Here is a 60388-nt window from a genome sequence, read left to right as displayed (position 1 = left end):
CTTTGCTTCAGTACTGCTTTACTGTTTTACAGCACACACTGAATATACGTGAACGCATTATTTCCACCACTATTTCTCCCAGGAGGCGACAAGAAACTTAGTTAATTTTTTATTTTATTTCAGCTCACAAGAAATACGTTGCTTTCAGCAGCCAAGGCTGTGGATGCTAATGCAAAAAGCACACTCTGCATTCAGATACTGGGCTGTCACTCTGGTCTCGTTCTCCACCACGTGCCTGGTCGGTTTTGATCCTTCTTCATTACTGAATAACACAATTAAAAAGTACTGTTTTCTAGCAACACCTCAAAAATTGGCAATGGGAATATTTAATTCTGCAGCGGGGCTTTATTGCCTGGTTTTAATCTACTTTCAATCCCCAGGTCCCAAATGCACATGCAGATCCATGCACCCATCCTGGTCCTGGAGACCGGCGGTGTGCATCCCACCTGCCGACGTCCCCCTGATGCCTACTCCATCACCATCAGCAGGGATGCTTCTCTGCCTGACGAGTTCCTTGATACATAGTTGGATCAAAAGCGGGTATTCAAGGGAATAGTTCAGGACGGTGAAACCGTGGCCCTGGGTGGCTTGGGAGAAGTAATGAGGACACTGTTAATTGAGGAATTCTCAATTAGAGGATCTCGGGGTCATCAAAGCTGCGTGGCAAAGAGGAAAGAGAGGGAACAGGCTGAAATTGCAGAGCAGGCACTTGACAATAATCCCCTGAAGTAATTCATACCCTGACAGCAGTCAGGGATGCCATGCTGAAAAAATAGTAGTAGGTGGCAGCCGTTTTTCCATAAGGATTACGGGAAGGGGCAGGACAGCCTAGTGACGTAACAGCATTCATTGGATCATCCTTCAGAGACAAGGAAAACTGTGTAGATGGAAAAACAAGATGCAGCTTAGAAAGGCAGTTTATAAATAATTACCGTTTACATGCTTTAAATAGTCTCGTCTCAGAAGAACGAGGCACGAGGCTGCAGCCTCAGCCCTCCGCCGCTGTTCACTGCGATGCTGCGAGAGCGTCAAGGCTGCAGTGGGCTCCACAGCTGGAATGCAGAGAGAAATGCCACTACGGTAGTTAAACAAAAAATTACCGTCGATACCCGTGTTTGGAAATACTTGGGAAAGTCTCGGGGCCGGCCGACTGCTCCCGCACACAGAGCTCATTTCGTGCCCGGCCAGGCTGGAATTTCTCCTGCTCCATCCCATCCATCATGATTTTATCACTGTAAACTTAAAAGGAGTTAGATTACTTCTGAATCGATCCCCAATTAATTACCTCTGCTGAACATTGTACAAAGGACCAATTTTTTATCTCGTTCTCTGCCCATGTGACTGATATGCTGGTAATGGAAATCTTTGTCTCCGGGCACTGTATTTCGGTAACGACGGCAGCCGAGTCTTCTGCTGCCCGTGAAACTCGGAGAAACTCGGATATATGACTTGGGTTTTCCCATATCCTTTTTTGTTTTATAGATGTCTGCATCCATAGTAGCAAATGTCTTCTCTAAGTTCCTTGTACATTTTTTTAAAGGTCTGAATGGTGAAAATCCTTGAGGAAGCAATGGGAACATGACTGTGAACTGGCAATTAGTGGGAAGCAATGCTCACTGATGATTTTTTAATAATTTCTATGAAACATTACGAGTCATATTGCTGAATCCTGCTTATTTGCTTTGCACTGTGAGCTCATCAGAAGCACTTATATTGCTAAATTGACCAGCAAGCCACATCTATTGGAGTAATTTAAAATGAAAAGTATCAAGTGACTTATAAAATGCAGATGCTCGGGCAGAGGCTTTTACAGTTCTTAGATTTTCATCTTCCTGCCGCTGAAATCATGGTTAAAACCAACAACTTCAGTGGCAGCAAATCGTATCCCTATGGCTTATAAGCTTATAGCAGACAGAGCCAATCTGTCAGAAGCCTGAAATATTTGTGGTATTATGGGGGACAAATTAGGACAGGGTCACCACTGAGCCCCTGGAGAAGGAAGGGTCGAGGAGCAGCCCTGGTCCTCCACGCATCTCTCCAAGGTCTCGTCCTCCAACCAACAGGACTTTTTCCACCAAGTGAAAGGAAACAAAATCACCCATAAGATGGAGAATCTTCTCTCTCCCCTGCTTTTCTGAATCTGCTAATGAGAAAGCTAATTATTCCCAATATTGGGGTACCAAGAGAGGGGACCAAGGGGGCAAGCTTCAGGGCTGGGCGTTTCGTGAGACACCCCAGTGAAAACTGAAAAAAACCAACTCGTGTGTCTGGTCCCAGCTTGCAGTTGTTCCCTCGAGGCTGTTTCATACCCTTGGGGGAGGAATAAATTGTTGGAGAAACTGATACAGGCTCACAACTCCTGTTTGGATTTTTTGGGGGGCCTCTCAACCTCCGGTGATTCGATGAAGCGCATGTGAAACAGGGAGACTGCCACCGGCTTAGGAGGGTTGTGAGGTTTAATTAAAGGTCTTTGAAATGCTCAGATAAAAGACGTTAAAGAGCAAACCACTAATGAAAGCAGAATTATTTAAGGATCACTGAACGCATCCTGGTCTGGAAGATCAGCCGAAACTTGAGACCACCATGACAGAAAAGGAGGTTTTGGGAGCTGTTGGAAATCGGTGCTGGAGACAAACCAGCTGTGCCCTGGTCTTCACCTGGAGCTTAATCTGGGAGGAAAATGGCAAAAATTCCCACCACCAAAACCAGTTGTGATCTCTCGCTTCTGGCCTCTGCAGTCTAGACCAGACCTTAACTCCTCCGTTATGGTAATTCTCATCTGAAAGAAAAACGAGTCCATGTTGTCTATATTGGGATGTTGTTTTGAGGAGTGGAGATAATAGCCTTGGAGCTGTAGAAAAATATATTCCGGGGTTAATGACTTCTAAATGTCAAAGGGGAGCTGTGTTTGTGGGTGCTGCACAGCAGCTAGCTTGAAACATAAAGTCTGGCCTAAATCATCATGTATTCAATTAAACTCTCTTTAATGCAATCAGCAAGAGGTGAAAAAAAACATAGACCTGATGAAAAACATTCACCATGGCTACAGGACTAGGTGTGAAATGCCCCCCTGTGCTAATGAGTCATTAGCATGTGAGTTAGTTTTTCACAGAAGAACCTCTCCGCACCCGTTTTTGCGATGTGGCTCCAAGGAGGACTCGTGAAGCTCTGTCCCTGGCTGGCACTGCCACCCAATACTGGAGAAAAGTGAAATGTTTCACCTTTACCAGGGAGGCAAAGACTTTCCTCTGGGAGCCGGAGAACAGGCATCCTCCACTGTGCTACAACAAACCATCTCAGGACTTTTGAAAGTTCAAGTCTGTGAAATAATGTTTCCTTCAGTATAAGCCCCATCATTAACTTTACAGGAGTCCTTTCCTTTTAGTGGAAAGAAGGAATGTGTCTCATTGCAAAGCATCTTCTTTCAAAAGCATCTCTCCACCCCAGTTCAAGGACTATCGAACAAGGAGCCCAAGTGACACACGCCACTGATAAAGCCAAAGATAGCTAATAAAAAGAAAAATTAAAAAAAAAAAAGACCTTTGGGTCAGGAAAGAGAAAAAAAAAACCCAACAAAACACCAAGAAACTAAAGCAAAACAAAAAGCCAAACCACCAAACCATTCTGCGCTAGCATTCGCAGAAGTCTGTGCAGAGACAATTAATAACATTTGATCCTGGCTTTGTGTCAGGATGATGTGGGTTTGGCGGATGTGACCACTTGAAAGCAGCATCTGGAACCGGTGCTTGGCTGAAACGGGCTGCGGTGCCGGGCTGAAACGAAGCATCGACCTGCCTTGCGAAGGTCTGTGCAGGCAAGGCAGAGAAACCAGAGCAGCAAAGAGGACTTTGAAGATTACTTTTGGTTGCCATTTCCACTCTGAAACCTGCATTTGGAAGAGTGAAGAGAGTTATGACCAAATGGAAATTATGTTTGATAACAAGGAGGATAGATGAATAGAGCCCTATTGTAGTGCTTTCTTTCACTTAAATATTACTGGCTTACGGAAAGAAATGTAGCTGTAGAAAAAACCACTCCTGTAGTAGAAGGCTGTCAGTAGTGGCATGTAGTGATTTTTATCAACTGACGGATCAAAGCTCTTCTCTGAAGAACAAGCTATCCTCACCCCGCTGGGGACATGCCCAGATTGGCGTGTTCGGGTTTGCTCTTTCCTCCTGCCTCAGCTGGGCGGCCGCAGCCCTTCCCGGTACTCGGTTATCCTCCTTACTCATAAATTATTGAGTCGTACAGAACAATCAGAATTTACACACATATTCTCAGAGATGCAGATATTCTCCACTGGGAAAAAAAACAAACAAACAAACCCAAAGAGTTTAATTGCATTTTGATTTTACTATTTGATCTCTCTAGTGTTTATAGCGTAAATAAGGAAGATTGGAATTTTGGAACAGAGTCCTGAAAATCTCAGTTAAAAAGCCATTGCTTTAAAAAGCAATGTTTGTGAATTAAGATCTCCAGAAATATGGTTATTTTGCTTGGCTGCTATAAATACTTTATGAAAATGTCTACTCTGTCAAAGAGAATATGAATTTGCTGAGCGTTGAACAGAGCTGCAGAAACGCATATGAAAGATTCACAGACCAGACCGTAGGGTTCATTCAGGAGAGTCTTTCTCATGACTTTTTCAGTTAATGGTATGCTTTGTGGACATGAGAATATTTGTATCTTCCTTTGACCAAAAAGCTGGTTTAAAGCCCAGCTCGATGGTGCTATTCAAACAGATACAACTTTCAAAGCCGGCAATTAAGAACTCGGGATTTTGGCAAAGGCATCGCATCGCCACTGCTGAAATATTCAACGGTTTGTGCTCGCGCTGGGGTTTGTGTCGCTTGCTAAGGAGTGAACCCCGGACCCGAGCTCTGCAGCTCACCCCAGATGCCTCGTGACGGCGCCGTGCACAGCTTGTGGGTCAGCAGCACCGGGCACCCAGCCGCAGACGGGGACAGCTTTTTTCCCACCTCTCCCTCACTGAATACAAAATTAAGCAATCTAGAAATGGAAACTGAATAAAAAAAAAAATCAGCGCTCCGGGATGAGTGGCCCGAAATAATTGTGTTATTTTCACTCCCTGTTGCTTGTGTGGGTACGTGGGATCACTCGGCCCCACGCCGCTACGGGGTGCGCACCTTCTCCGTCCCCCACGGCTGAAGCCAGGGCTCGTGGCAGCGCTGCTTATCTGCTGCGCTGCGATTTTAAACGGTACATGAGATTTTGAGTTGTTTTCTAGCTGTCTTGGGTATTTCAAAGGTGCTTATTTTTACGGTAGCTAAGTACAGCCAGTCCTAAACGCGTGCATGTCGTGTGAATCACAGCGTATTCTAATTACATCCTGAATGCTATTTGTTTATTGAAGACGAAGCTATAGCTGTATGTGATTTTAACTTGCCTAATTTTTTTCCCTAACAAAGCATGATTTATTTGAATGGATCCTGCAATCAATTACTCAGGGCAGTGTATCTCTCTGCAGTCATTTGGACTGTTCTGTGTCTTACTGCGCTTACATTTTTTTTTTTAAGGAAAATGAAATCTTCCACATATATTAGCATAATTTCTTGTGAAAGTGACTGTGCTAAAGTCATTGACTAATGCAGTTTGCAAACCAGAATATTTTTCAGGGAGATTACTTCCTTCTGAGGAGATATGCAAATACAGTCTTCTTTTTATTCAAATATCTTAGGAATTATCAGCGGGAAATTAGTTTGTGATTGTTCCTGAATCATTATACAAGCCACTTGTACACTGACTGCATATTAAGAGTAGTTATTTATAACACTTAATAAGTCAACTCAACAAAGGTCAGATAATATAAATGGTGCTACTGGATTCACGCAAACAGAATTCATTAAGGTTTAACATCTGTCTAGTAGTAGAAAAACATGAAAGTTGCTACTCGGCCTTCACTAATTTCTTTAAGATAAACATCCTTTAGCGTTTCATGGTATTTTATCTATTCTCTGCGTAATACAGATCCAAGGAGATAGTAAGTATTGACTGGGACGTTTTAAGGTCAAGCCCTGGGTTTGTATGGAGCGCCAGGGGTTGAAAGGTGATGGAGCACAAGCCCGCAGCTCCCTGGCACCGCTAAAATTGGCAGCCTGTGGTGATCCAGGGTCCAGAAAAGGAAGGTGTCCTCTTCCTAGGGTGTCTCTGGCCTGAGCATCATTTCAGCAGGTGCTTTGAACATATTCCAGAAAGCACAGGGTAATCAAAAGCCAAACCTGGCAGCCCAGAAACAAGGCGAGCTGCCAAAGAGCGCAGCGCTGGACCGCGAGTGAAACAGGAGCTGAGCGGACGTGATGGCTCTTCCAAGGATGCTCCTGCACTGACGCAGAGATCTGAGAGCTGGAGAGGCTTTTGCATGAGAGGAAAATGTGCTTCTTGCAGAATTGTCGTATACAGCTGGTTGGATAGTGGTATCTGATGACAAGGCGACACAGTTAAAGTGACATAAAACATGCCAACGGGAAAGTATTCTCAATGCATTCCACGCTACGCAGATAAATAAAGTAAAAATAAAGCAAAAAAAGGAGAAGGTTTATTGTTGACTTGACAACATCTCACTAAAATTCAGCTGGAGATGCATCCTGCTTAGGCAAGGTGCTTCGGTGGCCACTCACCCCCTTGAGTGTATCTCTTGTAGGATGGACACCCTCAGGTGAGTAACAGATCTTTATTACTGCAGACAGGGTAAAAGAAGGAGAGATGAAGAGAGGAGAGAAGTAGTCATTATAGGCTGAGCAGAGGAGAAACATTGTTAGTGCTCGAATGACCTACCTGCCCAGGGCATTGGAAGTCCACCAAAACAAACAATAGGCCAAGGAGATGTGAGTAAATAGATAACGTAAAACTTGTGTTCCTTCAGTTTCTTTGTATTTAATGAACGCAGTGGCTGGACTTCACGAACAGGTTGTTTTGGACGCTGTGTTCAGCAAAAGACGTCAGCTGAGCTGCTCTGAAAAAAACAGGTTGCAAAGCGTGACCTGCTTCAAGACTGCGAAAGCACTTCTTCCTTGCAGACCAGCAGGACACACGGCTTTCATAGGACACTTTACAACAGAAAGTTCTTCATCTTAATGCATTGTTGCAGTGCTAAAACAGAGGAGTCATGAAAAGCCACGCTCTGGTTAATACCATCAGGAAACTGTGCCCCGTATTATTGATGTAAGTTTATAGTATTTGAAATATTTGAAGAAAAGAGTTCCAGTTTCCTAGCAAGGCTGTTGGAGTAATCTTGGCATTAGCCGAGAAGCCCCAAAGCGGAGGTGTCTCATCCTGCTCTGCTTCACTGGGCTGCAGCCCACAGAGCTGAGGGGGCCTGGAGCAGGTGGCTGAGGGTGGCGTGGGGACCGGAGCATCGCCATCTGCCCGAGTACAACCCCTTGAAGTGGCCGGGAAAGACTGTGCCGGAGGGACGCGGGTGGGCTAGGGAGGCACACGGGGATGGAGGTGGAGGAAACAGGTTTCTCAGTGGCAAATGCCAACTGCTTTCACATGGAGTTGAGAAATTACCTCCGTGCATTTGTCTAATTAACCTACAGGCTTGTGAAAGTCATATTGTTTTGACAGTGGAGAAGCTGTAAAATATTATTACCACAGCTGTAAAACTACACATTAGACTATTGTATCCCAGTCAGCACCAAGCCTCATCCTCTCAATGGCAGCCAAGAAAATGAACATCAAGCCCCGGACATGAAGCCGGTGGCAGCACGGCCATGGGCTCCCCGCCAGGCACTGCTGACTCAGCGCCGCGTCCTACGCGCCGCACCGATGTTCCCGAGAGCTCCCACTCAAGTGCTGAGGAAGCTACCGTTTAGGAGTTGGCTTTGTTTCCCTGGATGGTTTCCAGCCTTCATCTACTACCCACTGACACAGTTCAGGAGTACCAGGGCTTTCAGGAGGTACCGAAAAGCCGTACCCTCGTACAGGCAGCACGCGCTCCCTCTGAAACGATTCTAGGCCCCTTTCATCATTTCTTGCATTCAGCAGAACAAAACTTTGCCCAGACGGGCAGTTTCTGGCAGACCAGCAAATACTCCTTCCCACGCATATTCCCATCGACAAAGCTGGTTAGGCATCTTCAAATCTTTTTTGGAGCTGCTCAGGATGCAGAACAGCTATCGCCGACTGAGGGGTGGCTTAGGCGGGAGGGAGGGTGCGTATCTGATGTGACTGGTTCAGTAACGAAGCCCTGCTAATTTGCAACAGGTTTGTCAGTGTTGCGCTTGGAGAACAAGGGAAGTCTGCAGGTAACTCACAACGCGATACAGAAATGCATTAGTAATCAAGTAATTGGTTAGGAGGAGTCTATCCAGCAGTTCATGGACCACACTATGGAGCCCTACTCCTGCTAGGACAACATTTAGTCACAGGAGTAGGTGATCGCCCGCGTAGGGAGCTCAGTCTGCGCAAGAGAACAGCACCAAGGAGCCACAGCTCAGGTTTGGCCGGTGCCAGCTCCAGAACCATTCAAACCAGGGGAAGTTTTCAGTCCAGTCCCGTGATTAGGCTTCTTACCTTTTACGTTTCATTCTACAAAATAGTAAGGAGAATCCTGAATCTCTGATCATCATGGTTAAGCAAAAAATTTCAGTCTGTTTTAGAAAAGATTGCCCTTTTTTGTTAATATATCTCTCTTCCCAGGTGTGGCAAGAGCCCACTGGAAACCATCAGCTTCATCACTTGGCCAGCCTGTCCTCCGATAAGAGGAGCCAGGCTGGTGTCCAGCATCCCGCTCTGGTCACCATGACAACGTGATTGCACAGGACAGCGAAAGAAAAATCCTTTGGAAACCTCTGGAGCTCAAGAGGAATCTAAATAATTATCACCCCGGACTTCTTCTGTCTCCAGGGGCGACTGCGAAGGACCACAGTGACGCGTGCTCTGATGTCAGAGCCCCAACAAACCCACCATAGGAATTTGCCATCAGCGGCGCGGCTGCCGGCTTCTGGCTTGGTCCTCGGTGCTGTTGGTGTCACACGGTGAATGACAATGAGCAGAGGAAAGGTCCTCTCCGCGTTAGGACCTGGAGTGCTAATGAATGTTAACAGCTCGTAAAAGAGCCTGTGCTCCTGCATATTAATAACGCACCCAAAGCAGCGAGGAGTGATTGTGCAATAGAAATGATAATTGCAATATTTAAGGGAAAACAAACAGATAAGCCAAAGTGAAAGTTCACTTCATTTGCATGGCATGGTTTTGCTTTTTATCTTTGTACGCGATGTGACTAAACGCGGGATGACAGGGAAGGTGCGGAGGTGCAGATGACCTGTTATTTGCAAGTATTAGCGTTCTGGAGATTTGGCTGCCAATATTTGAACTGGCTTTTCGTTGAAAGATGGTACAAAGCCAGCGCTGGGCTGGGCACCTTATTTTCCCTGATGGCTCCAGATGTTCTTCACGCTTGGTCCTTCTCTTGTCATTTGCGGAGTGCATCTGCCCAGCTGCATGAGGAATGGTTCACCGGGCGCTGCGGGGTGCCACGCCGGAGTCTTCTCCTCTGCACTCTTTGATTTTGGTCTGACTTCAGATTTTTAGAGCGGAAAGCTTTTTAATTGGAGCTATGGTCACACGTGGAAGGTCTTTCTGCAGTGGTTCTGAGCATCAATAATGATTATAAAACTTATCACACAGGGGTTTTGTGTAACAAGTTCAGGCAGTGTTTTGGACCCATTGCAGCTACTTTCAGGTTATCTCCAGCAAGACAGGCTCCTCCTGACCTTACTGAGCCAGGACTGTGCCCTCAGCCCTGAAACTTTGCTGTTTGAAGGGGCTGGGGCGCATCTTCCCTACAGACATTACTGCCCTGGGCTTAGGAGATGAATTTGGGGTACATTACAGCTCAGCTTCCCACAGGGAGAAAGCAGCAAAGTCCAGAAAAAACCAGAGGAGCAGACCAGCTCTGAGCAGAGAGCATTTTGGCCACGGGAGCTGACTTCTTGCCCAGCCTACACTGAAGAATTTTAGTAGCTACTCCGGCATCAGCTGCAGCTTTTTTTATTTCCCCCCGCCCCGAGCAAGCGAAAAAGTAAAGGCTGCTCTCTGCCCACTTCATAATACTCAGCTGGGAGATCCCAAGGATGTGGAGTGGAAATAATTGGATATAGAATGACAAAGTGACATTATTATATATTATAGACTTTTTGCTGAATCAATACACATCAGAAAGTATTTTGTAGCCCAGAGCTACCAACGAAGAAAGTTCTCCATGGTATTTCTCTATGTTTAGGGGTTTGGGGTTTTTTTTACCTTCTGCATAGACTGCATCTGTCGAAGGAGCCCATGCCTCCCGGAGCAGCAGCCACAGGAGCTCCAGAAAAGAGCAGTGTGTTAGAGAGGAAGGCAATACACCCCTCCCCTGCTAAAATTTATTCTTCTTAACCAGTGTCTGAAGTCCTTAGCCAACTTTTTTTCCTGCACAGAAACTCAAGAGAAAAGCTTTAATTTTTTGGGGTGAACCTGACGGAGGAGCAGGTGTGTTCATCGGCAGTCTTTCAAACCCACATTATTTGGATAATCTGGGAAAAGACTGCTGTGAGCTCCCAGGTCCCCTCTCCTCAGTAAATTTCCACCCTGATTAACAAATGGCTTTACTTAAAATAGCATTCTTCCTCTGAGCTCCTCTCCGCACCGCTGTTTTGCATCTAAGCCCTCAATTAAGCAGGGCAGCAGAGCCAGCAGGTAAAAAGAGCCCCGCAGAAGCTCTTGCACGCCTGTGACACACTCAGCACACTGGTCTCATCCTGCCCGGCACCAGGGGACCCTCTGAGAAATAACTAAAGGGGAACATCCCCCGGTGTCCCCCCGGGCTGAACGCCGTGTCAGAGCAGGACAAGTTGCTTTAATTATTGTTTGACGGACCGAGGCACGGCTCAAACAGCACGGGCGCACCCGGAGCAAGCCGACAAACCGGCAGAGCGGGCGCTGGTGTTGCTGCACAACTCTCCAAACATTTACCTCTCCTGCCTGTACTGTTCACGCCACGGAGACTCACCTACCCGCTCCTGAGCAACCCTCACTTTACAACCCGGAGCAGCCGGCCCTCTTTCACTACTCACAGCCTCCACAGAGCCTCCCCACAGTCAGGGGGCTCACCTCAGCACATCTCATTATCAGCAAGTAATAAAATACAAAAAACTCTATCAATACCACAGACTTATTATAAGAAATAAACCTTTTTTTTAGCGCTAGGCATTACATCAAACATAACCTCAGCTCCTGCGAGCAAAGGTCCCTCGAGTGGCGCAGGCAGGAGGGAGGGCAGGATGCCCAGCGCCGTAGCTGAGCACCCAGTACGTTGTTCAACAGGTTCAGGTGACAAATGACCTGGTTGTTAATTAAAAGCTGATTATGTTCTGCAAGAAATTGCTACCAGGTGTTCTGGGTAAATAAAAGGAGAGGCTGGGCTGGTGCTCACCTTCAGAGAGCTGGGGCAGAGAGAGGGCAGGAGGGGTGGCTGGGGGTAGCTGTTAGGTAACGGGCTCTCTGGGTACGTCTTTGTCTTCAATTTTAAGAAAATCACATTTATTACATTAGCGCTTTCTTGCCTGTGTCTCGGGTGCAGCGCTGTCTCCTGGCTGGCACTGCAGGCAGATGGCTGTTTCTTTTTCCTCTGGGATTTTCTTATTGGAGCAGATCTAAACATCATCAGGTGTTTCTGTCTTCCTGAAAAAAAAAAAAAAAAAAGCCCAAAACCAAGAAATCGGGGAAAAGCTTTGATACCTTAAGAGCTGGCTCTGCTCAACCCTTGCCTCTGGTTACCTGCTGGCTGTCACGCAGGCTGGGGCTCTTTTGCACCCTGGGGTGGGAACATGGGAGCAAACCCTCTGCCCCAGAACTGCACTCACATCTGGGGTGGTAAAAATGCTGCTGTGCTCCAGGTGAGGTTAAAAATTGCATTTCTGCTCTGAAGGAGCAGGAATAATCCTTCTCTGTAGGATGCAAAACCTAGTTCTGATCTAAACCCTCTGAGAAGTCAGAGCCCCCAATCCTGGGCAAGGAAATGGTTTTTTTAGGGGGAGCTAAACCATGGGGGTTGGGGGAGACAGCAAATATCCCCCAAGTGATGAAACAGCCCCCAAACCATCCCCGGCCGGCAGAGCTGAGACCGGAGTCCTCGCAGCTCCCGGTTTCAGTGCCGCGGTCCACGGCTCTGAGCAGGTCCCACATACTGGGAAATTAACTATTTCTGGCAAAAATAGCCAGAATTTTGGAAACACTCTGGCTGTTAGACACTTGGTTGTGATTCACTAATGGACGGGTAGTTGTCTCCTCTTTATTTTCCTGCTTGGGCGATGGCAGAAGTTGACAGATCGGAGCTTTTCCTGGGTGAATGACGCCCCGCGAGCGCAGCTTCTCACGGGCACCTGCAGTGGATCTGAATAACACCTCCGAAAAAACGGCAACGTGCGTGCAGAGAGCCGTGCCTGGGGTTTGTGCGTACGCGGCACCGCCTCTATGCACGTTTAATTTCATGTAGAATATAAAAATGAGGTTATCAGGAAAAGACAACTGGCTGGACTTAATATCCCAAGGCAAAGTCCCTTTAATACATAAAACTCCTGTGCTCTGTGCCTTGCTCAAGCCGTGAGCCGCACATACAGGTGGGAGGTTTTCGGGGCGCAGGGATGTCGGGGCAGCCCCTCCTGGGAACGGCCTCTCGCATCCTCACCCTGCGTCCTCCCCAACTGCTCGTGGGAGTTTTCCCTCTGCCTCCAGCCAGAGCAAGTGGCCGTGACTTGGCGAGAAAGCACGCCGGTCTGCTGCTTTCCATCGAGTTTCATAAATTGCGTTATTTATTGCAAAGGCTCTGGTTCACTGTTACTCCCCTGTAATGAAACTCCACTGTATTCATTTTATTTTCCCCTCAGTGCAAATAACTATTTATATGGGGAGTGTAGGACTTGCTTTTTTTTAAAATGTTGTGTGTTACCTCAACTATAAAGAAAAGTTTGTATGCTTTTATGTTCCTTAAAGCATGCAGCAATGGGAAAAAGGGAACTTAAGGGAAAATGGGGAAAAAATCACCCTGATATTCATAGCACAGGTGGCAGACTTGGCTTTAGCTGTGAGGGGAACCAAGGATGAACTAAATTTGGGGACAGAGGAGGGGGTAGGTATGGCGGATGCCTCCAGCATCCCTACCTGTGTGTTTTGCTTCCCCCATCATGTCTGAATGCCAAAACAGAGGATCTAGAATAACGCGCAAAGTCAACGAGGACACATTTATCTGTCACAGCCAACAGTAATCACCTGTCAACCTGACCTGGCATGACATGATGTCCCAAGGCATTAAGAAGTTATCTTGTGCAGCGATTTACATCAAATACTTATTTGTCATTCAAACGCTGAATATCTGCTCGCGTGACTTGCACAGCAATAGTACATTATTGTGTTCATTTCAAGGAAACCAATACGGTGTTTAAACAAGTCTCTGAGCAGGATTCATGACGCTGGTATTCTAGTTTTCTCCCATTCAGACTGAATTTGTATACCCCTCACAGAGCTAGGAAGGATGCTACATTTTTAGCTCGTTTTAGGAGAAATCGCATCTTTTCCATCACCGGGTTACTGCAGGTGCATATTTCTTTTATTCAAGCCCCCCATCTACCACCGCCCGTACCAGCCTGAGCAGAAGGTGCCCTGGGAAGGGAACAACCAGACCGCGCCGTACATCGGACGGTGCCGTAGCTGTGGATGCTCGCAGGATTACTCTCCCAGGCTTGGCATAATTTTATTTGCCCTTTTTGAAGGGCCGTGATACCATCCTCAGCGGCAGCCATGCACGTGTTTAAATCATTACTGTGATACAAGCCCCTCTTCTTCCCACCCCGAAAAGTAATTTTTGTTGAGACTTATAATGGATAATTGACTGGAACTAGCAAAGCTCCTCTGATGAAAAACAAGCTGTGAGCTCTAAGTTCATAATATATCATTCCCCATCTTTCTTTATCTCAACAAGATGTTCCTCTAAGGAGAGGAGATTGCCAAACCTTGGGTACCTTACACAGTGGGGTACATTTTGATCCCAATAAAGCTGACGGGAGAATATTATTTCCTTGATAACGTGATTTTGCCTGCTCGATATATATGTATTGCCTCAGTCTAGCAAGAGGTCGTACGAAAAAAGAGGTTTGTATTAGTCGCTGGAGTTACATTTCCAGGTATTTTCTCTGTATTTTCTCATGCCTGGCTGTACTTACCTGGCTTTATTCCGGGGAAGGCAGGATTTATGAAATACTTTTTATTTTGCATTGCACCTAAAATTATAAAATCTAAAACTACTTTATAGGAAAACCACTTGGGCACTTCCAGCTTATGGCATGTCATCTCCAGCTCAGAATCCCGCTGGGATTCATCCCCTCCTGTGCCTACACCGCTTCTCCAGGGATCCTCCAGCCCGTTAGCTCCAGCGCTAACACAGTTATGCAATTATTTCACGTCCCTTCCCCAAGCGCCAGCCTGGTGAAGCGCAGCAAGTTCAAGCTCTGCGGAAGAGTGTTGCTATTTCTGGTCTTGCTGCTGAGCCTCTGCGCTGCTCGGCGCTGGGCTCACAGCTACCCGGGCGCTGAACAGGGCGAAACACCCTTACGGTGATTTTTAGTTAGTGTTTAGCCTGGAAGGGAGACATACGAGCTCTTAAAGTTTGGATAAGGAGTGGAAGGAATACGTTGTTCTGTCCTTGAAAAGTGAGAGGTGATGCTTGTGCTAGCGCACATCTTCTCTGCCCTCTTCCAAGAGAGAAAAACACCTGAATCATTCATGCATCACTTCTGCAACACGGCTCACGCCCTGAATGTAATTCTCGGGATGCCTTCAAGTGGGATGTCCATTAAAACCGGCAGAGTTCCTCCTGTGCTTTAAGCAAAACCAGGCTCGAGTTTGTCTTTCCATGCATTAATGTCATGTGCCATTAATACGTGCAGGCCAGTCCTCGCCTGACCCCGTAATGGAGCAAGAAAAGGTCGATAAGATTTCAGTTTACATGATTTATTTGTAATTTCAGATGCCTTTAAGCAACAAATTAACGAAATTCTTCATTATTCTGACTAAGACAGAAACCAGCAATCATTTCTTTCCTTTGAGTCTGGGAGTATGAAGTTATTTGCTTTTAAAATTCAGTGCATGCTTGTTGGTTTTTTTCCCCAAAGTGTCTGTACTCGGTGACTGAGCACCCCAAATATTTACCGACTCGGAGACGACAAGGTGGGAAGGGCCAACGTCATTTATTTATCCTAAATCTCTAGGCAATACACATGATGGACTGCTCTGTTGCCATTTAAATATTTATATAGAGCTATCAGCTGCTTGACCCGTTTCCTTCTATATGAAATATCTCCTTCTTGCTAAATTAACATGGCTTCTTCCATTTCTGTTGTGATTTAGAGCCAAATCCAACAGATTTTGGGGGGGTGGCATTATATTTTGCTATAAGTAATCCTCCGGTTATGAACTTTTCTCACCGTCTGATGTATCGGAATTCCAACAAGTGTTGCCTTTTCAGAGTGAGAGCCCACACTCCTCGCCTCTCTACACCGCCTTCCTTTAATAGTCCTTTTGGGAAGTTGAAAATTGTAAAATTCTGTGTTTCTTAGCCTTCATTATATTTTAATGGATTTTTTTAATAGCTTTCCTGATTGGTTTTGAGTTGTTTGGTTTTTTTAATACACTTCCCCTCCATCATTTTTTACATCGGAAGGAACCAGACACGTTCTGCAGCCTCTACCCCTGCTCTGCCCTCGGCTGTTTTTCATTCAGCAAATCAAACTGATTGACGGACCTTTTCAGTTTGGGGTTATTAATGACTTGGCAGGATCCGTGTTAGCGTCTCCACAACAAACTCATAACAAACCTTCTCCCTCTCTAAGCAGAGCTCTCCATACATTTTTTTTTCCTTATATATTATCTATTATATATATTATATTACATCCTCACACCTTGACAAGGGGTGGTGTCGTGGTTTAACCCCTGCCGGCAACCCAGCCCCACACAGCCGCTCGCTCACACCCCAATCGGGATGAGGAAAAGAATCGGAAGGGTAAAAGTGAGAAAACTCCTGGGCTGAGATAAAGACAGTTTAACAGGTGAAGCGAAAGCCGCACACGCAAGCGAAGCAGGACAAGGAATTCGTTTCCCCCCTTCCCACGGTGTTCAGCCATCCCCCGGAAAGCAGGGCTCCATCACACGTAACGGTGACTTGGGGAGACAAACACCATCACTCTGAACGTCCCCTTCTTCCTTCTGCTCCCCCCAGCTTTATGTGCTGAGCATGACGTCGTGTGGTCTGGGATATGCCTTTGGTCATTGGGGTCAGCTGTCCCAGCTGTGTCCCCTCCAAACTCCTTGTGCACCCCCAGCTACTCGCTGGTGGCTCTGTGTAAGCACTGCTCAGCAGGAACGAAAACATCCCTGTGTTTCAGCACAGATCCAAAAGACAGCCCCACACCAGCTACCACGAGGAAGATTGACTCCATCCCAGCCAAGACCAGCACGGGTGGGTATTTTTTTCCCAGCGATGATGCACGTCCACTCCAGGGGCAGGTTTGTTCCCACAGTCTGTTGTCTCCAGCTCTTGCCGTGTGCTGCATCCTGCTCCTGAAAACCTATCGGCGTGGCCGTTCACAGAAGACCACACGTCTCTCCTCTGTACCACCACGAGGCATCAGCTGCCGCCTGGATGGGTGTGCTGGGGGGGACATTTTCACCCGTTTGCACAACCTGCTTCAGCCTCGGCTCGCCTTCCCCACCTGCTCAAGTGTCCTCCACTGTGTTGAGACCCAACACCCAGACTCGTTAGGTCAAGTTTTCATTAATTCGCTAGGAAAAATAATCTCAGCTCTGTACGTGTGGGTTTATAAAGCCTTCTGGACTTCTGTAGCTGTTCTTTGGCCTTTTTGTTGCAGTTTCTTTTATTTTTCAATTTGTTTTTGTTGTTTTATCTGAACCACCACCACCAGCAACAACAAATTGCAAACTGTTTTAAATCCATTTGATTTAAAAAAAAATAAAATAAAAAAGGAGACAAAAGCAGTGACAAGTTTTATTTCAGGACCCTCATCTTCACATGCTGCCCCGGCTCGCAGGCGAGGTGCTTTCCCATCCGCTCCTCTGCAGCTCCCGCCAAGTGGGCATCTCTCCTTAACCTCACCAGGAACCACATAGCACCTCTGGCTGGACCTCCAAGATGGACCCGCCTCTCCAGAGGCTATCAGTTGATGTTTCTTTGGATGTGGACTCAATATGGCCCCTCATGGCCATTTAAAGCTCCTTCGTGCAGGAAGACTCGCCAGCAATCACAGATGTACTTCTCACAGGTGAGGAGGAATAGTTTGGAAGAACAAAGGCTTCTGGGGCCTAATAAAAAAGATGCAGCAAGGGCTGGTTTTGGACAACAAACTTTGCTGAATAGTGCAAATCAGGACACGGAAGAAAAAATTGTGTTTTGCCAAGCAGGAGCTTGTAACCAAGAGGGCTTGAGTTAATGATGGCTCCGAGAACCGGCTCCCACTTGTACTGAATTTTCCATGGATGGTGAGGGGGAGTGAGAATTAACGGCAGCAGAATATTGGCAGTCCATTAATGGCTCTATGGCACAACCCCGATGGCGTAAAAGGCACGCTGCCTTTCCCCAGCGTTACTAAGTTCAGCTCTGTTGAGTTCTGGTCTCTCCTTGCTCAGCTGGGGCCCCATGGAGCTGCCTGCAGTGTGCCCCCACCATCCAGGGGTCAGCCACCTCCTCTTCCCCTCCCCCAGGGGACACCAGCAGCGTCTTCTGCACTTTTGGGGCTGACCCCGGGCATCTGACCCAGGGGAATGCTGGGACACCCCAAAGGTGTTGGCTTGGTAATGCTCACGGGAGCATTTTAGCACCCAAGTACCCCAAGATCGAGCTGGATTTCAAGTATTAACGTCCTAGCTCGGCAGCGAACTCTAGCCTGAAAATCTTAAGAAAATTGGTAAGTGCACGCACCTATGTTCATTACACAGCCATTAACTAAAAATAGCCACTTCGTAACCCTCATGACCGGACTTTGGGAAGAAACAGTAATACATACCTGTAATAAAAGTGCGTTGCACTGGGCTGCAACTCAGATACGTCATGATCAGAGGAAACAGTTATATTTTATTAATTTTGCAGAAAATGTATGGTAGCCTCTGCCTAATGAATACTAATAGAAGCTTTAAAGCTCATTTACTAAATACATACAATTAAAGGACAATGAGAGGCATTACTTACAGAGCACATTCGAGCCTTACTGAAATATCCCATTTGTTTATTGCAATAATTGCAAAATAAAATACATCAATTGCTCCATATTTATATATTCAAGAGCTATTTGGGTCTGCGTGCACTCTTCCTAATGTGTAATGAAGGTTATAAAAGGAACAAGCATCTTAATGTAAAATACAAGGAAAACTCTAAAACTGCATGAAATTTGAGAAATAAGACATTGTGAGTCAGTCATTTACTCATGTTCTTTCCCACCAAAGTACATGGGCGATGATGCAAACAGGATGTGGGAGGATTTGTGGATATTTATGAGCAGGTGCTCTTCAGCTGGAGTCAATTTTGAAATAATTGACCCCCGGGGGCAGAATCTGCCTGGGGGATTGTGGTGGGCAGCAGAGATGCTCCTGTAAAGTGTCTTTGGATTTGCAACACACTCAGGGCCAAATTTGTCTTTTAACTTGCTTTTTAAAAAAAAAAAAAAATTGTCCCAAGAAAGGTGCTGGCCAGGTAGCATCTGTGCCAGCGTCACTTTGGGTCCCTCTGGGCATGGCACTGAGCGGTACGTGGAGAGCAACAGCGATGAACAGGTTCTGCTGGTGTCTTGGAGACCTTCAGCCTTATTTTCCCCCATGGTCTTCCTTTCTGGAAGCTGGGGGAAGAGCCAGAACCTGTTCAATGGGGTGACGGTGCCCATCCTCCCCTCCCACTGGCTTTCTCAGGGCAGGGGCAGAAAGGGACGGGATGGGTGCAGGAACAAGTGCCCTTGAGCCCCAAACTTGCAATTAAAGGTTTCCAGTCAAGAGCCCCCAGCTTCCTTTTATTTGCAGGGTCAAGTCATTGTTTCATCTACAAAGACAAAAAGATATATCATCAGCAGACTTTTTTTTTTTTTTTCTCTAGACCAGGAAAGAACTCCAGCGCAGAGCAGTTATCAGGGTCTCGAGGACTTCAGTGGTTGTAAAGGGGTGTCAGAGGTGTGTGCACGGCTGGGTCTGGGGACACTCCATGCATCATGATGAGCAGGGGGGATAAATATAAGCATCACCAAAAGAGTAAAAAAAACCCTTGCATTTAAATCATGGAGCTGAACCCCAAATCCCCGGAAAAACGATCCAAAATTACACTATTTGTTTTCTGCTGAAAATCAGCCACCGGGCACTTGGATTTATTCTTGGGGCTTTGGGCACATCTCCATAACAACTATCTCCCTGCTAGTTTAGATATTCCCTCTCTAAAGCCGTGCTATCCCACCACGGCAGCCGTGCTGGATGCTTCAGTTATCATCTGGTAGCGAAGTGACGCATCTCTCCCAGGCGAGGGAAAGCAGACACACGTGGTTTTCAGTAGCAGTTTAGTAATTTTCTTTAATTTTTAACTGATTTCTCTGATTCCACAAACGCACTGTTTCCAGGTTTCTGCTTTAAAACTCCAACTCACCCATCCATCCCTCATCTTCTGATTTCTCCTAGTTCAGAAACGGCCATCTGCCACCTGCAACTCTGAAGGGGATCAGCCTCTCAAAATGCACGTATCACCCCAAAACCGCTGCCAGCCACAGCCGGGCCATGGTGACAGCATGTCTGTGGAATAGCTGGATCTTGATGAACAGCTTGAGACCCACCAGCCCATCCATAACGGCTGCTCCTGGGGTGAAATGGCTTGATAAGTCTGCAGAGCCAATGTGTGCAGCCTTCAGGACAGGGATTTAATAACTTTGTATTTTTTTTCTTCCAAGGATCATTTATTAGCTCGTTACAGAGCTGTTTGCTTCTCACTCAGAAACTAAAGCCAACATTCTTCATGTGCGTGGTGATAATGCTGTCAAACTTCATGAAAACCCATCAGCAATGATTTGGCCCCAGGTAGGTACAATTGAGGAGGAAAAAGCAGAGTTTTCTCACTCGCCTGTGGACCTCAGGAGCCTGGCAGGTTCTTGCTGCTGCATGTCCTGGCTGGACGCAGCTCTTGGACGTGGTCACATCCCCCATGGAGCCAGAAGCTTGTGCCAGGTGATGAAGGGTTTGGGCACCCACCAAAAATCTCCTCTGAGCCGTTGCTGAGAATGATCGGGAAGTCCTGGGTAAAGAGAGGGGAAAGTTTTCACTTTGCTCTTGGGGTTTTTTATCATTTAATGAATTCTTTTGCTTCAGTAGACTTTGAGATAGGAGTACTGTTGAGAAAGGAGAGGCTGAAGCACTGCACACAGAGATGGCAGCGTGAAGTTTTTTCAGGGCAGAGTGTTTTCAAAACTCGACTGAATTCATGGCCAGTTTCTTGTCCCCCAAACAGTATTTTTTCGCAAATGCAGAACTTAGATTGGACAGCAAACCTGCCCCGGAACAAGCGGCAGAAAGCTGCGACACCTCACCACGGTCCTGGTGCATCTCGTGCACATCTCCACCGAGGTGCGGAGCTGGGTCATTCCCATGGCAACCTTGCCAGCGCTGGACCAGGGAAGGTATATGCCAGTTGTTAAGTGGTACTGACACTAATGATATAATTAGCTGTGTTAAAAGTCATGTCTGGTAGCATCTACTTTGTTTCCAGGGTGACTAAAACACTATAAATAATGATGTCCAGCAGTGTTTCCATAGAGCTGCTGTCCCCAACAGGAGCAGGGCAGAGGGTCCTTCTTCACGGTCAACAGGCAGGAGATGGACATGGTAAAAGTTTCCATTCCGCCTCCCAAACCGGCACAGTCGAGATTGCCGAATCTCGCCCTGACAAACGGAGCAGCTCCAGGCTGGCACCCTTCCTCCTTGGCTTTCCACAGATAGGTGTTGTGTAAATACATCAAGAGTTTGGTCACCAGGAACTCATGAGCAGGAGTCCAAACCTCAGTTCTTGCCTCCAGCCCTCCCCGAAGCTGACAGGGGAGAGAGGGAGATTCTCCAGTGAAAAACCATTGATTTGTCAAAATGGGGAAGAACATGGTTTTAGCCTGCTTCAGCCAAAGGTTTCTGGTGGAGAACCACTTTTTTGGCAGCTCACCACTTGGGCAGGGGAGCTCAGACATCCAGATCGATGGGTATCATTGCCCCACCACGTGTCACACGTGTCCCCTCGCCCCTGGGGATCACCGACACGGGGAAATCCTCATGACTCCCCAACTCCTCGCACCTTTGCCTTGCACTCATCCCTGGCTGTCGTCTGTCTGCCCAGCTGTAGTCTTCATTTTAAATTGTGGGTTTGTTTCAGAAATGTGGAGTGTACCATGGATCTGATGTCCTGATGGTCCTTGATGCCCATGCTTGAGACAAGCCAGGTTTTGGGAAGGAATCTGTCCACAGGAAAAAATCGGTCCCACACGCTTGTTTCACCATGTTTCCAAGAGGTCGCAGTTTGCAATTCCAATTATTTCAACTTTTTGCTGAAGCAGAGAGCTCGACTCGGTTCAGCTGCTCTGCTACCTCCATTAATGCTCCACACTTCATTTTCGGGTTGATTAAATGGACATATCCCCCTTCTTATTTTAACAGCCAAGCAAACCAATCCACGTAAGGGGGTAAAAGCAGATGACTCCAGCTGCAAGCTGCAGCGGCCGGGGTCAAGACGTGCCCCGGGTGTTTGCACAAGGCTGAGCTGCTGGAAGGGTCATTGGCGTGGGCTCTAACAACCAGCCCGGAGGAGGCTTCAAACAGGAAATGGGGAGAAGAAAGGAGGAGGAGAACACGCATTTTTAAATGAAAAGCAATCTCAAAATCTTCCATTGATGTTAAATCAGAAGCAGAAAGCCATGGGCACAAGGCTGAGCCTGCTCCGACCCCCGTCAATATTGAAGGGAGGATTTCTAATGACTTCTAGAGGCTCTGAAATTGGCTTTTACAGTGTCTAAGGTGCAACCACAACTGAAAATAAAACCAAAACCCAAAGCCTCTATCTTTACTATTCTCTTATTTACTCATCGTCTTACGTACTTTTTATTGAGCTCTGCAACTTAATACCGTAAAACCGTAGCCAGTCGCTGTTAGCACGAGCTGCACGAAACCCATGGCTGCAGAATTTCCAGCTCTGCTGCCTCTGCTTGTTCTTTCAAAGCACATGTGTATGCAGAGGAGGGGGTTACTGCTCCGGTTCAGGGGGTGAACTGTCAGGGCAGAGCCAGAAAAGACTTTTCCACTGATTTTAAGCAACCTGAGAGCCTTCGGATGGATTCCCAGCCCCTGGAAGTATTTGAAGACTTAATGCCGTTGAAGCAAACAGAGCTGAACTGCTAATACAATCTGTAACGTTTTTCAAGCAGGTATTAAGGAAAATGCTGTATCCTTCAAACCAATTTCTTTCCACCGTTTTAACTCAGAAGTCGTTCGCTGGGAGAACTGCTGCTTTGGCAAACACAACTGCTGAGACACTCCGACAGGTACCGGGAGGTGGCACTTCAGTGGGTGTATTTTTATTTTCACGCCACCATTGCCCAAAGTCTCCACGCATCAGTGACGGAAGGCAGAGCAGTGCACAATTATTTAATAAGGGATGAATAATGAAATAATAATAGTAATTAAAAATAGCCCCATGACTTGGGTATTGGCTGTTATGGGACCCAGCAGCCACGGTGACATTTCCTTAGTCAGCCTTAAGTTATAAAACAAATTATTTTCCTTTTGTTGTTTAACACAAACATGTACCGACTAATACACTGCTATGCAAATCCAAATCGCCATGAAAACCAACATACCTTTAAATTATCTGCATTCCGCTATTTAACATCACTAACGGGAGAAGTTGATGAGGTTTTTTTATATTTCCCAAATGCTGAATTGTATTTCACGTGATGAGGTTCCCCACAGCACTGGCCCTGTGAAACCCTCAGGATGAAGTGTCAGCCCAGATGTATACGTTAGATGCGTAGGAGGGAGGTTTTTGACACTCTGCTCAGTGTTTTAAGCCATAAGGACATCTCAGCACAAAAGAGGAGGTAAAACAGGGAGCAAAAGCGGGGAGGGGGGGAGGCACCAGAAACAAAGTAAGCGAGAAGCAAACAAAAAACTTTTTTAATTTTAAGGTGTTAAAAGCAAGTTTTAATAAAGACAAATCACTCGGTTTTTAAACCTGAAGAACAAAACCGCTTCCTCTTTTAAAATATTTTTCCTTTATTACATTTTATTGCATTTCTGCTTCATAGTCTAACTTAATAACCTTCTTGGCTCCAAGGGGAGCCAAACTTTTACCTAAAACAGGTTTCTCCCACAAGTTTTTAGTCGTTTTTCTGCAATAACCTGTTTTCTTGTTATGACCTTACTTAGGAACCATGGGAAAAGTTCCCATTTCGGTTCAGAAGAGCCCATGAACGGACACCTGGCTGTGTCTCTGTGGGTAGCCTCCGTGGAAGCCACATGAAGCATGTGCCTGGCTGGCGCGTGGGATGTAAAGACTTCTGACACTCTTGTTTCCTTTAATAAGAGTTGAAAAATTCATTGACCGAATACATTATTTAATGAAAGGACTAATCAATGCAATAAATTATTTAGGGTTTAGTATTAGACCAGCTGTGCTTGTCCCGCATTATTAAATTTGACAGCTACAATGCTGTTTCTTACTGTCGTTTTTCTGCCTGTTGATTGAAAACATGACTGAGTATTTGGGCTGGAACTTGCAGTTTAATCAACTTCCAAAGAAGCGTAACGAATTGTTTGTACTTCAGTACGAGAAGTTCACAGCTCTTTTTTCCGACCTGATGGGGTATATAAAGCGTTCGAGGCAGGTAATGAATCCGAACTCTTGATTGGAAAATGTAATTACCTGGGAACTGCCAGGGATAAGCAGGCCATACAATAAAAAGAAATATATTTCAACATCCATTTTTATCCTTTAGATAAAACTACGAGCTGCAATTTCAACCTATTTTCTGGAAAACGTCGGGAGCCGGTAAAACACTGGGGGAAGAAATTTATGGCATAAATGGTGAGAGCACCGTGGGGTTGCATCAATGTCTTGAGCCGAGACTTGTCGCCTCTCCTCCGTGGGGAAAACGGGATGGCAAAGCTGGCACCGCGCAGCTCTGAGGACACTGAAATGCCACCGGCTTTGTGTGCGTAAAAATACAGGAACATATGGGCAGCATCATGTTCCTGTCTTTTCCAGAAAGCAAAACAGAACGAGTGTGAAACAAATTCGTATCAACAACAGGATGAGAATATTTACAGGAAAACGAAACGTAGGATGGGGGAAAAGGGCTCGTATTGGAGGGCAGGGCTTGCGAGGGAGCAGGGCTGCGTCTCGGTGGGGTTCGCTGTGCTGCTGTATTCACATACACCCAGCATACAAGGAAAATATAATAAAAAATTACATTAACCCGTGTACATACAAGCACACACTTGCCCGTAAACATATATGCACGTGATCCGGATCTCGTTCTCCGGAGGACTTTTTTTTATTTTTATTTTGTAGTGCATAGCTGAGCGAGCAGCCTTTGAGGGTATTTATTACGGTATTGAATTGCTTTCCATGGTAACTAATTGTGATTTCAGAAACACAGGTTCTGCAATGGTACAAGATGAAATGGAGCTGAATATGGAAGCAGCTGGTAAGAAGAAAATCACTTGCTTATGAAATAGTATTTAATGATGGAGACTGATGGAGCAGAAAAAATGTGGGGTGGCAGGGACTAGAAAACAAAACAGGCCTCCACTATCGTCATGTATTTCCTTAGATCTTAAATTCCTCCTGAAAGTGTCTGGTGAATATTTAAGGAAAGGAAAACCCCCTGTGTGGGCTGCCTTACCATTTCCCCACTTGCTGTTTTATTAAGAGGCAGACTACTAAAAATCTGGCTGTATAAAAGAAAAGAAATGGTCAGGAAATCAAATTATGATTAAATGGGTTTTACTGGATAAAAAAAATGGGAAGGCTTTTACAAAAAAATTATCCATTCCACTATGAAAAACAAGGGAAAGAGCATGTTTTGAGCAATATTTAAAAAAAAAAAAAAAAAAGAAAAAAAAAAGGTTTCCCCAGACTGTGGGTGTCTCACACCGGGTGGTCCAGAGAGAGTCAATTTATGAGCGTTACTAAAGCGGAGAGGAGATTTGCGGATTCCCCTGCACAACGGATTGCCGTTCCCCTTCCCATCCCTTCAACCTCATCGGGCATTTGATGGCAAAGGGGCTTTGGGGCGCAGCTCGAAGGGGCTGGTGAGGGCGAGGGAGCCTCTCCAGCATCCTCAGGCTGCCGAGCCACACCAATTCCGGCTGATTTTACTCCCCATTTCCACCAAACGGCAGCATCTTTGCTATATGCAGACTGCAGCGAGTCTCTTTATTGCACAGCCAACACTGCAAGAGGCCAGAAGGCAATAAACACCCAAGTCAGGAATTCCCGAGCTCTCACACGGGGCTAAAAGCTCCGGCGTGTTCCTTCCCCTCCTCCGTAAGGGTCCATAAGATCTAACAGTGTATTGACACCTCCAGGAAGAAAGGACAATATTGTCTTGTCCTTTTTAAAAAATATGATTGAATTAATAAGCGGTAGTCTAAAACCCAGCCCATGAGACAAAAGACCCCAACCAACCAAAAAAAACACCCCAAACCCCATAAAATCCAAGTAAACAACCAGAAATCTAACTGTGATGAATGTGGTTATGTCACTCAACTGAAAACTCAGAGTTTGTAGAGAGTTTCTCTGACCTTGGTCCATCACTGGCATTGGCCATGTTAATACTCAACAGAAAGTCTACAGCCTGGATAAATATGTGTTTAGATTTACGGGAATGTGCATTCAGCGTAAGTAAAATGTATTTTTAGGCATATGTAAAGTCAAATAATTTGTCAAGTTAAGTATTAATTTTATTTACCCAGTAGACAGTCAGGTTTTTATTATATAAATATATATCTAGGCACTTAAAATGTGAATATTTGACACAAGCCTGTTTGACAACTAGTGCAGAGCCATTCAAACGGAACAAAGATATTAATGAGAATCCGGTTGTTCTGTAACCCTCAGTGTAGGTCTGACAGCCGATCAGTGGTAAATTGGCATTGGTGGTTTATCGCCCTAACGAACCGTAACCGAATCTTTAGCACTCTTGCAGTTATAATATGCCAGTTTGGCTGCTAGAATTGACGTCCAACCAGAATAATGAAGGTATTACAAGCAAACCATACGTTAAACAAGAAAGTTATTTTAATGATTGCTCCCCAAATACCCAAAGGCACTAGTCAACACTGTGGACTAATGACCTACAAATTTGTGTGATTAGTACACGTTTTTAGCATTACAATACTTTTTTCAACAGCTTCAGATGGCACATTAAGTGAAATATTTCTTCTTTCATTTGCAACAGCTTTGTCCTGAATACCCTTCCATTTGTTTAGTTTAATAGAAAAACGTATCAAACAAAAACTGAGCTGTAAGAATCATGCTGACCTGCCACACTCACTCTGCTGTCCTTTCTCCAGATATTCCTACAAGTCATACTGGATACACACCTGTGTAACTCCGAATTTACGTTGATGTAACTTCTCTAACATCAGCCAAATTACACAGCCAGAAAATGGAAGCGGCGCGGTGGTAAATCATTTCACAGATCTGCAGGCTCAGTGTAACACAACAGACGATATAACATCTCGACTGAGGACAATTTTACATCCCTTTTACCCATTGCAAAAACCTTTGTAATGTGTCGAGTATAAAGCTCACAAATTACATTTTAAAGGAACTACCATAATGTATATGCTTCGAAAAGACCTTTTACAACATAACACAAAATTCAAATGACATTTTTTAGGAAAGCACTTGAAACACTTAGGTCCTGACAACATTAAGCTGTAAACCTTAAGAAGTTTTATGTGATTAAATAAAATTAGCATTACAACTTCCAGGTATTATAATTATTGAACAGATTGTAACAACAGGATATAATTATGATGTAAACATGAAGCTCAGGAGACTGGTACTGAGGAAACTCTCTCAATTCTTTGTAGATTTGTATCTGGACATAGCAAAATTGGTAACAAATGGAGAAGAGGTTACAATATTCTGTCTTACATATTGATATCAGTGTTTCGCAAGCAGCAACCTATACAGCATCATCCCCTTTTTAATATTAATTTACAGAATCACAACCACCTTGAAAAAAAAATCTCCAGGTCAAATACTGCTGCCAGGTATCAATATAACACTTGGAAGGAAAGATTTAAAACCATCAGATTTTAATTGCCCGTGTATGTATAGATACGTGAGATTTTATATATGCAAGCATATATAAAATCATAAATCTCACTTCACCTTCAAAATTGAACTACCTCTAGGTAAGAAATACAAGACCTTTTTCAATAAATTTAAAGGGTTTATTTATACCTGAGACATTTTTGCATATTGATGTCTTTGTACCTTTACCTTTAGGTACTCACATAAGTCCTTTACTCTTTTTCTGGGGTGTCACACAAAGCCCATTACAGTTAGGTGGGTTCTTCCCACTAACTCCACGGACTTTGGCCGAGTCCTTCCTTATCTAACCTGGATGTATAAACAGAGACGTGACAGAATTAAATATATATATTTAAATAAACAGTTGCTGTACAAGCGTACAGGCTGGTTTATACAAATCCAGAGCTAGTTCACCATTCCTGACACTCTTCACAATGCCTGATCCAAAAAAAAGAATTATAGTCCTTTATACAGGGTGATACATGTTTCTACTTGTTGGTTAAAAACCCACCCTTTGAAACATTTCTCCAGGTAACGGATCACTGGCTATACATGACATGTTGAAAATGCTCCTTCTTGGCTGACCTGTTTCCCATTTCTTTAGAAAATCAACCCATTTCTCCACCCAGCAAGCAAGGAAACTCTGAGTGGAGGAGTAGTAAGTTGACGTGGCTACATGACATTAAGGTCACAGGCCAATGCAGCTGGACTGAGATTTTCAAACAAATTTAAGGAGTTTAGGAGCCGAGTTCCTCCTGAAACTCATGGCATTTGGATGCCTAACTCCCGCAGATTCATCGGAAAGTCCTGGCTGTGCCCAGTCCAGCTTTCAGCTCTTCAGATCACACGTACTGAGGGTCGAAGCACAAGCGTTAGCAGGGACATAACCTGCATAAGGCTCTTACAAAATTTCACAGTGCTATTTAATTTGGCAAATACCAAACTAAATTTAAAGGTTCCCTTTGTAATCCAAACAGCTCAATGAAAAATTAAAAAAAAGAAAAAAAAAAAATCCACCATGTTTCACTCCATTTTGCTTCTGACAGGGGGAATTCCCTAGAAGTGCTTACATGCAAGTCTAGTGTTATCATATTTGATAACATAGCAATTAGAATTTCAGATTTTATTAAATATAGTTTAGCCAATGGAAAGATACTAGTGGAAGTGAAATAAAGTGTGCTTTTGGACACAGAGTTGGACATATTTGAAAAATCAGCAAAAATAATAGTACTGTAGTCATGAAAGACATCACAAAATGAATGAGCTTCCAAGTAGATTAGTATACCCTTCTTATGTTGCAGAAACATTGTTTTTTGCACTATATTTTACAAAAAAGAGTTGACTTTAGTGATGATGGTCAGCATAGTTGTCTTTAAACAGCTCTTTGTTCTACTATACAGGCATATAACGGGAAAAGGAAAGCTACATTTCACTGGCAATAGGACTTCATAGACCTTAGAAATTTTAGAAATGTTTGATTTAAAATAGTGGTACGTAGCATATTTCTGTGTAAAATAAATCAAACACTCTTTTCCAAGTAGCAGAAATTTCTAAGACCTGACACCCGTTGTAAATAGATAAAATGTAGTCAGTTTTTTTAAGGATGACAAGGAGGACACACAGTCATGTACCAGTGATGAACTCGTCGTATGACACAGTAACGGGTGACGCATCGGATACAGGAAACTCTACTGGTTGCATTTCCAGTTGGCTGTTCCAATTTTACAACCACAGCCATTCTAACTCTCCTTTTCATTCCTATTCCTTCTTGTACCGTATTCAGCATCTAAACCGGAGGAGTTTCGCCTTAGATCCACCTGTCCCAAACCTGCTCATACTGAAGCAAATGGTGCAAACCTCTCTGACCTTCGGTGCTACGAACAGTTTGCGACCCATCGGTGGCATAACAAGGGCGTATGTTTCCCTTCTCGTAATTCAGGAGCTCTCTAGCATGATTTCATTGCCAACAGCGTTATGACTTTCACGGAGCAACTGGCACAGGGAGGCACTTATGTGACATGTTTAAAACTGATCTTTGGTAAACACTCACACACACAAACTTGTAACTAATGTTTTACTTCCTGATCATAAGAGAAATCTTCATTTGCTACTAGTGTACGTGTGCAGGCATCTAAATATATACAGGACATTGCTAGTGTAAAAATATTTTTTCAAATGCCACTGCCAAGGGTTTGTTTTAATTCACCTAAAACCAGCGCAGTCCTGGGCTTTTTTGGTTTTTTCCTGACACCATTTATTATGCGCTGAAGCATCTCTGATCAATAACAAATTAGCAATAGAAAGCAAGCCCTATGTGTTCAATTTTCGCCTTCTTTCTCATTCTCTTACCTTATTCTTCGAGACCAATTCAATCAGAATAGTTGTATCTCTTACAGCCTTCATTATCTGTGAGGCAGATCCTGGGGTTCAACGCTGCATTACTTCAGCAGCCAAATCTCTCACTCGGCTCAGTGGGAATTTTGGATACACAAAAATGCGGAGTCTGCTCTTGGTAGGGATGTGTCCTGCTACCCATTCCTAAACAGTACTCTGGTGAGAGAGGGACCTCACGGCTCTAATTGGACCTGAACAGTGATCGGACCAGGACCTGTAAAGCAGAGCTCAAACCACCAAGAAACAGCCCATCGACGTGTATTTTCTAAAGGTGCTGCAAATAAATGTTGCTGGAACTGCGGGGTATAACTGATGGATGATCTACTCTAATGTACCCAGAACACTATCACTTCTAAAATCAGGTGTTTCTACTGAGAGGTATTTTATTGGCTTAATTTTTCATTTACACTATTTAAATTTTGCTTAAGAATTTTTTAGAACCCAGAACTTAGTGCATTTCATTTTATAAAATTAGAATAATTTATATCCTTCTCTTTTCATTGAAAAAAACAAACCAGTATAGCCCAAACACACGTAGGGGTATAAATACCTGATGAATGATAGCCGTTTCACTTATTTTACAATCTGCTTAACGCTGATTTAGACATTGATCAACCAAATAACTTTGGCAACTTGCACAAAAATATGTCCTTAAATCAAAACTGATGATAAAACTTGCTTTAATGAGGCCTTTATTACGGAGAGAACTGGAAAGAGAGAGGAGTGTAAGTGCTGAGGAGGTTATCGTGTTCCTAAACCATGCCGCTTTGCATTTGTATGTGAAATGGGTAGGGCTGGTAGATGATGGGTGGTTGTCCATGAGCAATGTAGTAATTGCTGAAGTTTCTGTCACTGATATACGGAGCAGGCTGATAATAGCATGTTACATTGGCTGCGTTTGGGATGATATTTTGTTCTCCGAGCACTTTCAAAGCCAGAATTGTGATCATATTCAGAGTTTGTCTTCGTTCATGTCCCATGAGACAGACTGTGCTCTCGTTTACAACTCCACGCAGAGTCATCAAGTAGTCATACTTGCTTTTCTCTTCCCCAATGAAGTGGTTGCGCAGATACGACTCGATTTTCCTTTGCTGCTCAGCAACATCTGGAAAATCAATGAAGAACCTGGAGCACATGTAACGTTCCAGAGATTTAATTTCAGCCTCATCTGCTGGCTTAAAGTCACGAACCAGGAGATTGCTGTACTTCAGGAGGCCACCTCCTCTGATTTCCTCTGGGTTCCTTGTGGAAATCAGTTTGTATTTCAAGTGGTCCATTGCTTCGTTGAAGTCTCCGTACATACTCTCGGCGATGACAGTGGGGTGAGAGTCTTCTGTCAGTTTGCAGTCGGTCGCTCTGTAAACGTTTAATATGGAGTCCAGTATGATTTGGAAGGAGTCCACGCTAAACTCAAACTGCCGTCTGAGCGAGTTGACAAACTTCAATTCCACGTTCTTGCCGCTGTTGTTTGACAGCGAGATGAGACTCCAGCGATCGTGGTCGGTGGAGACTTTGACCATCTTCTGCACATAGGCATCTTTCATGGTCTGAGCAGTGATTTTTTCCTTATTCACACATTTTGGCAAGAAGTCCAATAGGCAATTAAGAACTGCTTCCTTAACGACCTGGAACTCGAGCTCACTTGGAAGTTCCACCCCAAAAATGATGTCTAGGTCCTTGTAACTGGTTCCGTTCTGCTTTACTAGGATATGACTGGCTGTCGAACCGTTCAGGCGGATATCTCTAACGTTGATTTGCTTTTCAATGAGCTGTTCCTTTACCACATGAATGATATCCTTTGGCTTTACATCCAGTGTTGGAAAATTTCCTCTCCCATGAATAGGTATGACCTCAGCTAAAACTTGATCCAGGATTTTAATCTGATCCCAGGTGAGACAACTAAATCTGTGGTCTAAGTCCTCAGTCATTGTGATGTCGGTTGCCTAACTAGGGAGAAACAGAAATTAAGAGGCAAATGTTAGAACTTGCTCAAATACAAGAGCACCTGACATTTCCCTCGGTTATAACAAACGTACATCTTCCTTCCTCAGTGCAGTGACAAAGCGGGTCGTTTCACAGACACAATTCCAGTTAACGGTCTGAGTCAACCACTGCACTTGTCACAGGCTTTTAATTGAATTTTAATGTACTCGGGTTTTAATCCTGCTGAGAAACCATTGTGGTATTGTATAATCCATGACTCAAAGTAAACGCAGTAAACCGTATAGACTTCATTTAAAACTACTCAAAGGTTAATAACATGAAATACTTGGTGAGTATAATGAAACTCCAAATAAATTTCACTGTGAAAAGCTAAAATGAGCAAACCGACCACATTTGTTCTTTCTATCCTGCCTCGAAATCTCCCTCTGTCTGCAGTGACTTGCACACTTGAAATGACTGAAAGACTGGGAAGTTTTTTTAAAAAGCAGGAATGATGCAACATGCTCATTGTTTAGCCATATGCCTTGGACGTACCTTAGTCTCTATGGATCATCTATATGCATGCATCCTTTAATACCACTTCTTACGTTTAAGAACTGGATCTCCAATATTGTTAAGCTGTTTCCACTCTGTTTCTGCGGCAAATTGTTTTCTTCTAAGCCATTAACCGTGTTCCTACATTAATTTACCAATGCTGCAAGTTATGGTTTGCAGAACCGACAAGAAAACCCCTTCCAGTCTGCACTGATAATCTAAAACTCAATAAAGCCTGAAAAGAGGCACCTACAGAATACATGGGATAAAGCTCAGGCTCTGGAATTCCTCAGTTTATATCTTGTCTTCATATCATCATATTTAGCAATCAGATGGACCTCAGCATGGATAATTTATTTACATTTTACAATGGGGGGGGGAAAAGGTGCAAACCCCACAATATTGGTTTTAAAATGTTTCTAAATGACTATATGCAAACTTTATTTTAATTAAATTTTTGTAATGGGAATCTGAATGCTTTATTTTTAAAATTTTATTTATGTATATTGTAAATATAATTAAACATGATAATGCAATTATATAATTAGGTGTGATTACAGTAAGTAAATAAGTGCATTTAAGGAACTGCAAAAAAGAACATTGTTGGGCATTAGGTGTCCAAGGTGTAATGAAAGATGCAAATCGTCGTCTTACTGTCTCCTGACATTCATGTCAGTGTTATGGAACAGGAGCAATTCAGAGGGCTAAAAAACTTGCAGAATCCACGGCCATCATTTCCTGCTGCGTCCTGGCCATCCTCTTGCCTGCTTACACTTCCTCAGTTCTCTTGGGGTAGTTACCGCTCAGACAGTTAATCAGAAAGGGTTATTGCTGAATCCTATCAGACCATTTTTCAATATCCTTTCAGAAATCGCATGATAACTCACAGGTAGGTATTGCGATTCACTAATAACTTCCTGATTAAGCCCAGTGCTTGGCTGCTGTGCCTTGAGTTTGAAGCTGTGTTTGCTGCTCTGAGCTACAGGTGAAGGAAGAGAACACTTATGGACATAGCGAGACCTTTCCTCATCGCTCAAGAGAGCAAAAATTCTTTAGTCAATATGGCTATTTTGGGCATTTCTTTACTCTACTGAGTAAGATGTGGATATCCTCAACCCAGGGGAAGCTGCTGTTTAGACTGTTTATGGGTGGAGGTACAGAGACTGAAAACAACTTTGATTACTGAAAGGAATTTCTTTTTTCTGCACAAACATAATTTTGCTTTCTCCTTTAATGTTGCATGTGTTGGCTAAGTTTTACAAATATTTCTGTTGGGTTTGTGCAAGCTCAGTTCAGAGGGAATTCAGGGAAACTAAAAATAATTTCAAAGTAATTGCAATAAAGTATTTGTTACATAGCAAGGGGGTTTAGATCATTGCTGTTGAAACACTACCTGAGCACCTAAAAAGAATACAAAGGTAAAGATAAGTATTCCTTAACGCTGCATACAAACAGGATGGGAATTATACCATGATACTGAACTTCACAATCTATTTTCTGCAGAAAAACTATGAAATCCCTTGCAGGTAGATTGCTGTTTCTCAGAAGGCAGCAATCGGGCAAAGCGGAGTCTCCCAGCTGGGCTGAGGCAAAGCTGGACTTTGGAGGGACTGAAGTGCCTGGGGATGCCCAGCTCAAGTGGTGATCAGGTGTGATCTGAAATGGCTCAGTGAGTCACCAGCCGCGTGAAAGAAGTGACTTTCGGGTGTCTGCCAACACTGTCAATGTCCTACCGAAACATCGAGAAATGTTTCTGCAGGCAGATGGCTAAACCGTATTTTTTCAGCTAAAGCTCAAGAACAGAAATAAAGTAAAATCATACTGAGTAATAACACTACTGAAAAGTCTACACTGTTGTTTCTTAATCAGTAGTGACTACATATGTACATTGTCATATATTTTCCTTCCCTCGCCTTCAGATTCCACATTCTGGAACATGTTAGTAATTTCAAGTAACTTGTGAACTGACAAATGGCGTGGGAATGTGGGAATGTTCCGGAGTTATTTTTCCCATATTTTCACTACAGTTTCAGCTCCCAAGTAAGCTAATCAAGAGCACGCGTAATTTGAAGCACCTTTCTGGCCTCAGTACAAAGAATGGAACAACCCATATGTTTGAAGTTAAACGCACGCTTTAAAAGTTGGCGAAATCAGGACCAACGTTGGGAGTTTGGTTGCCCCTGAACCAACGGTGTGAAGGTCTTGGATTCTGTCCTATAGTTCTGGCACAACCATGTTGTTCATGACATTGTTTACGTTGTATGTAACTCCACATGCATAACATGTAACTGTATAGATATTTGTATACACACATTCCTGCGGGCATTTAGAAGACAGGACATTTGAACCGACAGGGAAATTGCCACCCATAGCACTGCCCACTTTACATGCCTATGACTTTACCAGTAGCTATTTATTATGATGATTCCATGCTTATTCCTTTATTATCCCAAACTATTATTATGAAAAACTTCTTCCTTCATAGCCCTTACGACATCCCAGTGCATTTTTAGCATCCAAAATAGATGTTATGGAAAGCCACTGTGAATTTTGGAAGTAGCATAACCCTGGGTGGAGTGAGAAGGTTGGCAGGAGAGGTTTTTGTATAAACTTTTTTGCTGCCTTGTTTGTCATCTCTGTTTTTGATACGTCAGATTATGGTGGACCAGCTCTACTAGCAAACTTATAGTTGTCAGAATTGTTGTAGAAGCAGTCGTTTTTGTTACGTGATTTATCTGATACTGCAAAACTTTGAGAGAGCTTTTCAAGGTTAATGCTGTGATGTAAAAGAAAGGGCTTAGAGAGGGACTGTCGAAATTCAATCCCTTTTTCAGCAGAGGGACCCTCTTCAAACACTTTTTGAAAGTCGGAAGATGGAAGTATCCCTAAATAAGCTTAGAAATCCTTCCTTTATTGCTACATGGTTTCAGTTATTTTGGATTTTATTGCAATATACTAAGATTTAAAAATGACAGGAAAAGGTAATGTCATTAAATATTTCTTTTGTGTTGAAGAGTCGTACCTCAAAATGTCATTCCTCTAAAGTGATGCCTGGAGAATCCAGTGATGCTTTGTGAGTTCACAGCCTCAACATTGATGTCTGAGAAATGTCTTGTGATAAATACTAAGAATTCTGTGCTGAAATAATGCCTTCAACTTTAGCCAGTAGGGAAAATGTCCTAGGAAAACCAGGGATTAAGTTGTCAAGAATATACCTAATTTACAGATAGACCTAAATAAACTTTATTTTTATTTATTTATTTGTTTATTTGCTTCCAATTTGCAACCTAGTACATAACTCTGAACTTTCCTAGAAGGACTTTCTCTTGCTCTTTTTCTTAGTCTTGTCTGGCAACAAGAACAATTTCCAGGCAATTTTATAGTCATTAGGAACCTTATTTCTTAAAGCAGTGGCAAATTTATTTACCGAGGTGCTCAGGCTGACGTCAGGAGTTCTTATTAATGCAAGTAAGCCTCAGTTACAATAAATCAGCAGCAGTATTGAGGCTACAATTAGTCAAAGTATTGTGTAAACCAAGAGGGATCAAGGGATGAAGGGAAGGCACCTCACTGCACGTGGCCACAGCAGCCGGGCGAAGCTGAACACAAGCGAGTGTTGGGGCTGGGTCAGATAATAGGGAAAAAAGGCTGGAAAATGGCTTCATTCTTTGGAAACTGGGGATGTTCGCAATGGAGGATGATCGCTGGAGGCAGCCAAATCTGACTGCCCCTTTGCCACAGCAGCATTATGCCACTTAGGGTAACCGTATACGTGACATTGACTTTGAGAGCTCCTTCTTGCCGGCACCCTCAGGCTCAGCCTTCCCTGGGTCTGCACCCTGACAAAAAATTCAGTTTCTGTAACTTCTTCCACATCAACACCTAAAAGCATTTCATGTGTTTCACATTCAGGGTTATCCTATCTTAATGTCCGTCCATGGGCAAACAGAAGGCTGCATAAATGGTAGCACTCTGGCAGTAAAAGGAACAAATAGCCTTTGAAATTGTGTATTGAAAAGAAAGAGGTTTTTCCTCTATTCATCAGTATTTGTAACTTATTGAGTCTCTCTCCTAGCGATTTTTCTTAGTTGTTTTGCTTATGAGATTCAAAACGTTACTATAAACTTCAATGGACCTTGAATCCTGCCTGATTTAAGATGTCTGCCAGATAAAGTGATGAGGAAAAATAGTTGTCAGGGTGTTTTCTTTCACATATACTGGTTAGAGAAGCACAGAATAAGATGGATCAGGCCTAGTCAAGTTTTGTGATATATTATCCTTATTATAAGGTTAGAAAAATATTTTCCTGACTCAAGTTCCAACTTGTCCTTGAGTGGTCACCTTCAGATGATGAAGTGGTTGCAATGTGGAAAAACGTTTAGTTACTGTGGGATCATTGAACATAGTTTTGCTAATTTGTATTATTTATTTGTATATTGAAATTAGAGGCTCTAATTTTCTTCTGCAGGGTTTGGACCAAGCAACTACGACTGGTTTTACAATGATGCTAAAAGGTTTAGTCAACCACCTCTTAGCACTCTGCCATGCACCAGCTTCATCTAAAAAATAAAAGCAGATCTGGCTTTACATCTGAATGAAGAAAATCCGCCACGCTGATGATAGCTTTCATGTTCCACACAACTTTCATAGAAACAGATACTTACAGTCTAGAGGACAGTCTCATCAAATTTAGCTTGTATTTTACCGATAAACTGTTTAAGATTCTCTTTTTATCTACACTATAATGTTGCTTCAGCGTATTTTCAAAGGGTTTGCAATGTGCTGGCATTCTCAAGCAGAATACATCTGAAATAGTTTCTGTGCAGCTGTGTTAGCTCCATTCTCTTCCCGTTGCTTTTATCTGCTCCCCTATTTGTCTGTTTTACAACAATATCACATGGACTGCTTTAATGCTCCAATTGTCTTCACTTTGCTTGCACTTGAAACCGCTTGCGAAGGGACCTTTTACAGACCAAGCAAAACATCTTGTCAGCTGCTGTAACAGCCTTGATTTTGGGGGTTACCCCAGAGATGCTCACAGTAACTACTGCAATTCTCCCCTTAGATCTCTGTATTGGTTTTGCTGCATACACATTATATGCATCACTAATGGTTTCCGTGATATCTTGGTAAAGCTTTATTTTAATTCAAAGATATGTTTCTCTATTAAGCTAGACATTTTAAAGTATTTTGCATGCTCACTGACTTAAGGACTGCAGCTGGCATTAGCTCTGAGGGCAAGAATGTCAAATATGGAAGGAGTCCCAGTTATAATTTAAACGCGTATGAGACAAGTAGAAGCTGTAAAGCATCTGGGGCATCCTAAATGGGGACATATTTAAACCAGTTTGACAGTGTTTTTCATGAGTTTTTCCTTCCATTAATGTTAATGCATGCAGTGAAGATACTGTTTATTTATCCTGTTATCATGAGATAACGCATGAGTTGCCATAAGTTTTCAGTACAGTTACCATCTAGTTACCCTGAAATAACAATAACTCAAGGCCATATGCTCTTCTCCTGTGAGATAAGGTTGCACGGCGTGCAAAATACACTTAAGCAGAAAGCAGTTTGCTTGGACTATGCCACAGAAGATCACCTTCAAGGGCAGAACAAGTAAGCAGAAAAGAAGGAAAAACTTTGTCGACAAAAATATGTCCTACCTTTTCTCCAACCCAACCCAAGGAACAGGGAAAAGCACCAGAGTCATGTTCCAGCCTGCACCATCCAAACGAAAATGGTTTGCAGAGCAGTAGGAGCCAAGGGCAGCCGTGCTCTCCTATAGCACAAACCTGGGAAAAGGAACCGAGTAGCCTCCACCTCTGCTGACACGTTACAGGAAATTGGCTGGATGAACGGGGAGTTCTCAGGAGGGACAAAGTAACTAAGGAGTTTAATTTGGGCAACCAGTACGAATACATAATCCATGTTATGTCATCCTGGAGATTTGGGTATTTTTGGATGTCGAATTTTTCCATCATGACTCATGGTACACTCCTTCTCAGCTGCACGTGGATTCCCTCACAGGGCAACATTTTCAAGGCCAGATATATTGTGCCTTTTTATCGGTTCCCACAACACATGAGGTTCCTTCTTACCTGGCCTCCAGGTTCAAACAAACCAAGCCCTTGTAAATAGCACGGTGCAAGGCACAGTCAATCTTCTCATTTGCTCTAAAATACTTTAATAACTTTAAAAAAAAATCGGTGTGATATGCATTATTTGGTCTATTTGGGGCTGTGGTTATCACTGAGAAGTTACTGCTTTAGGTAAAGATTATTTGTACTACCAAATGCATACTATGGACTAACTCCTGAATAACATTTCCAAAGAGAATGCAAAATCCCACAGACTTACCGTGGCAGGACGATTGGCAAGCATGTATTTCAGCGGAGTTAATAGGATGACTCACTGGATCCTTTGGTAAAAATATGAATTGTCATCTTGTCACTGACAAAAACACGAACCTCCCAAGGAAAGCTGCAGGGGAAAAAAAAACAACAAAACAAACCACCAAACAATAACATTCATTTTGAGATAAATGTTAACTACCAGTCACCTGCTGTACATAATAAATCATGCATTACAACTTGGCAGTCCTGCAGTCATAACAATAGCCTTTTAAGCCGGAAATGATAAGGTAAAAGCAGTGGAAAGGCATAGAAGTGCTCTGGGTTTCAGGTCATACTTAATCTTCTGCAAGGATGTAAACAAACTTGCTATTTTCTCTATGGGATTTTGAAGAAGAATGTAGTATTATTAATAGACATGCAAATTAGCAGGGACAGAGAGGAATCATATTAAAAAATAGAACTACTAACAACTCAGCAAAATTAAATATTGTGAATTGTGTAGTGGGTTCATATTCTTTCTAAAAAGGCGTGCAGATGACAGGAAGGTCTTGTTTCCTGGCAGACTGGGTTGTTGGTTCATTTACAGTAAGCCCAGGATTCAGCCTGTTGCTGGAATTTCCACGCAGTGAATGGCCCGGTGACTGGCTCTGCAGGAATTATAACCATTTTCGTAAATATTTGTATGCTGCCATAAAGGCACTTTTTTATACTTGTTTCTCATTGCAAAGATGTGCTGACAGCTAGGTAGCCTTTTTTTTAAGGCTTTCCTTCAAAGACCTCCATTCCAGCACCGTCCTACAAAGTTCACAACACTTACACAAGGTTCCTTAACTATTCTGAATAGGGCCCTGTCCGCTGTACCATTTGATATACATGTGAATTTACTCCTTGTTGCTGTGCTGTTCCACAATCTCAACTTTTATGCTGAAGGTATATATGCTTCTGCGTAAAGACAGCTTTGCAAGTATGACTTGAGTGTAAATATATGCATAATCTGCAGGAAAAGCTGAAATAATAGCCCAAGGAGGTATGGAACGTATTATTCCTTTTATTAAGAATATTACGGACTTTTCCCCCATGCTACAGCAGCCAGATTTTTATCAGTGAGTATGCTGTTTTTACTGCTGCCAGAAGCCCAGTACTTGGTTTCCTCGCTCTCTGCCCTGCTGTGCCAGGACCTGTCTGCAGCTTTCATTTGCTTTCCAACTCATGATGGGCTACTAATTGAATGAATGCATGTTCCCTGACCTGCTCCCCAAATCCGTGCAGTGACGGCTCATGGTTGCAGCTGGGAATACAGGGTTTAGCCTGGCAAGGGCTCAGCTCTGCTTAGCCTGCAAGTGAGAAGCCAGTTATGTCTTCAATGGCAAGGAAAAGAGGTTCTGGACTGCTTAGATAAAAAGAGTCTCAGCATGTGGAGTCTGGTCTCCTGGAGGAAAAGTCAGACAAGTATGTAATCAGTTACTCAAAAAAAATCCCCATCGTTTAGTCTTTTTAACAATGAACTATTGTTATTTCTTTCTGTGTGAGAGTGGAAGGTTTAATGGATATATGATATCCATTAATGGATATATCATCATGATAGAATAGATTAACACTAGAGTAGAATTAATGGCTTCCCCTGGTGATATTTAGGGGAAGGAGAGAGAGACCTTTATATTTTTTTTTTGTGGAAGAACACCCATTATTATATAATATGTTCACAGAAGCAGCAGCAGAGATTGATGAAGTGCTTTGGCTGTTGGGACATTATTCTCAATGGCTGCCTTTTATCGGCTCCGTTATTACAGGAAAAAGCGCATCATTTCATTGTTCTGTACTCGTGGTTTCCAGGATTTTTCTAACTGAAGTAAAAACAAAAATAAAAATGACTACGTCAACAATTGCCTTGTGTCTCAAAGAGAATATTTTCCTATTCCTGAGTTCAAAATGTGAATTGTGATGATATGCACCAACCAACTCATTTCTTGAGTCTCTGTGCAAAACGAGCAACAGAATATAATGAGAACCAGCAGGGTCTAGGAGATAACACATGGCGCTGCACCTTGGGTTTCCCCCTCCGACACGCTGCGTCACAAATACCGGTGGACAGCACGTTCCCAGTCGGTCGCTGCTTTTGGGTGCTCCCACTCCCAGGTCCCTCCATGAGGCACACTGACCCTCAAACCTGTTGGCTGCCTGCATCTCCCACAGGTTTCAGTGAGCATGGAGGTTGCTCGGACACCTCACCCACTGACCCAGGGCATTTCAAGGTGATTCCCCCAAGTTGGCAAGAACGAGAGCCAAGGATCCTCTCCCCTCTCCAGAAATGCTTGCCTCCCCCTTTCTGCCTGCCAGCTTCCAAGAACAGCGCATGATTGCTCTGCTTAGCTCCTCAGACTAATACCAAAATCTATTTACTCACTCAAGATACCAGTGACTCAATCCGAAGCTCACTTATCAAAACCTCTCATTATTATGACTAAACTGCAGCAAAAGCAGGCAAGGTAAAGAATGAAACAATCCTCCTTTTCCATCTATTAACCATCTTCATAATTATCTCTTCTCTTCAAATGCCAGAGGAAGAGGGATGAACTATGCAGCGTGCCATTACAGTCCTAATTCTGGGCTGTTTTCAGGGGATAGAGGGCATTACAAAGTCAAGGATCTCCTCAGAAACTCTCCAGAGGCTTCATCCCCTCATCTACACCAAGGGAGACCCGGTGAGTTACAGAAGTGGCAGAATATCCCCAAGAACGTGTCTTGTGGGACGACCTTGGTCATGAAAGCATTAGAGCATACCACCAGGTTTGCAGTCATGTCTGTTTTGAGAGGGTTCCGACACAACGCACACCGTAAATTGAATGGATCTCTTATTTTTTTTACCGATCATACCAAAAAATGCTGTGCCTTGCTGGAAGCTGCATTTAGCTCATTCAATCAATGCAATGTTTGGGGGTTTTTTTCTTCTGAATCAGTAATGAGCCATTGAAGCATTGAGGGTGGATTTTGATAGTACATACCGTAGTACAATGGATTTGGAGAGGTTTTGCTTGGGGTGAGACAGAAAGCTGAAGACAAAGGCACTCATGTTCAATAAAGCCCTCTCTGCACCACTCCTGCTCTGCTCTGCATATTTTATAAAAGTATTTGCTATTAAGCAATTATCCTGTTTCACTCCAGAAGTATTTTCATTTTATGGCAGAAGACATGAACTCCGGGCACAGGCTCCAGGTTGATTTGTTAAGCAGTCTAGGATCCCTCCAAATAAGGCTCTTCGTGACTGCCACAGCAAATGGCCAGTTTAAATTGAGTCAGAAAAAACTTCCGTACCCTGGCCCAGGCTTGGCGGGCACCCTCCACAGAAATATGTCTCCCAGAACTGATAAAAGGGCAAGCTGGGGTCCTCGTCAATGATTACTATGTCTTCCACTGCTTGTTTATTGGTGTTTATAATGTTAACATATAATTCATATTTTTATGAATTAATTTCCATACTTATATTTTAAAGTTACTCTCTGACTACACAATACAGCAGTGGCATTTCTTTTCAGTGCTGTTTATGAGTTACATTGTAAAAGTGGGGAAGATACATGAATTACTTACAAACTTCAAAGCACTTGCTGCTCAAGAGTTTATTCGTAATTCTGCGGCAGTAGGAGTTAGGATTCCCCTAGAAAATAGCCTTTTGATAATTGAAGTCTTTTCCAGAGTTCTGTGATAAAGTAAAAAACTGCGTAACTCCACTCAACCTACGTCAGGAAAAAGGATTATGGCTCCAGCACCAGGACCAGGGTACTGCTACTCTTTCGTGGTGAAGGCAGCGTGAAATGTCTCTGTTGACATTATTACTAAAATGCAGAGAGAAGATAAAGCAATGATAAACCAAAGAAAAAGGCTAAGGCCCTGCAGCAAAGACGTGTGTATTCGTGACTTTTCCATCACTATCAATAATGCATAACGACCATCATGGGGATGACGACACCAATTTTTGAGAAAGACTGAGTCAAGCTTTCTATCACCTACTGTGAAAAAACATTCAACGTGACATTGGATGTCAAGAAGACAGGACCTGCTAGATAAGCAAAGATCCAGTAGAAAAGGTAATGGAGAAGAAAATCAGCTGATGTTGACATAAATTGACATCTGCTGTACCAGTTTGTAGTGTTCTGTGGAGGAAAACCATTCTTTTGTTAATATGTACTGAAAGAAACACTTTTTAGGGAAACAAAAATATCTTGGCTAGAAAAAAAAAAAAAGAAAATGCTGTTTTATCCATGAACAATTCTGCAACATGAAGAAGCCATGTTCAACATTATGCTCAAATCTTACAGCTACCTATGTTCTCCTTTTATGCACTGCACTCTAATTCTGCATGGCAGTAGACACTAGGTACGTTGCTGATTCCCTGTGGTTATCTTAGATTCTGTACTGATGCTTTGAATAATTACTTTTGCATGAAGATCGTGGTGGCAAAGGGGAAAAGCCAGACCATAACTTTCAAAAGATTTCTTTTTTTTTTTAATATTAGAATCCTAATGGCATCAATCCAGTTCTCACACCAGAAATTGCTCTGGTGTAAATGAGAGCAGAACTGGCCCGGTATGTGCATGGCTGGGCATGTGACTTCAGTAAGATAAATTCTGAGCTCACTTCCACTCTGCACAGTCCTGCTGAACCATCCATCACTCCATGTTACCTATAGGCTGATGGTGAAATTTGACTTGGAGTTTGCCTACAAATCTTGTAACTGTTCCTCGAACTTCCTCCATTAAAACCAGTGGGAGTTAAACATAGACATGTTAAGACGTATATATGACATATAAGACATACATATGTCTTAAATCCACAAGACAAACTCTATCCCCATATGCAGATGACTGTCAAGCTACTGGGAACTCAACAAACACTGCCAATACCCTCAGGGTGACCCACCAAGGGCTGCTCAACATCAATGAAGGAGGCAAAGCAGAGCACAAGCTACCAACATTTTCACCCCTTGCCATGGCCAAGCGCTGATGGCACAGACCGAACCCGTCCTGGAGGCGAGGAGCCCCGATTCACACCCACGAGTCCCAGAGCTACAGCTGAGGATGGAGTCTGATCATCAGAGCCCCAAAGTAGGATGGCCATGAAACCAATCTGGATTAGGAGCATTTTGAAAATACGGGTGGATTTTCATTCCTTCAAGCAGTGTTTATTAATGAATGAATTTCAACTGCCAGCCTAAATGCTGCTTAATTTACTCTCCAAAATTACTCAATCTCAATGTGATTTCAATGTGATCTTTCAAGGAACTTGGTCCACTTATCTCTCCCTGATTTATAGTGGATTCATAAATTACTGGACTCTACTGCGTCAGCAGTTACTTCTGAACTTGAGCAGGAGCTGTTGATACGCTCTCCGGGGCAGGAATTTAAGTTCAGGCCTTTGCTCACAAGGGTCGACGTTAGACGTCTCTCTCTCGGGCAGCTGAATCATTACAGAGCACATAGTCCTTGCTACAGTGCTGTACGTCTGATGCCTAATGAGGCAACAAAACTAAATTTACTGTAAAGTTATGTCCCTAATGCATAGCTGAGCAGGGACGGTGTGCAAGCAACACTGCCATGAGGTCAAAGGTCAGCAGCAACTGCAAATTAAAGGAATTATTACTGTTCTCTTTAAACGAAGCTGTGGGGATGCAAGAGGGCTAAGCTGGAAAGGAGTAGAAGGTGTAATCCAGACTCTGCTATTCTTCCCTCCGCACATCACGCACGTATTCCTTACTCCTGGATGCTGCAGCCACAGCACGCAGGAGGACGAAAGGACAAGGGAATCATTTAAACATTTGTGAATGGAACACACACAAGGCACGACTGACTCTATAGTTTAAGGAGAATACAAGAGCATAAAGTGTGGGAGAGTCCCTGCTCTCAATTCACTTTCATTTATTATTCATTTCTTGGCCTTTAACAGCAATCCACATCATTATTCATACCTACCTTGTTGCTTTTTATGGGAACCATGAACAAACTATTATTGTTAATGCAGCACGCGGAAGACAATGTGTACGCCTGTGTAGTCAACCATGCTCTTTGTGATGGAGTAATAAATACGGTTAAAGATTTGCAGGGGCTTAACAGATGTACCAAAGAGACACGCTGGTGGATGGGAGAAGGCAGTGAGCACAGCAGCGTGATTTCCCGGCTGGGAAGACACAGAATACCGGCCCTGAGTTGCTGGAAACCGGTTTTGCTTTGCACGCAGGCACGCTTATTTGCAAAGCACTTCCAAACAGTTTAGGGCAGCGGATCCCAGCTCGCTGACTGTCACCTCGGGGCTCGGACCCCCCCGGTGAGCACGGATGGCCCTTTCTGAATGCCCAGCAAAGGCCTAAGATGCTGGGGCTACTTCATGCCACCCAGATGAGATGATACAGCTTCCAGCATCTAATCGTGCAGCCAGCAGCGAATACTACGCTTCTACCGCTTCTACTATTAATTCCGTGAGGAAGGTTTTGCTCAAAATTCAAGAAGTTTTCAGGATTCATGCAAACGACCGCCCGTAGTAAGAGCTCGCGTGCACCGAGAGCCCACCCCCCCCCAAGCACTGCCAATCTGCCAAACTGCTCTTTCTGTAAGTTGATAAAGTTTTTACGGAAAACACCTCGCCAAGAGCCGCAAAAGGCCAAACCGGAGGCAATCGTTCCAGGCTTTACAAAGTTTTGTAACTGGGACCGACGGCTTCCAAGGGATGCGGAAGGCACCGATGTGCGGAGCGCCCACTCCAGCCCACCTTACCCTTCAAACCCAGAGGCACCGGGACACGGGCTGCTCCGGCGGAGCGGGCAGGCTCACATCCCCGCCGAGCTCCGGCAGCGCCGCCCGAGCACCGGCCCTTCTCCCGCCGCCCCGCTTCCCCCCCCCCGCTGGCCCCGGCAACCACGGCGGGGTTCGCCAGCCGCGGCACGCAGGGCACCCCCACCCCCCGGGCCGGCTTGGGGACCCGTCGTGTCCCCGGGGCGCCGGCGGGGAGGACTCACCGTGCGGGGGACTCCTCTCCTCCACCGCAGGCCCCGGCGCCGCTCCGGCACGGGAGAGGAGGCGCCGCCGAGCCGGGGCCGCCGCCGCCGCTGCTGTCCGCGGCCGCCCTGGTGCTGAAGCGGCCCCGCCCCTCCCGCCCGCCCCCGCCGGCCCTTGTAGCGTAAACCGGGTGGCCATGGCAACGCGCGTCACGCAGGCCGAGGTGGGGCCGCCGCCGCCGCCGGGGCTCCCGCCAACCGCCCGCCCGCGCTCCCGCCCGCCGCCTCACGGGGGAGGCCGCGAGCCGCCGCCTCAGGCCGCCTCTCCTCGGGGAGACCCCCGGGCCCCGCGGGGTGCTGCGAGGCCTGCCCCGGCCCACCCCCGGACGGTGAGGCTCAGCGCGGGCGGGGAAGGCCCGAGACGGAAACGTCGGGCCGGAGAAGCGGGACGGTTGTGTTTCACGGATTCCCGTGGGCGTCTCTGCGCCTGTGGGGTCGCATCGACTTTACCACCGGTTCTCCGTACCCTGAGGCAGGGACGTGACCGCCCTTCACCGCCTGCAACCCCCCCGTCCATCCCCCCCCCCCGTCCATCCCCCTTCCCAACAGCGACGGGACGAGCACGCCGGGCTGTCCCGGCTGGGCCTCGCAGGTCCCGGGGAGGGAAGGTCCCAGTCACTCCCATCCGCCGGTGACCCATTTCTCAGCTCATTAACCCCGAGAAATGTCAGAACAAAACTTGTTTCGTTTCGAGATCCTTCCTGCATGAAAAGCCGGTGGGTTTGGCCTCGTTATTTGTATTACAGGAGCGCTAGGAAGGCTCCGCCGAGGTCAGACCCTCACCTGGTTATACACTGGAGAGATACACACACATATATATATATATATACACACGCTGTGCATACATATATATGCATAGCATGAGGATATAAAGTTGCCAAAGGAAGCTCAGCAAGGAAATCTGAAGTTTCAGGCATGGAAATATTAGGATTAAAGTGATTTAGCTAAACTCATGCAAGAAATCAGTGACATGAGCGCCTGCAGTTCGGTCACTCGAACCCCCAAATTCTGCCTTACCTGCAGCACAGTCCTGCTGCAGCGCCTTCGGCTGCCGGGCCCGGATCTCCCTCCACCACGGCTTTGCTAGGACACGGTCCCTCTATACACATTCCGTACGCTCCTTTATGGGTAATATGTGATGTCACTGACTGGGTTCTAGTTTTAAATGACAGATTTAGAAAACCAGACTTTCCAACTGTGGGCTTCTAACATTTATTACCTTTGATTGCTCACTTACCTGGCTCATAACAGTGAGCATACCTTGGCAAAAAAAAGGTGGTTATGAAAGTATTTTAAGCTGCATTTTATCATAGGCAAATATATATAATAACCCTAAATAGCCGTGTTTGCACTTTAACTTACAGCACCCAGATATTTCTAGGCTGGCTCTTGGATATGACACCAAAGCAAGATTTTAACCTTTTATCTCAAAAGAATCCGCAGCAATGAAATAAGACCTGTGTTAAACATAAAAATCCTCAAACCAGCTGTTATTCTCTAGGGCCCTTAAAAACCTCCTCAATGTCTCTCTTCTCCTGAGAACAGTTTTATGACTCTGGTGATAAAGCAATTGCAGCAATTACAAAGCACTTCGTAATTAAAGAATCCTGCTCATGAGCCGATTTCATTTTATATCATAGACACCAAGTTAGTTTATATTAGTTTATATTCCTAATTGTCCAAAATATTTATATTTAAATGAGTTGGTGTTACTATATTCATTTATTTTATTTACTATTTATCATTTATTATTATATTGGTTTATATTCCTAGCTGTCAAAATAAATTTTAAAAAGGCGATGAGACTTCTGTAACTTCCAAAACCCTGATAAACTCCAAACACGAACCAATTCTCACCTACAACAACTGTATTTTCCAGTTGCCTGGATCTGGGCCACCGCAGCCGGGGCAGAGGCCAGTGGCTCTGAACAAGCAGCACGCTGCCGGAGGGATGAACAGGAGTGTGCACACTCAGCCTCTGCCAGGATGAAGCCCACAGCTCTGCCCAACCATGGTATGTAGGTATGGAGTGATTAATTGGGCAAATTAATTAGTTAATGGTCCTACCGCACTTTGGAAACAGTGAATTACTAAGTCAAAGCTATGTATCTTTCTTTTTTTCTCACTCTACATCATGTGGTAGTTGCCAGCACCATGGCACGGCTGGGTAAGGGAATAGTGCTTAATATACAGAGAAAGGCTTATGTTTGATGGCTGATAAACCCATTTCAGCGTCAGGCAGGGAGAGCTGGATTTTCTTGGAATTGTGCCTTTACCTCTTTGCGCATTTTCAGGGAGGCGGATGTAAATCTGTGCCATCGTGATGTCACTGGGCTGCTGTGAACGGCCGCAGGCAGGCAGGCCAGGGACATGATCACAGCGCTGGCAGCAATATATTTTTCAAGGAGTCGGAAAGTGGCAGGAGGCTGAATGAAGGGGAAGGACGTCTGTGTGATGACACCCTGGGAACACTGGGACTTTTGCTGCTGAGTTCAGTAAAGCTGGGATTTCACCCAGAGCACTTTGTTTGTTTTGGAAATGAGGATTTTAACGGTAACCTCTGAGGCCAGGTCTCCTCTGCTGATGCGAGGTACAAGAAACGCTCTCTAAAGCCTGGACTCTTGCTGCCTCCTCTTACTTTGGCCCTAATTCAAGAAAGCACTTAATGTATACATAAATACATTTCTCGTCAGCAAAGCTTTTGAGCAAACACCTAGTTTAAAGCTTTGCTTATCTCTAATTCATTGGTTAAGAAGTAAGGTATTACTCAATAGGAGTAAAAAGTGAGATAATCTAGCTGTAAATCCTTATCATTTATATCATTTATAACCAGAGCTTAGTCATCTTTTGACCAGTGACGCACAGCACTGATTTCTTGCTGAATAAAATTTTAGAAGCACGGCCAATTTTTCACAGAGGCTTGGAACTGTGCCCTTTATTGGGTTTTATGAATGCAAAGCTCAAGGTCCATAGCATGCAGTGGATAACCTAACGCAAGGTCACGTTTTGCTAGAATAACAGCACCTAAATCCTCAACTGTGATGACAGGGTCCAGACCTACTTTCAGATTTTATCAAATTTCACAGGGATTTTGATGTGCAGAACAAGTTCAAACTGTGATACCAATAAAGGCAGTTGCAAAATGCTGAAGATTACCAAGCTTGAAACTGTAAAGGTCAGATCCTGATCTACACTTCCCCAATTCTCACGTGTATTTAGATCTGAGATATCCTGAGCATTTAGCTCTCCGCTCTGCAGTTCAGCAAGGTGGAAGAAAATCGTCTTTACCTTTGGAAAATTCCATCGCAGGACTACATTTTCCTTCCAAAACTCCAGAATTTCATGTCATGAATGATACATCTTCTGTCTCAAAGGAAATCAGCTGAGGAAAAAAAAAAAAATCCCCATCGCCTTAATTTTAAGCGCATGCTTCTGAGACAACATGAGGGGGAAAAGTGCACTTTCCAGGTTAACTAGGCATTCACTTTGGCATGTGCGCACACGAAAAGAGAAATACAACCTGCCAAGGTGAAGCCAGCAGATTGCACGCACACCTGTCAGAGCGCTGTAAGCTCTTCCTCTCATCACCGGATGCTTTGCATCAAGTGCTCGGCCGGATTTCAGAAGGAATTTATACTGTCGCTGCCTGTTTTTTCACTTTAGCAGCCATAGCGGGATAATAGGATCTTACTGAATAAAAGTCCCGAGAACTACTTGATGTGCAAATTTCTCTTAAAGGAAGTGGAAGGAGAGAAGCCCACTGAGGTCAGAGTTTTTATAGCTCTGACTACCTTTTATGGAGTTTTACTCTTAAATGTGAAGAGACTTGTTAAGTTTATTTATTGCCTGAACCTAGAAGTGGAGAATGCTTTCATTCATCCAAAAAGGTGTCTCTGAAGACGGAGTGCAATTCACTTTTTCTTCTGCCATTGGTGCTCAGAATGAAAATGAATCAAAACAAGCAAAACCATGAGATTAGTCAGAATTAGCTCTTCTCCTGTACTGATGCTCAAGCTCTCATCTGTATGAAATAATTTCTTGACCTTTGGCCAGAGAGGAAAAAGTTAAAAAGTGCAAAATAAACTATAAAAATGACCATTAAAACATTTCCTCAGGAAATCTATTTAAAAGCTGATGTCATTCTCTACAGTAACTACTCCAATTTGTCATAGCCTCTTTAACTGTGGGAAACTAGGAAGGCACCGTCAGAAACCTAAGGAGATGAAGGATTGCCGATGCGACGGCAGACACACTGTGAGACATGTGGAAGGGGTAATGTATGTGCAAGGTCCCATGGGAGAGGGGTGTGAGGAAGACCCTGCTCCAAGATGAATGAGCAATCCAAGGAGGGAGGTGTCTCCCTGCTCCGGAATTTGAATGCGGATCCTTGGACATTCAGCAAACTGTGCTCCAACTGCCCGGTTTTGAGGAAGCACACATAAGCACAGAATTTAAATGGAGATTTAATGGTCTAACAGGTGAAAGCCTCCAGAAAATCCACTTGGTATCATGACTATGTAATGGAGGGATGAAGAGACTTCTAATTCAAGACAGAGTGGTGAATGTCAGTTTATTGGGAAGCCAAGGGAAACAGGAGAAGATGTGGCCTCATAAATCTGGTTATATTTCCAAAAATATACCGTAGGAACATTCAATGCTACTGGGAACACACATAGTAGAGCTAAGTGCTCAGCAAAGCATGCTAACCTAATTTCATCATTACATGAAAGAAGAAAATCCTGACTCATATTCTATGAAAATTGTTATGGTGAATCAGCAAATTACTCCTGTTTATCTCTTCCAACGTCAGCACACTGAAGTCTGGAGCAACTTGAACTAATCTTAGGGCACTTGTAAATAGAACGTATTCAGACCAGCTGAAGCCAGGCTAATGGAAACAAGCAGTAACTCGTCATCGACGGACAGCTGGGAAGCTCAGAAAAATGCTATTTCCTGACTGTCCTGTCAGAAGGAAAGACAAGCTGTGCGTGTGCCTTTCACCTATGCTCCTTTATCAGAGCCCAAATAAAAATGTTTACACTTCAGAAATGTGTGGCCGTTATAACAAGATCTCCCTGTACGGGAAATGCTGGTGGTTTTATACAGATGCCCGTTTATTCACGTCCCTGTGGTGGTAGGAAGAAAATCAAACTGCACAGAAATGTGTAACCTGATCTGGCTTGTTTAGCCACTAATCCAATCTTCTCTCCTAGTAAAGCTCAAATAATTTGATTGTGTGTGTAGGGCATTCTGAAGCACCTGAGGGATGAGAATGAAATCCTGCCTAAATACTGCAGAAGAGCAAAGAAGCTACTGAAATGCCTTCCTGCATCAGTACTCTAACTACATCATGAAATTGCTGCTGCTCGCCCTCAAACCCGGGTGATCTCCTGCAGTAGGGCTTTTCCAGCCATCCCGGAGCCCCTGAGAGGGCAGCACGACATCCAGCTGCTCCTGTGCTGGGGACCATTCTGCAACCTGGACCATGCACTTCAGCATCACAGGATGTCATACCATCTCGGCCTTTGTCTGTCCTCTGGCACAAAGATTAGGAGCAAAACTAAAGATCCCGTAAAAATGCTTCAAGGACCATGCCTTCTGAAGCACTGATGGTGACTGCACAGGGCAGAGTCAAGCAGCCTTTTAAACTTTTCTTTCTACAAGAGGGGCAGAGGAGGAGAACAGGATACGGCCCCAAAAGGTACCTGTACAAAGACACAGCAGTAAAAGCAGGCATGGAGCATAGGAAGGCATACAAAGAAATTTGGGGGAGTGAATGGTAAGGAAGGAAGCATTTGCTGAGTTAGAAGATGACTTGGAGCAAGATCTGCTCCCATCTAAGTAACGCACATTCCAGCTGCTGCTTTGGATGGAAAGGGAAGAAAAGCCAAGCCGGCCCTCCCCACATTTCCCCCGCAGACAGCAGGCAGAGGCTCGGGGCTAGCCTGTGCCCTGGCCCCAGCCCCGCAGCAGGGGCCGTGGGTGACGATGGCACTCGTGCCCGAGTGCCTGCACCGTGACGGAGCAGGCGCTCAATCGGAGGTGACAGGTATGCAGCTGGGCTGCACGCACTGACTTCAGAGCTCGGCTGCCGCTTCGCTGCGTGACGCCAGCAGTGCATGAGTCACCCGGGGTAGACAGGAACGACGTTAGTAGTTTCCACATTTACAAAGTGGAAAAAGCTTAGATCAGATTTCATGGTATTTTTAACGGAGAAATGGCTTAGCAAAGCAGCAAGGCTCCTTAGTAGTATTCATGTGCTATAAAGAGTTGTTTCATGGCCTTTGTATGAAAAGAGCTACATTGGAGCTTGATAGTATTGTTGTTTACTATGTTGTGCAATATTGTAGCAATCAAAAAGAATGACAACTACAGAGCAAAAGTGATTCCTTTAGAGAATAAACCATTCTGACAAATACTGTACAGAGAGTACAGATTTGTTTTGATCCTCATTGGGAAAACATCTTTTAAATACTCACGAAAGTACAGGCAGGCCTAGGAGCAAAACTCTCTTAATCCCTGGAGCAAGAGAGCTGTCACGTGGGCTGCTTGGTGGTCACAGCCTCCTACCTTGTGAGCTGTCAGCTCTCCTCGGTGTTGGAGCTGCCTGTGCCAGCTGCAGCAGGACTCCTTGCGGGATAGGGAAACTGCCAGCTCAGCCCTGAATCTGGGAGAAGTTTGGTAGTTTCTGCTGAGATCTAAAATATACGGCATCAAGCAGTAAGGATCACATCTGCCCTGTCTACTGCTCTGCTGGGGAAGCTGGAAGAGGAGAAGGTGAGGCTGTCCTAGGTTCCACTGGCTTTTCCCTGCTGTAGATGATCAGGAAATGAAAAAAGGGGTCTTCTCCTCCTCTGCCCTGCACAAAGGATGTGCTGGCCCTGCAGGGATACAACACACCTTCTCTTTCTGAGCTACATACCTATCTCCTCCTTGAACATGAGAAGACCAGGAAACTCAGAAGACCTCTTGCACTGGGACCAGCCCCTACGTAACTCGTGGGAGAGTTATTTCCTGGACAGTTTGGATCTTGTAAAATTGGCACTAGGCTAGAAGGGCAGCAGGCATTAACTCACGCGCCAAAGTGGATGGAGATAGGTGGAGACAGATCAGCTCAATGGGGCACTTTGAGCTGCGGGATGGGGCAGCTGTGGCACAAGTCAGGCTGTGCCTTTTTCTTCCCTCGCCCTCTCTGGTCTTTTCCCAAACCATGAGATGTCTAAGCAGGGCTTCCTGCTCACCAAGGCCTCCAAATTTGAAACTAATATATTGCGCTGTACAGAAACAAGAGATCTGTTATGTTTGCAGGCAACTTTCTTTTCTTACAGGCTGCAACCTGTTGCAGTGAAGCTGACAGAACTGTAAATCGGTTTATTGCTTCACCCAGCAAGAAAGAACTGAACTATCAAAATTTAAGGAGTTAGAGAGGGGGCAAAAAAGTCCAGATGCTCTATCCTTTCACCGTAAGAATTCCTGTATGATTTCTGAGACTGATCACACAGCAATTGCTTTATGGGGAGCTGGCAAGTTGGTTTGGGATGCTCTTGTTTGATTTATCTGTAAAGATTCATGCTTTTCATCAATCCCCACCCATGGCTGTCTGCACATTACCAGAAATCTGCAGCTTCCTTTAATAAGCAGAAAGATCCTACAAAGAGGCTACGACAGAACGTTGGGATCAGTAGAAGAATGCTTAACTGACTGTTAAGCAGTAACACTTATTTCTAATGGAAAAGGCTGATGGTAATGATGAAGCTATCATGTCATCTGTGAGGAATTTTAGGAAGTGCTGGAACAAGCCGGGTTGACCTGGGCTGTTTCGTTAAGCAGAGGTTGTGTGAATCATCGCTGACCGGTCAGAACCACGATACCACCATGTGCCCCGAGCAGTTCCTGAGCAATATATTGTGTTCTGGTGGATGTGACGGGTGTATTTGTTCATTTGTTCTTATATTGCTTTCACCTCTGTGTTTTCAGAAACCCTTGAGAAAAAATGAACTCCTTTGGAAGAAAATTACTTTCAGCAAAGGAGCTGAAGGTAGATGATGTGAGCTGCATCGTGTGAAATACCTGTTTGACTTCTCAAAATAGCAGTTTTAGTAGCTCAGAGAGTCCAAACAACCTCCCAAAAGCTCAAGAGGCACAATTGTAACACAAGCTTTCTAATAATACAACAACATAATCCTCGGGCCACTGAGAAATGGTGTGACAGTGTTTTCTTAGTTACACTGGCTTGTCGAGAGCTTGTGCTGGAGGGCACCTCCCTTGCTAAATCCTGTTCTTGTATCTGCCTCACCAGCCACAGCCACGTAACGTCTCTGTGCAATTCCCTGGAGGAGGGAAAGTCATCATCTGTTGAATGCATTTTTTTACCTCTTGGTACAGCCTTCCAGCTAGAAACCAGATGACCACCAGGAAATGCTCCATGGAAAGCTGGAGCCCTTGGAATATTGTTTAGGAATCACATGAAATTAAGGTTTTAAAAGCTGTTCTTCAAAAACCAGTAGTAAACACCATCTGGTGCATAACTTTATATATAAAAATGATTTTTTTTATTACCACTAGGTATTGTTTTTCACCTGTAGAGCAAGCAAACATAAGAGAGAATCCAAAGAAAATGCTTAAAAGAATCCAAGAGTCCAACTAAATTGCTGGTGCTATGTTTATCGTAAATCTACAAAATGAAGGCTTGGGATTTCTGGCTTGTGTATGGTTAGAAATCTCTGGCGTTGTTTGAAACTGCTCAGCATTTGATCATGCAGGAAGGAACCGCTTCGGTTTTTTCATACAGGTATTTTCTTCCATAAGGAAGATAGCACCGATGGGGATTTCTGAGGTTTCACAGTCACAAGGAGCTGAGGAAATCATGATGCCTGAACGGCCAGTCCGAAGGGTTTTTAGGTCTTCTCCCAGTCTACCCTCTGCTCTGTCAATCATACTTCTGCTGCAAAAACAATGGCTTTTTTTATAAGGCAACCAAATTTAGCTGGTTTAAACTTGATTTTAGAAATAGATAACATTTTTTTTTCTCTGACCAAATAATTACAGATTAAAAATTACTGAAGCTTCAAAAAACTTGGGCTAATTTAGTCAGCCTAGCTTTACAGTGTCATTCACCTTACAGAGGAGACAGCTAGTTGGGAAAACAAAATTTCAGCTGTGAAAAAAGAGGAAAAAACCTAAAAGTATCAATTGTGATTATTTCTCAAAAGTCACCCAAAATAAAAGGCAAAAATCTAAAGCAAGGAGAGAAAAATATCTTTTTCATTTCAAAAAATACGCTGTTCCAGATAAAAGCTTTTGTGTCCTGCAGTCTCTATGAGCCTTTAGAGATCCTTGTCTTCCTCCAAGGCAATGGTTGAATTTAACCACAGCTACCCAACCTGTCAAGGTGGTAGGGCCATTCCTGGGTATTGTATTAATTTACTCTTGAAAGGAGCGTTCATTTTTTTAAATAAATAATTTTGTATTTTTTTATTTCTATACAGGTTCTTTTAACTGCCTATCTCCTCTAGCCCTTCTCCAGAAGAAAAATCACTTCCCTGCACATTAACTGAGTTTAATTTTCTCCTTAAATCTTTCACAGGCTTCTCATGTGTTTAGTGGTTGACAGAGTATTTTCAAAGTCTAAATATTCATCTATTTAAGAAAAGAACTGAACCATTTGGGAGAAAAAAATAAACTTTCAATTCTTTTTCAGAACTAGCAGCCTATTTTCTTCAATCTGTTTTTGATTTGAGTGAAACCCCATGTCCTTATTTTAAATTGACTATCAACATCCCATTACAGAACACAACCGTTATAGCTCAGTAGATGGTTGTGTCAGTCTTGCAGAGATAAGCTGGAAATGAAGCTTATTCAGTAAATTCTTGGTAAAAGAGCAGAGGCAAAATGTATTTAAAATCACCCCCATGATGTAGGTTTTCACTGTATCGTTGACTTTCAAAAAGATCTAGCTTAGGTTTACACCAATTCTTCTGAAAACTACACGATCTGGGAGCATGAAAAATCTTGACGGCAATTATCATGGCAAGAACACATATCGCACATGCTGCACGTAAACACGGCACGTTTTGTTATACCACCGATGCAACCCATGAACAAGCTCCTATAGCTGGAATGAGCTGTGGAACGAGCTCTGGGGAACACTGAGCGGCTCTTGAGGGCCTGAGCAGCCTTCTCAGATGTTAGCAGGTGGATGGTTCCCCAATAAATCCATTTCCCATTAGATTTTACCTTATTTATACTTAAAAAAAGAGTGACCTGTTTTCATTTTAAAATCAAGTGCATTGCTCTGATGGACCTCAGAGGTACAGAATCAGGTAATTAATGCCAGTATTGGAGAGTTAAATGGTTTTATTGAACTGATTCTTTTATGCCCTCTGGCTGCTTGCTTTTCAGATCCAGTGGGTTAGGTCTGCATAACTAAATAGTACATCCAGTTACAGAGGTTCTACATTCCTGTTTTCCTTCATTGTTCTCTGAATAGACAGGAGAAATCCCTCTGCTACTTCATCTAAATAATGCCCATACTGGAAGAAATTTTCTTTCCACGAAACTCTGCAGGAGGGTGACATTTCAAAGGACATCCAGGAGAAAAGAGAGGGAGAAGCATCTACCGTAAGCACATTCCCTATACTGTGTTATTGCCCATCCTTGAACTGTCACCTGTATGAATTATTGAAGTGATAGGAAATCACTGGACATTAATAGTCCAAGCACTCATTTTCTGCCTCCTCTAGCCCAGCGTTAAAGATAACATATATAAACCTATCCATAAAAGTACAAGCTGGGCAATGTAAGTAGATAAATTCTGTTTCTCAGTGTTGATCCTTGGCTATACATTGACTTCATGCCAACGAACGGTGCCCCAAGGGAAGGGGTGGATTTCTCAGGAAAAGCCGGAGATTGCAGAGCCCACACAGGCTCCCACAAGGGCAGCTGGGCATATGCCAAGGGAAAAGTGCCCCAGCAATGGTCAGCCTGGGCCTATTACCAGCGATTTTTGCAGGTTTGAAGGACTAAATTCTTATTTGCACAAAATTTCAATATCTGATTGTAATTTTGTAATTTGTTCTCCAGCCACAAAAATACAGTTTGGTTGCATGTGAATTAAGGATCAAAACGTGAAGGTATTTACAGCATGTCATGTAAAAGAAAAGCTATTTGTTGTCACTGTTGTGAAAGGGTAGGAGTGACACATGGCTGAGGGAGGCCCTCCCGTTGAGTCATGAGGTTCAGAAAGGACCCCCTTGCTTTCTGTTCTGAACGAAGCAACACTCGCATTGAGTCACCATCAAAAAATCGCCTAAATTACCAAGCCTTTTTGCATCCATAGGTACACGGCTCCCTGTAGTCAGAACATCCGTGTTCACCCAAGTATAGAAAGTGGGCAGATGTGTATTTTGCCATCATCTCTCCACACTGAACCAGGACTAGTTGCACTTTGTCATTAACTCTTTGAACTTGACTCACTGCAGTTGCCAACCATTTGCAGTGGAAATCTGGTAAATCCCACTGTTTCAGAGATCTGTCTGCTGTAACCAGTAGTGCTGCAACAAGAAGAGCAGAGTAGACAGCGGGCAACGTGTGCACCTTCCTGTGCCAGTGTTCCTCCATCAGAAAAGATGGGGGAGATTATCTTTATTAAAGATAATAAATAAAAAACCCCAATGGCTAACATCATTCAGCCTTCTCTAGACAACTGCTTTTACTTCAGAGATGTATAAATGCATTGGTTAGCAAATATCCCTCCTTCTTTCATGTCTCTATCACTTTAATTTCTTTCTGCTACATGGAGACTTTAAATGCAATGTGAGTCAAATCCTGGTATTGTTTTTCCTTGGCATCTGGTAAGAAAATTGCATTTTAATTACAACAGTGTTCTCCACAGCATTAAAGTTCTCAGTACCATTTGTATCATACCTAGATTTACTTCTTCTAATGTGCTATCCTCTGAATTTCTTTTTAACGTTTACTTTCTTCTGCGCATCATGTGTGACTGACATTAGGAAGGACTAAGGGTACGGATCAATTATTGTGATTAAAATTGATCCTCACTGCAACGCACTCCTGGCGTCACAGTTGACAAACCGACGCACATGAGCTCATTTGGCTTGGTCTTGAAATTATTACACAGGGTGAGAATTCCATTGAGTAGATTTATTGCTATGTTGAAATTACAGTATTTGATCATCAGGAGAATAAAAAGCAAGCTGTGTTTATGTACTTTACACCTAGTGGTAAAGTTGTATTTGGTTTTGAAAGCATTTTAGAAATGAGCCATTTTATAGCAAGAGCCAATGTTTAGGGGTTTTATGCAATATGAGACCTCAAGTATCATGAAAATAAAATGTACCTGTTTCCTCCTACAGAACATGAAGAGTAACACCCATTTCTGTAGGCTTAGCTGAAAGGCATCAAACAAATGCTAACTATTTATAAAACTTTGCATTGATGAGCTCATTATAAACACCTAACCTGGGACAACTACTATATTGGTCTATACCTGTGTGTTAAAGTGCTTTAGGAAAGGGAAAAAAATAGAAAAGGGGGATGATGAAGGAAGAAGAGCAAGAGAAAGACTGAGCTAAAACACCACGGACAGAGAGGGAGAATTTTGTTTACGGAATGAATGTTTTAAACCTCACTGCCTCATTCCTGTCTCAAAAGCCATCACCACCTGTCAGCGCAGGCAGTAAAATGGTAAATCCATATAAATCATGGCTGGAAGTTGAATTCTGTTGTAGCTCTTCAGCACTCTTATATAATAACTCTGATTTTTTTTTTTTTTTTTTTTTCAGATTTTCAGTTCACTTCTCTTCTAGCTCATCCTTCTGTGCAGCTTAGTTTGTCAGTTTTATTTCTCCAAAGTGCTATGGCGGGAGCATCATATAATTTACAACTCAGTAAAATTTAAGGAAAAATAAATGTTTGCTACATCAAAGATGAGATGGAGATTGTGTAGGAGGGAAGGTGAGGGGAGGAAGCAGGAGGTAGACTTCAAATTGCTTTGTTGGAAGAGGTTTGAGAATTGAGAGCTGGTAACTCAGAGTACAAAATGGCTGAGGCTCTAAAATGGACATCTCAGGAATTCAAATGAAAAAGCAGGAGGAAAGCATCCAGAAATAATGGCTGTGCAGGTGATTTCAGCCAGATGAGAAGTAAGCAGTCAGTACTAGAAATCTATGATTCGTTTGAAGTAAGGTACACCAATTGTTTAAAATTTTATTGGCTGGAAAAAGACAACAACTGCATCTTCATCTTTCAAAAACACAGGATGCAGCAAACTCCTCCTCATTTTACACAGGCAGAAGGTCTGTACCGATAGTTCAGAGATTAGTCAACAGCTTTATTCATTTCAAAGAGGAGCTCATTCAGCTGCCAAATAAGTGACTCATATGTCCAAATTCTCACTATTCCTTTTTCCTAGGTGAGGCTGGAGGGTCTCAGCACTGAGTTACCATAAGCGATGTCTCACTCTGCCCCCAAACTATGGCTGGGGCCCGCCAAGGAGTTACTAAAATGGAACTGAACTGGAAGAGCCCAAAGGCAACACAGCTGCGGAGCACAGGTACTCCTGGCATCAGGGATGCTGCTGAGAGGGTGGAAGAGAAGCTGTGAGTCTTCTTGCAGCAGTCTGCAGTGCAAGCTGGCCGTGCCAAGGGAGTAAATTGAGTCAAAGTGGTAAGACAACTAAAGGAGTTTGCATTCACTGGATTTTTCAAGGAAGACCGGACATTTAAGGCATACTTGCTTTTTCTAGTCCCCTTCCAACCTTTTGATCTGGAAAAGCAGCACCACGCTGCTCTCCTGAGACAAAGAGTTCTTACTGTCTTCTAAGCAATGGGCTTAGATCTTGGATCTAAGAGAGACTTAGATCTCCGATTAATTAAAAAAAGAAAAATAAAACCTTAAATGGTCATGAAATTCAGAAGCAAATTCTCAACCCTGTAGTTCTTGTGCGAACACTCCAGTTACAATGGCAGCGATGGAATTACCTTGGGCTGACAGCAGTGCAAGGAGAAGTTGCCCTGGGGGTTTTTTTTTCTTTTTTTTTTTTACATTTCAAATGAAAGCATGCAGACAATATGCAATTTATATATTTTAATGTACTTCCAGTATGTTATTGTAATGAAAACGTTTACAAATACAGAAAATACATAAGTTTCACTGCAATCTTTACTAACATCTCGGTATGTCTCTACATCTGCACCCACAGCAGACAAGATATTTAACTCAGGTTGCTGAAGATAAGTGCTGGGTAATGTGTCTCTTCAAAATTTCTTTACGGTTTTCTAGTCATGAAAACTCAGTGACGTATGCCAATAAAAAAAAAAAAAAAAGAACTTTATTTCCCTAGTAATGCTGCTTCTCTCTTAATCACTGCAACACTGATAGGATTTGATCATAATCAGGTCAATAACCCTTAAAATCTGCTCTGCAGTTTAATCTTCTTAAAAGCAACAGGACTCTGTAGAGAATAAGCCACACCATCTGCAGATAAGCTCAAAAATCATAGGGGGATGAAAGAGTGGAGACCACCTAAAGCAGTCACTTTTGCAGTGAAATCCTGTACTCTAGCATAACTATACTTAAACGACATGGTGCTTGGGGTGAAATCCGTCTCCCACCATGCCAACAGAAATCCTCGTACTTCCCATACTGCATACGGACATGCAGCCAACCAAGTAATTGCAAAGCAGTAAAATCTATTTTTCTTGTGACACA

At 43.8% G+C, this 60388-nt stretch overlaps 1 protein-coding gene and 1 long non-coding RNA gene across 5 annotated transcripts; one reads left to right on the top strand and one right to left on the bottom strand.

Moving 5' to 3' along the window:
- Positions 1 to 26343: 26343 nt before the first annotated feature.
- On the bottom strand, positions 26344 to 46755 carry TENT5D (terminal nucleotidyltransferase 5D). 4 transcript variants are annotated; one of them, XM_075763029.1, is made up of 3 exons: positions 46676 to 46755; positions 38621 to 38743; positions 26344 to 31732 (listed from the first exon to the last, which is right to left on the bottom strand). In XM_075763029.1, the coding sequence occupies exon 3, from the start codon at positions 31711 to 31713 to the stop codon at positions 30538 to 30540; it is 1176 nt and encodes a 391-aa protein (XP_075619144.1). In that variant the 5' UTR covers positions 31714 to 31732; positions 38621 to 38743; positions 46676 to 46755; the 3' UTR covers positions 26344 to 30537. The 4 variants fall into 4 exon arrangements, with proteins under 4 accessions (XP_075619144.1, XP_075619146.1, XP_075619147.1 ...); XM_075763031.1 differs by lacking the exon at positions 46676 to 46755 and adding an exon at positions 45620 to 45746; XM_075763032.1 differs by lacking the exon at positions 46676 to 46755 and adding an exon at positions 33151 to 33242 and having other exon boundaries at positions 38621 to 45461.
- Positions 45954 to 59967, top strand: LOC142603316 (uncharacterized). The gene is made up of 3 exons (XR_012837212.1): positions 45954 to 45987; positions 47538 to 47672; positions 59091 to 59967. It is a non-coding gene; the product is annotated as an uncharacterized LOC142603316 (long non-coding RNA).
- The last annotated feature ends 421 nt before the right edge of the window (positions 59968 to 60388 follow it).

Source organism: Balearica regulorum, chromosome 11, assembly GCF_011004875.1.
Source record: "Balearica regulorum gibbericeps isolate bBalReg1 chromosome 11, bBalReg1.pri, whole genome shotgun sequence".
Classification (NCBI taxonomy): Eukaryota; Metazoa; Chordata; class Aves; order Gruiformes; family Gruidae; genus Balearica; species Balearica regulorum.
Note: the sequence above shows the minus strand (reverse complement) of the source record. Positions and strands in the feature narration are given on the sequence as shown.

Bases quoted from the DNA above. Each gene is read 5' to 3' on its own strand.
- TENT5D (XM_075763029.1), bottom strand. From the start codon at position 31,713: ATGACTGAGGACTTAGACCACAGATTTAGTTGTCTCACCTGGGATCAG.